Source organism: Prinia subflava, chromosome 9, assembly GCF_021018805.1.
Source record: "Prinia subflava isolate CZ2003 ecotype Zambia chromosome 9, Cam_Psub_1.2, whole genome shotgun sequence".
Classification (NCBI taxonomy): domain Eukaryota; kingdom Metazoa; phylum Chordata; class Aves; order Passeriformes; family Cisticolidae; genus Prinia; species Prinia subflava.
The window spans coordinates 6,303,076-6,373,719 of record NC_086255.1 but is presented as its reverse complement, the minus strand read 5'-3'; the positions used below and the strand labels follow the sequence as shown (position 1 = coordinate 6,373,719).

General features: G+C 48.1%; 1 protein-coding gene and 2 long non-coding RNA genes across 4 annotated transcripts; 1 reads left to right on the top strand and 2 right to left on the bottom strand.

Moving 5' to 3' along the window:
• Positions 1-39,039: 39,039 nt before the first annotated feature.
• LOC134554578 (uncharacterized) lies at positions 39,040-43,602 on the bottom strand. The gene is made up of 2 exons (XR_010081283.1): positions 43,124-43,602; positions 39,040-41,375 (listed from the first exon to the last, which is right to left on the bottom strand). It is a non-coding gene; the product is annotated as an uncharacterized LOC134554578 (long non-coding RNA).
• On the top strand, positions 42,709-50,375 carry EMX2 (empty spiracles homeobox 2). 2 transcript variants are annotated; one of them, XM_063405226.1, is made up of 4 exons: positions 42,709-42,968; positions 43,719-44,199; positions 46,243-46,427; positions 48,931-50,375. In XM_063405226.1, exons 2-4 carry the CDS (start codon positions 43,809-43,811, stop codon positions 49,096-49,098), a joined length of 744 nt encoding a protein of 247 aa, XP_063261296.1. In that variant the 5' UTR covers positions 42,709-42,968; positions 43,719-43,808; the 3' UTR covers positions 49,099-50,375. The 2 variants fall into 2 exon arrangements, with proteins under 2 accessions (XP_063261296.1, XP_063261295.1); XM_063405225.1 differs by lacking the exon at positions 42,709-42,968 and having other exon boundaries at positions 43,611-44,199.
• LOC134554579 (uncharacterized) lies at positions 49,610-61,789 on the bottom strand. The gene is made up of 2 exons (XR_010081284.1): positions 52,950-61,789; positions 49,610-52,832 (listed from the first exon to the last, which is right to left on the bottom strand). It is a non-coding gene; the product is annotated as an uncharacterized LOC134554579 (long non-coding RNA).
• Between the last annotated feature and the right edge of the window lie 8,855 nt (positions 61,790-70,644).

Sequence of the window (70,644 nt, the reverse complement as noted above, 5' to 3'; positions counted from 1 at the left end):
TCTTAAATGTTTAAACTTAGTAATTCCAGGCAATTTTTGAGAAATATTGATAGTTTTACTAGTTTTTAGTAGTAATGGACAGTCCATAATTACTAAAAATGTAATATTTTTACACCTGTGTTCTTTTATGATAGTGTTACTCCTGTGCAAAATTAAATGTCAGCAAGAGAAGAGTTATTCTAAAATGCAATTTAAAATAAATGTATTATTACACTGAGGAGGTAATATGGTGATTTAATATGGTGACTAGTCACACCTGAATAACTAAAGAGTTTGTTTTTACAGAGAAGCACTAAGTTTACTAAAGTGAGGGAAAAGTATTTTATTACAAATAGATTATCTTGGTGGTTTCACTCAGTTTGGTGCAAAACTTCATGTAGAAGCTGGGATTTGACAGAAACGTAGCTGAGGGAAAGGTTTTTTTTTAAAAAGTGAAAGAAAACCAAGTAAAAAGCTGTCAAAGTGAGGTCACTAAACACAAAGTGCTGTGGAAGAGAGCAGCCAAGGACCTTCCTCCATAAGTGCACTAAATCCATGTCCATGCTCTGCACTGAAACCCCACAGGAGTTCCTGCAGCAGCAGGGTCAGGGGCACCCCACCTTCTTTGGGGTGGCAGGGCAGCTCCTCAGGGCTGGAGCATCTCCACCATGGCCAGTAGTCACTGGACTGGTGGCTAAATCCACTCTCCACTCACTGTCATTTGCAGGGCTGGAGAATTTGTGATAGCTCATTTTAAAAATTCTGTTTCACCCAGGAGCACCAGGTGCTGAATGGATGCAGAGGAATGTTACATTTTTTCATCTAGAAATTTCTAGGAGGAACCTAATTTGCTGACACTGTAAATTCAAAAAAATCTGTTTCATGAGTATGTGGTTAATTGGAGTTAATTGCAATGCTGAATTCTTACTCTGACTGGGAAATGTTCTGTTTTACTTTTAAAACTTTACTGTTTTACTTTTGGGTCCTCTTAGGGCTGGAAGGCAAGTTTGTCCACAGATATGTTCACTGTGTCCTCTTTAGGAGGAGAGAGGAGTGAGAGGCTGCACAACTGTATCACAGATTAGAATGTGTTATTTATGCCATCCTCCTTTTTTTTCTTGTTTTTCCTACTTCAACAGCATGAAAACTCTGCAGGAGCTTTTGGGGACTCTCAGCCCAGTAACAGCAGAAAGATTCTGGGTGACTTTCAGGGTAAAAGAAAAGTGAGCATCTTCATGCTACAGAAAACTGTAGAGTTGTGAATTCTGTTTTCTCCTGAAATGGCCTCTGTAATTTTTTTGTAACTTCCTTATTTTCCATCAATGCAGTTTCCCTTTGCTGATTTCTTGCATCAGACTATTCACCAGATAGGAGGATGTAAAAGAGAATTAAAAAATAAAGAAAAAATAAGGATCTGTTCCCAAAGACAGTGAAAACAATGGGAGTCAAAGCAACTGGCACTGACAGAAGATTTTATTTCCCTCAGGAGAGTAAGAATGATGCTAGCCAAAATTTTGTAAAACAAAGATTCCACTAATAAGTCCAACACAGCAGAACATAAACTGGCATCACATTTAGGTTCTCCCTTCCTTGCTAACAGTGGCACACACCTCAGATTATGCTTGATAAGTAAGGTAAAAGTTGTCATTATTGTAATAGCTGCATACAGCACGGTCTTTAATCTTGCTATGGGATTTTAGGCTGACTACTGCACATATTGCTTCTGACTGCTAAAAGCTGAGGGTAACTCCTCAAAAAAGATAAAATCTCTCTCTTTTTTTTCAACTTTGGAAATTACAAACAGAAGAGCCTGTGATGTAGAGACACACACAGAGGGAAATGATCTGAGAGAGGCTTTAATAAGCTCAATAATCATCCTAATGTAGATTCATGTCTTCATTAATTTAGTGGATGATTTTCAGAAGAGTGAGCTTCTCTTCCTCTGGAGTAGGCAAAATGCAGCTAAACTCACCCCCTGCTGATTTGCTCCGGGTAAAATCATCTAGAAATCACTTAATCTGAAAGCAAAAATCCTCTTAGGTATTTTTCCAAATGCTTCCTTGAGCAGGCTAAGCATAGGCAGCCGTGTGTGGAGGGTCATGGTTTAGCTGGAGGTTTTCTGCAGCTCAGTGCCAGCCCTGCATCTCCTCCCTCAGCTGCACACAGGGCTCTGCCTGCCTGGCTTTGAGAGGGAGCACAGGCTGTGTGTGCTCCAAGGAGATACAGCTGGAGCTCACAGCAGCAAACCAAGCTGGAGGCTGCTGAAGGGCTGGAGCACAAGCCCTGTGAGGAACCCCTGAGGGAGCTGGGGGTGTTTATCCTGGAGAAAAGGAGACTCAGGGGTGACCTTGTCACTCTCTACAAGGTGGCTGTGCTCAGGTGGGGTTGGTCTCATTCTCCAGGCAGCACTGACAGAACCAGAGGACACAGCCTTAAGCTGGACCAAGGGAAATATAGGTTGGATATCAGGAAAAAGTTTTTTATGGAAAGAGTGATAAAGTACTGGAATGGCCAGCCTGGGGAGGTGGTGGAGTCACCACCCCTGGATGTGTTTAAATAAAGACTGGATGTGGCACTGGTGCCATGGTTTAGTTGAGGTGTTAGGGCTGGGTTGGACTCAATGATCCTGGAGGTCTCTTTCAAATCTGTGATTCTGTGAAATCTCCTGAGTGGGAGCCGTCACATGGGGTCACATTAAAGAAAAAGCAGCCCTGAAGAAGCAGCGTGTCTCAGGTGCCAAAGCCCTGCTCCAGAGGAGCTGACTGAGTGCAGGAATGCCCCTGTTTCCATCCCAGCTGCTCCTCTGTGCCCACCCAGCAGCACAAACCCCCAGTGCCAGCTGCTCCTGTGGCATGCAGCACAAACAGACAGGGAGGGAACAGGAGCTCCAGCCCAATCCATCACCCCAGCGTCCTGTGTGCAGTGCAGGATGTGCTGGAACTGTGCAAGGAGATCCAGAGCCATACAAAACTGTTTAAAAAAAACCCCCATATTCTAGTATGGCAGTAATACACGTTGTCTAAGGGAAATTGAATGCAGAATAACAGTTGGCTTGGATGTTTTTATCTTCTCTGGAGCCATTCAAATTTGGGGAAGTGGCTGCTTCTGCACTGCAACAGCTTTAGGGTGGCTGTTGGCTTTGTTGAGGCTGTGGTCAGGGAGGTTTTGTTTGCAGGTGCTGTGCCATAGGTCTGGATGGAATTCTCTGAATAGGGTGCTTCATTCTCCTTATTGCACTTGGAGCACAGAAAGCACACTAAACCACATGAATTCACTTAAATAAACAGGTCCTGGATCTCAGGGGTCATCTAAGTGCTACAAACTCTGTTGCTCAACAGCAGCCTAACTCTGACATACTTTCTTCTGGGAAGCTGGATTTCAGAAATTGATTTCAACTTCCCAAGCACCAAATACTGCTCTTGCAATTAAACACTCTTCTTTTTTATTTATTTTCTTTTTTTTTTCCTTCTCCCAAGGCTTTTTAAAATAACCCCTGATTAAAAGGTGTCACATTTCAGTATTGATTATCCATGCAGCCTGTACGTGATATTTTTGTTATTTTGTTTCATGGTTTCAGGGTGCTGGACATCTACGTTTGGAGGCTCAGTAAAAACCTACAATTTTCTGTTTGATTGCCTGGATCTTTTTTCTGATTTCTTATTCACTGAAAATGACCAAAAATAATTTAGCTGCAGTATTCACCTACAGTGAAATAAAGGTATTTTTCTGTGCAATGCATACTAACATGATGGTCTTTGCTACATGACAGTAAGGCAAAGATCTTTACTGGGATCTGATATGGGAATCTTAATGAAATTATTTATGCTTTGTTCTCATTTGATCAGGTTAAAAACTTTTTAGCCTTTAGTGTTCATTTGTGTCTGGAGCCCCTGCATCTGTTGGCAGCTAAGTTGGTGCCATGGATTAACTGGTGAATTAGTATCAGGCTTCAGTAGTGAAGAATGAGACTTTCCTTCTCCCCTCACAGTCTTTAAGTGGTGCTGCTGGTCCAAATCCATTAATGGTTTTGCTACCATCCTCCAGCAATGTGGGAAAAGAAAAGACAAAGACTATTCATGTCAACAAGAAATCGGGAGGGGGGAAAAACCAAACCAAACCAGGCTTTCATAATCAAAGAAATGTCTCTGTCTTTATACAGTGTAAAGCAGGATTAAAAAATGAAATGTATTTCGGATTCCCCGACAATAAATACATCTGTAGTCTAAAACAGCATCAATAACTCAGAGATAACTGACATGCCATTTTAACTGCATATTTCAGCTGAAAGGTTTTGAGAACTCACCAAAAAACCTCCCAGTCTGAGGCATACAGAGCTTGTGTTCACACTGCCACATGATGGATGCCTAATGGTTTCCTCCAGACAACCAACCTTAAAATATCTTCGACCTTATTGTGTTGTTGGTGTTTATAGTTTCCACTGTAGTCAAGCCTAAGAGCCGAGGGCCACAGCTGTGCTGGGAATGGCAGAAAGAGAGAAAAACCAGTGTCCCCCAGATCCTGCAGTCTAAGCAGGGCCCCATCTCCCACCTGCTCTTTCCTTGGGCTGATGGTTTGTGTTTTCTGCAGCCTGGATCTTCAGTGAGACCTCTCTGAGGTAAGAACAACTCATTGCTGACATGTCTGTGTGTCACTGGCTTTTAAAGGGTTGTTGAATGAATAAACAGCAATACACCAAGTAGAAATTTATATGTGCCTGTTTGGGTTTTTGAGGTTTTGGGATTTTGGGTTTTTTTTTTTCTCAGAGAGGGAATGGACTCCAATGGCTTTTGGAATATTTACACTCAGCTGAGGTTTTTTTGAATCCACCAAATACAAGCCATAATAACCAATAAATTATATCTTCTGTGCTGTTGTGTAATTCCATTGTAATTCTCTGGAATTCTATTGAAATTCTTCTTGGAGATGCCTCTGTCCTTTGCAGGATCTGGCCAAGGAATTGAATGTGGGCTAGTGAGGATCATTAATGCAGTGATGGAACATGTCCATTCACTCTATTGTGATTCCAGGCAGCCAGCTTCTTTTTCCATGTCTCCCTTAAAGGCTGTGGCATTTGAATGAACCAGCACCAGAGTCAAGCAGGGCACCAGAAACCAATTCACCTCCTGCTACCTGACTTGTGAAAAATATTTTCATAGAACCATAGGATCATCAAGGTTGGAAGGGACCTTCAAGTCATCCAGAGCCCAGCCATCCACCCAGCACTGCCACTGCATCTCCCAACCCACAAAGCCTCTCCTGGAGCTGCTGGTTACGAGCAGGAGGTTGAGCCTCACCTGGAAATGGACGTGTTCACTCTTCTCCCACCACTCTGCCCTCATCTGGCCACTCCAGGCTGTGGCTGCTTGACCCAAAAACTCTCCACTGCTCCCTGAGCAGCACTGATGGCCCCACTTGCCAGGGTTAGGGACACCAGCACCACTCTTCCCTCAGCACAGCTTCTCCCAGTCACACCTTAACCAAGTACTTGAAAGATCAAGGCAGAGAAAGCCCTTTGCTGGCTCTAACCCGAGGCCAGCCCTTGCTTTTGGTGCTGTGAGCTGTGTGGCACATGTGTCCCTCTGGAGGATCCCTTGCAGGAAGCCCCATCCCCGCTCCTGGCATGGCCAGCCCCACCCCTGAGCTCTCCCCTGCCTGGTTCCTGTGACAAACTCCAGCCTGAGTTGCTCTCTCCAGATTTTTGCTGCCTGATTCTGCCCCTGCCCATTCTGTCTTCTACTAAAACTGCCTGTGAGTCTCTCAAACCCACAGTGTCTGTTTCATTTCTTCACTCAGCCCTGTCATGATCAATTGTTTCAGCTACTTTGAGTTTTCTGTGGAACGTGTGCCAGTTTCATTTCCAAGAATGCAACATCACCCACATTTTTCAATTATTCAGATAGGTTTTAGGCTGTCATCGTCTCCATCTCCCTGAATTACTCCCGCTTGCCCTACCTCTGGTCCATCACTGAAGTGATGACATTGACTCTGCAGAGGTTACTTCCAATTCCAGCAGGAAGGAGAGGGCAGGGCCCATCCCTGCCATGTGCAGCAATGCTGAGCTCCTCAGTGCATCTGGTTTCAAAATAAAACCCCCTACAACAAATATGTTAAACCTTTGGAAGACTTACTTCCAGGTTTCAACAACATTCTCTTCAGAAACGAGCACTTAATGGAGTTCATTTAAGGTTGTTGAAGCCACAGCTTGCTGTCAGCACTATTTACCACTTCAGTGGCTCAGCTAGAGCCTCAGCTGCTGTGAGCCACTTCAGTGCTAATAACGGAGCCCTCCTGATTTACATCAGCTGAAACTCTGACCGAGCTTCTGCCAGGCTGACAGCCTTCCTCTGCTGCCTTCCAGGAGCTGTTCACACGCTCACTCACTGCAGACAGCAGGAAAAGCACTTTTTCTTCTGACACTCCTGTCTGTGCCCTGTTTTTAATGTGAGGCCGAACAGACGTGGCAGATGCTGCAGTGGGGTGTCCTGTACCCACTGGGCAGACACCAGGACTGGCTTCCACAGCCCTGGAATGCAGCTGGAGCAGCTCCTCAGTGGTGCCTTGTATTCCTCTCTCAAGGATTTCATTCAGGATCCCTTCTCTCAGTCCTCTGGGAACTGACAGGAGCAAATCTCCAGCTCTCACTGCAGTCCCTGCTCCTGCACTCCTTGGCTTTGCTCGTCTGGGCTGAGAGGAGGGACTTTCATTTTTTCAGTCGTTGCTTTTTAATTCTATTTTCCAGGAAGAGCAGCTTTACATCCATTGGGCTTCTTGCTTGCTGCTGCTGTAATTTCCGCTCCTGCTCCCAAACTAAAGGGCCACAGATCTTGTCAAAGCCATGGCACTGGCCCATTTTCAGTCATGCAGGTTAAAATTATCAACTTTTTTTTTTTACTTCAAGCCTTTTATCATCTTCCAGGGTTCTGCCCTGGCTAATGCTGTGTCTGAAGCCTGTAAAAAAACTGTATCATCAACTTAGAGCCAAAGCCATGTGAAATGGCAGCCATCTGCTTCATGGTAGGGCCCAGTGAGCTGAGAAGTGGATGATTTTAGGAATACAGTCACAATGCCTTCTGTCATTTATTTTAACAGTAACAATGGTTTTATTATCTTTTCTCCCAATTTGCCAAAGAAATTTGCTGAGAGCTATCATGGGAGGTTTTGACCCCCTGAGTTCTTAGACAAAATGTCAGTTTTTACCTCTTTCAGAGGCCCAGCTTTTTAACAGCTTGCAGGCAGGTCCAGACATCCTCTCCTGGCAGGTACCGAGGGGGTGTTAATCTCCTGTCAGCTCATCCCTGTTATTTAGTAGGTGGAGAGTGGTGGCATCACCCAGGAGGTCGTGCTGAGGGGCTGGGCTGGAGCAGAGGGCTCTGAGCTCAGGTCTCAGGGTTGCTCTTCCCTGAGATTCTCCTCGGGGTTGCTGTTCCCAGAGGTAATAAGGTTTTTCCTCTTCTCTTTGCCCTAAGTGTTTCACACCAGAGGTAGAGATGACAAGCTGAGTCCGCCAGTGCAGGTTTCCAAGGCTGTTTATTCTTCATTATCTCAGTTCTTTCTCAGCTCTGCCAGGCCTCCCTGGCAGGGTACCTTATCTTAGTTCTTTCTCTGCTCTGCAAGGCATCCCCAGCAGAGCAGGACACGCGGCAGACTGGGCGGATCAGAGGGTCCTGGACCTTTTGTACCATTCCCCTGATCCAACCACCATCCAAAATGTACTTTTTATTTACAGAATCACACCAATACTTACTACCTATGCTAACATGTCATTTCTACTCTAAACCAATCCTTGAGATCCAACTCAGCAGAAAATGGGGGACGAGCTGAGTTCTCTCAGCTTGTGATTCTTCATACAATGTGGGCATTCACTCCCATGGCCAGGGATCAGAGGCAGTGTCCTCCTGGGCTCTGTGTGAGGCTGGCTGAGCCCCTTGGGCAGATCCCAGACCCCCCTGTCCGGTCTCCAAACCCTCCAGGGTGGCCAGAGGGATGTCCTGGACTCCGACACTCAGGGACCCCACACCAGTGGGGGAACACTGAGCTGTCATCTGGGACAGAGCTAAAAACTGGCCAAGGGGGCCAACCCAGCTCTTGGGGTGGAGACACCAGCATGCAAAGGGATGGGGAGGTTTGTTAATCCACCACATGGCCACAAACCAAAAAGCTGAGAGGCAATTTTTTGAGGCTGCCAGTATCAAAACGTTTTAAAGAGAAAAGAGTGGAATCCACAAACTCGTGTGATTAGCTTAATAATAAGAGCTCTGTGTTTGTGGCTGTGCCCTGATTTCTCTTCTGAAGGGTGCATTATTACCATTTTAAAAGATACCTTTCTCAAAAAAAACCCTTCTCTAAAAACAAAAACCTAAGACTTTGCGTGCTTCCCTCAGATGGAGCTTTAAAGAGAAATTTTGTATATGACATGAAAAAACTGTGAGAGCTGACAACAATAAATCTTGCTTAGAAGAGCTGCTACCACTGCAACCTTTGTGATTTCTGAATTTCATTTTAATGTACAGATCTCACATTTTTGTGTCGGTTCTCAAGGGCATATCAGGATATTGTGCTCCAGCACTGTATGTTAATGGATTCCTGCCTCCCTCCAGGAAAAATGGAATATTTCTTCTCTGAGCTTTCATGCACTCTTCTGCCAAGTCAAAGCAGAAAGGGAAAAACTGTGTACAATGTTTTATTAGGCCAAATGTCAATTTGTTTTTCTAAAATCTTTACCAATCTCCCTGGCATTTAATATTAAAACAGAAAGGAAAAAAAAGGCAGAAAAACAATCAGGCTTTCATTTCAGTCAGCAGTGCCTGAGACATCCAACAGGCCATGGTACTTGGAGTTACATTTCTCTCTTATAGAGTAAAAGGGGGCAGTGAAAGATGCTTGAGAAGGTGGACAGCATCTGGGTAAAAAGGAAAAGTATAGAATCATACTGTATTTTTGAGCCTTTTAAGCCAGATTTCGTTAATTTCTGCTGAATCTGGCTAAAGACAGCACACCTCCCATTTGGTCAGATCTTGGTCTTTCCCTTGAAGATGAGTTTTTTCCACGTATAAAAAGATTTCAGTTTCTACCTCACTTGGAAACCTTCCCACATTTGCAGCTCACTAGACAGCACAGCATAACTGTAAGCTGAACCTTTTAACACATTACCATTGTTTGGTACTTGATATTTGAAACAAATCAGCACAGGCACCTTGGTCAGCCAGGCAAGCCCAGCTGAGTCAGGTATTTCATTTGACATAAGAGTTCAAGGGTTTGTAAACTTCATTTCCAGTGCAGGGGCCACTGCTTGATCACCCTGCCTGCATGACAAGGGTGCAGGGCTGCCCTGGGCATGTCCAGACTCCTCTGGGCTTCAGCTCCAAGAAAAACCCTGATTATGTGTCCAGATAACAGAGAGACACAAACAGGTTTGCTTTTTTGCTTCCTCAGGGCTGTGAGAGACTTGGATAAGCGATGCTCCTACGTATTTAACACAAGAACAGGTATTTAATCCAGATTTGGTTTAGACAGGGACAGCTGTGTGCCCACAGTTACCTGTCAGCAGGATTTGTGTCATATTAAGAGGTGCCCAGCAAGGCTCAGAAGTATCAGCTGAAGATTTAAGTGGCTTCTATGAGTTGTAACTCTTTTGTATTTTCAGTTGCATCACTTTTAAGCAGGAATAACAGCCCGGATTTATTTAAAAGGTCTTTACTGCAGAGGTTCAGGGTGTTAGCAGCCTCTGGGATCACTTTTGTCAACTGAATATTACAAAGGGATCCAGTTTGGGACCTTAGCCCTTGTCAGGGGTGTGTGGGTAGCAGAATTCATCCTGTTTCCCTGTGTGCATGACACAGGCTTTTTGCATTAATGCCGTGCTCAGATAGTGGATTCTCCCCAAAACACCAGTGGGCATGACATGTTCTGAAAATATCCTCAATTCTTTACCAGACCTGAGTGCTGTATCCCTGTTGGGGCTGTGAATTGCTGCTGCTGGAACAGTTCTTCCCTGTGCCCCTGGAAAATGGGGTGTTGTTGCTTTGCCTCTTGGTGTTGACATTTCCAGCTATCGAGAGGGCACTGAGGCATCTCAGTGACAGCACAACAGAGCAGGACAGCAAAAAGTGTGAAATGGTGAATCTATTCTCTTGTCCAAGAGTTATTCTTCCTGATGCATAGAAATGTTTTTTTCCATTGAGCTCCAGTTAAAAGTCTACAGGACTCTTGCACTGAAATCCCAAAGAAACCTGATGTCATGGATCATCTAATTAATTTTTTTCCAGGGCTGTAAAAGCAATAACTCATCAGAGGGAGGTTAGAGGTATTTGAAATAAGAGATTCACCCTGTTTCTCCATCTCTGCTGCCTTCCCCTTCCTCCTGCCCATCTAAATGTGAGAAAGGTGCCAGGCCCCTACAGCCCTGGTCTGAAATCAGCCCACAGGCTGCAGGGAGGGCAGGGGCAGACACCTCTGTGCAGCTGAGGCCCTTCCCTGAATAGCACAGACACAACCTCACTGGAGAAGGAAGCTTTTCAAAGAGCTAGAAGGAAGATACATCCATGACAACACAAGCAAGAATTCACAACTTTTCCTTTGAAACAGCACAAAAATGGGTACAAAGGATGGAGGTGCTCCTTTGCCTAATTCTCTACCTTTCTGAAAATATTTAACCCAAAAGTACAACTTCCAACAAAGAGCTTTTGCCCAACTCAGATCTTTTCCATCTGGTGTGGTCTGTGCAGGATCCATTCATACTTGAGCCCTCCTGGCCATTAGCCCAATGAAGTGATCTGGCTAGGATAAAAGAAAATGGTGAATGTACATTTCCCCCTTCTGGCATTCTCACTCTTTTCTGTATTTTTAGTAATAATCCTGTTTACAGAAGAGAGGTTCCTAAGGAGTTACTGTATGTTAGACAAAAAGAGTAGCCATAGGTAAAAAGTTGACTTGAAATATATTTTAACAGATATTTATATTCTAGTTAACTTAAGATTTTCCTGTAAAATATCTGCTTTTCTCTACTCAGGGGAGGAAGGGATCATTTAAGGAAAAAAAAAAATAATAATTTCAGCCTTTTATTTTTCTGCTAAAAATACCCCTGGATTTGGCCAAAAGAAAAATATATTTTCAACAGAACATCAGTGACCTCTCCAATACATGGATCTGTAATAAAAGGATGGCATATGGCCTAAACAGTGTGCAATCAAAGAGATCTTTAGGCATTTTTAAAGCCCTGGCTATCACAGGAGATAGTGTTGATTCAAATTCCCTTTCATCTTTTTTTTTCCCTATGCTTTCAGAACCCAGCTAAAGTATTATCAGAGATGATCCAGGGAAGCTGGAAAGGTGCATCTCATTGGGTTCTGGCAATGAACCCTTTATCACCCCAAGAAGAGCTTTCCTGGAGTGTCACATTCCCACAGGAGATGAAGAACCACAGGCAGGAGATGGGGTTAAGCCCCTGTCCTCTCCTCGAGACTTCAAGGCTTGCATGGAGAATTGTGGTTTTCATTCTGCTCTCTGCACCAACACTGGAGTCTGAGTTCAGCACGTGGACCTCTCCAGGGTCTGGGAACGTGAGGATGTTGTGTTTGGGTTGGGTCTCCTCCTCCTGAGAACGTGTCACTGCCTCTGGTGAGCTGTGATCAATGTGTATTTAATAAACCACAGGGAAGCGTGCAGCCATTCATACCTCTCACCAAAGGCTCTGAAAGTACTTCACAAATAAATAGCTGAGTTTAACAACAATTTCTCACTCCAGGTTCTTAGATAGTAGGAAAGCTGATGTCCAAGTGGCCTTTCTACAATCACACATCAAAACTGCACCAACTTGTGAACAGAACTAACACATCCCAATTTTAGCTCTGGTTTCACTCTCAGACAGGATTTGTTATTTCTTATTTATACAAAGTTGCCATTACTGCTGGCCAGAGATAGATCATTTACATCAATATACCACTTTTTTAACTTGAAACTTCTTCCCCTCTTTAACACGAATAAATGAAATGGATAAATTTGAGCAATCAGAAATGAAGGTATGCAAGGAAAAGTAGCAACAGGTTCAAACATCAGCTTCATGTCCCAAACCAGTGCTGGCTGCTCCTGACCTGGCACATCACCTTTGGGGGTGATGGCTGCTGCCATGCTGATCAGAAAGCTGGGAAGGATGCAAAGCAAGAGGCTGTGTCTGGGAAAACTGGAGACTAATCCAGTCCTGGTCAAAGCAGATGTAATTTGTGATGACAGGAGCAAAGCTGAGCACTTTCACAGCAAAAGTAATTTTGTTGTTTTTCTCTGGGTCCTGAATTCCTGCCCTGCCATGTAAGAATGATGTCCAAGGCCAAGTAGGTATTAATAATACTCATTAGTTAATGACAACAGTAGTGCTATTGGAAAATTTCAGGTCCCATACCTACGACTTGCTGCCAAGGTAGTCACTTCCCAAACTGACTTCTAAAATTAGAAACAAACAGGCCCCTTCTAAAGGCAATAAACAGCATTTTAACTGGACTAAACCCCATAAATCTGTCAGCAGCCAGTTACCCTGGCTCCCCTGTGTGACCAGCAGCTCTGAATGCCCTTCTGGGACCCTTCCAGAGGGCTGTGATGCCATCTGATGTCATCACAACAAAGGTGTGATCCAACGAGGCAGCGTGGCCTGGTGGCTCAGTGCATACACAAACGTGATGGGATGAGGAAACAAGCCTTTTCTGATTGAGCAATACCAGGAAAAAAATCATGATACAGTCTCCAGAACACTAGAAATAATTAGCAGTAGCTGTAGATCTGTGCTAGCTTACATTTTGCTTACTTTTTATTGCTATAATTTTCATTCTTGAAAGAAAAATAAAGTATTTCACTAAACAGAATGAGTATTTTAGTCTAAACTCCGTTGGCCTGAGGCTCTCATAGAGTGCAGGGGGAGACAGCCCTTTCCATCCTCCCAGCAGACACATCCCCTGCCACAGGGCTGTCACCTGGGTGTGACAGGGTGACCTGCACAGAGCTGTGCCATTCACACCCCTGCAAAGCTGATCCTCAGGTGCAGACGTGCTCAATGCCAGGCTCCAAAGGAAAATAATAATTTCAGCAGCGTGCCTGTGAAAACAACTGATTCTCTGGGCCCTTGAAATACCCAGTATTTATAAACAAAAGAGGGGTTTAGTTTTTCTTGTCCTGGAAAAACACACTGGAACATTTCACCACCGTTTTCTTTCACTTTAATTAGCAAGCAAAGAGGGAATGTCAAAGAGCAATTATACAAAATATATACTCTGCTGATTAGGGATTTCTTTTCTGCAGCATGGAGAAGGCAGCTTGGAGTTCACATTAAATCTCTCTTCCCTCTAATGAGATATGCCTTATCCAACCCAGAAAGATACAATTAACTCAGGAAAGAATGCAGCCACTTTCTCAGGGGGGAATATACAGAAGGGAGGGAAGGAAGGATTCATGTTAAAAGGTGAAGAATGAAAGGCTGATCCTGCAGATCCTGAGTGTGTATCTGACTCAAAAGAAACATCCTGAGCAGCTCCAGACCTTTAAATAAGCCCACAATTTAACAAGGCCCAGTCCTGGTCCTGAACACTTGTGGGTTCCAGCCTAAATCACCTCCCTTTCTGCCCTGAAGTGCTGGAACCATTTGCTTCCCATCGCCCAGGAGATGGTTATTTGGGGACCAGGAAATCCAAGAATTAGGAGAGAGAGCAGGGGCTTAAAGGGACCCTAAAGGCCACCCCCAGTGTGGACTGCACAGACTGTGAGGGTCCTGGCTGACCTAAACCAGTCTGGGAAAGCTGGGCAGGGACTCTTTATAGGGGCATGCAGTGACAGGGCAAGGGGGAATGGCTTGATGCTGAAGAAGGGTAGATTTAGGTTAGATATTAGGAAGAAATTCTTTACTGTGAGGATGGGGAGGCCCTGGCACAGGTTGCCCAGAGAAGCTGTGGCTGCCCCATCTCTGGAAGTGTTCCAGGCCAGGCTGGACAGGGCTTGGAGCAACCTGGGATAGTGGAAGGTGTCCCTGCACATGGCAGGGGGGGGTTGGAACCAAAGGATTTTTAATATCCCTCCAACCCAAATCATTCTGTGATTCTGTGATTCTGTGACTCTGTGATTCTGTGATTCTGTGATCCTGTGATCCTGTGATCCTGTGATTCTGTGATTCTGTGATTCTGTGATTCTGTGATCCTGTGATTCTGTGACCAGCCAACCCCAGCTGCACCTTGGCCACTCCACTTCCCACAGGGAATGGATGTTCCTGGGGGCTGCCCACCCTGCACCTCAGCCCAGGCTTACTGCTCATTCTTGGTGTTTTGCGGGGTGTTTTTTCCCCATATAATCCGTTATTATTTTCATTTGAAGAGCCACAGCATCCCACATGGGCAGAGAGTCCCGGTGCCAGAGCGGGGCTGGAGCGCATCCTTCTCCAAATCCCTCCTCAGCAGATAGAGGGGTCACAGGAAAAAAAAAAATTAAAAAAAATAAAAATCAGCAAGACCCCAGGAGCATAAATTGGAGGCAGGAGGGCAGATGCAGCCCGGGCAGGAAGCGCCGGCCCGAGGCGAAATGGAGCAGCTGCTGCCATTGTTCCGTCTGTGCGCTCCGCGGCCGGGCCGCGCCGGCAGCTGCCGGCAATTACCGCACATGAAAGGGCCAGGGATGGGGAGAGGGACGGGAAAACCCGGGACAGGGGACTGATCCCGAGCGGCCCCAGCCCGGGACAGGGGACTGATCCCGAGCGGCCCCAGCCCGGGACAGGGGACTGATCCCGAGCGGCCCCAGCCCCGGCTGCCCGGCCCAGGTGATGCTCGCAGGGATCCACGCCCGGGATGTGCCCTCCGCAGAGCCCCGGCACATCCTCGGTCCTTGCCATTGTTATAAATGCCAATCAGATATTCCAATTTTAAATAATAATTTGGTTTATTAATAACAAATCAAATCACAGAATTTCGATAACCCACCAACAGCGGAGAAACTTGACAGAGCTTTCCCGGGAAATGTCAAGGGTGAACTGTGAGATACAGGGTCTGGCAGCCTGCTAGCTCCCCCAAAGGTTCACAAATTAGCCCGGTTTGGGGCTTGGTTTTTATACACTTTATTCCGCCCTCGGCAATATTTCCCCATATTTCCCATTGTTTCCCCACCAACTATACAAATTCGGGAGTTTCCCCGACCAAGCAGAAAAGAGTTCTTTTCTTAGTTCAAATGTTAATGTCCAATTTCAATAGGTCCTTATAGTTGATGAGTGATCAGGATATCGAAGATGTGGCTTGATGGTCTGTGAAGGTGGCACCCAAGGTGTGAGTTGCTGGTGCCAGCTTATCTCCGGGGTCCTCTCCCTGGTGCTTGGGCAGCTGCGGGCTTTCCAGGAAAACTCCTTTATTCTTTTCTGAATGGGGCGTTGACTGTCTCAGGGTGGTCAGTTTCACCATCTGCTGCAAAGTCTCTTAAAACATAAACTTTTACCTGATATCACTTTATACAATTTTATAAATTTCTAATTTATCATAAGAACATGAATTAACCATTCTACATTTATAACACCGTGATCCCCCGAGGGATCCCCCGGGAGCGGGAGCAGCCGGGCTGAGCCCGCGGGCACATTCAGATTCCGTCCCCTCTCTTCGAGGGAGAACAAGAGAACGAGACACAAGTTTAACATTCCTTGTGAAATGATTTCAGCTCTCCCACGTAATCAGAGCTGTAAAATAAAAATGAAATAAATAAAACAAAACAAACCCTCACAGCTTTGTTTTTGCAAGGAGTGATGAGCATAAGGAAGGTTTTTTGGAAGGTGGAGCATGTGTTTGCCATCTTCGCTCCTGATATGGAAACCATATGCTTAAATACCCTACCAAACATAAGCAATATAACACCATTTTTTATTAAAGGTGGTTTTATAAAAGCTATCCACCTTCCATCCACTGCTGACTCCCAAAGAGGTCACATATTCTTCATTGCAACTATCAATACGTATTTGGGATAAATTAAGCTCCAAATAGACTGTTTCTGATTATTCCTGCCAAGGGAGCAAGAGGCCATCTTATTTTCCCTCACTGATAAATTAAAAGAACTGTAATGGGTGATTTCTGCAACCTGTAAAAGGGCAATACCATCTGTGACTCATTTAGTGTTGCTTTAAAGAAAATTTATTTTATTAATTTGGGCAGAGTATAAAGAAAATATACTTTTCTTAAAAAAACCTCCACTTCTAAGGAGAAAGAAGCAGCAGCAGATTTGCCCCATCCCTGGAAGTGTTCAAAGTCAGGCTGGATGGAGCTCTGATCAACTGGATCTAGTGAAAGATGTCCTTGTCCACATAATAGGGGTTGGAACTAAGTCTTAAGGGTTGCTTCCAACCCAGGCTATTCCATGATTCTAGAAGAAAACCCTGACTCGGAAAAAAATATTTTGCAAATGAAAATTGCCTAAAGTGTTATTAGAAGTGCAGAAGCTCCTGCCCTCCTCTTAACTTTGATTTTTTTGCCCTGGCAAATAGATCTCACCATGGGATGGCTTTAACTAAGTTCCATACCATTGATGAAGGAATAAATGAGAAGCAAAAGGTGAAAAAAGCAGAGCTGAGGTCGAGGCTGCTCCACTGCTCCTCTCTTTTGGAGTCAAAAGGAACCAACCAGCCATGCCCTGGTGAGATCCTTACAAAGACCCACACAGGATTATCTCCTTCAGGTTGTGCAGCCAGGAGCAGCACCATTTTGTCAAATGGGTTTTTAGTTTATGCAGCACCCAAAAATACCAACAAAGAAGAATAGGGAGAATGTAGAGGGAGAGAGAATGGCAATTTCCTGTTCTTCAAACCAGGGGTAATGGTAGCAACAACGATGTTACCACCTTTGTCTGGACTGACAAGCAGGAAGTGGAGAAAAGATCAAAAGCAAGTGGAAATCAAAAGGATTAAGATATTGAAATTCTTCTGTTTTGCCACAGGCTGTCACTCTAGCTCCACGTATCACTCAGCCAGACAGGAACACTTGGTGCAAAGCAAAGAGAAGTAGCTCTAGAAGTCTGGAATCTTGCTCCTCTTGAAATTTAACTGGCCTGTGGGTTGCCCACAACCTCAACTGCCCCAACTGTAATTCAGAGAGTAATATTGAATAGTAATTATAATAAATCATTATTAAATAATACATTAATTTTTTATAAGTGATGGCAAATTCTGTGGGGCCAGGCTCGTCAAGAGGGGTCTGCCTCAGCTCTGGAGTGCCAAATGACATCTTCTCTGCTACAAGGTTTGCACATGGACAAAGTTGTTTCTTCCTCTTTGACCAGGCTAAATTGCTTTGGGCTGCAGCTTTGGGCTGCTTAACCCCTCTGCAGAGACTGGGCATTTTACAGCTGTACTGCTCCCAGGATCAGGGCCCAGCACAGTTATGTACCTCTGAGCATCTGGATCTTCCTTACTATCTGTGACTTTTCCAATTGGCATTTTTTGTCACCACTAACATCAGCCCTGAGGCAGTCCCAGAGGAAGTTGTCCATCTTGCACACCCAGCAGGTACCACCTGCTCCTCTGCTAAACCCTTTGGGATTCAGCAGGGTTGGATCCCTGAGGGTGCTCAGGCTGCTCACTGCTCTTCCTATATTTTGGACAAAACCCCACTTTCCTGGTGGAAAGATTTAAAGGGTAGTGCTATTTTTGTGACTTGATGTGGAAAACATGGATGGACCTCCAAGTTGTAAATGAGAAAAGACAAAAATGTGTGAGTTTTTTCAGGGCATCTGAGAAAGGATTTCAGGTTATAGGAGCCAGGTGGGGGTTGGCCTTTCCTCCCAAGCAACCAAAGACAGAACAAAAGGACACTGTCTTCAGCTGTCCCAGGAGAAGTTTAGGCTGGACATTAGCAATAATTTCTTCTCAGAAAGGGTGTGGGCTGCACAGGGAGGTGGTGGAGTCCCCATCCCTGGAGGTGTTTAAGAAAAGCCTGGATGTGGCACTGAGTGCCATGGTCTGGGTGACAAGTTGGTGTTGGCTCATGGGTTGGACTTGATGATCTCAGAGGTCTTTTCCAATCTAAATGATCCTGTGGTTCTGTGGTTTCCAAAAGACAATAATGCCATCTTTGCTCTTCTGAGAAAAGGGCAAAAACCTTGATGATAATACTCATCATTCTTATGAATGAAGTATTCATCAGCAATGAATACTTCATTGTTGAAGATCCATTTGGTTAAAATACTGCTCATCAAATATGTTGGTTTTCCTCATTAATAGTATTTGAATTTGTGCCTAGTTTACTAACAGCTAGAGCCATCATAACTTATCCAGATATCATTGTTTCACTTAGTGGTCAAACTTTCACACATGTCTAGCCTAGCTGTGACTTCTGCAAAGAAAGATTTGATGATCCCATCATGCCCTTTCTTTCCTTTTGACACAGAGGAGCTGCAATGTCAGGTCTGGAGCTGCTCAAACCATTCATTTTCATTTGGATTCCATACACAAACTGTTCAGGTTTGTTTTGTTTCTCTAAGTGGGTTTTTCTCTGGGCTCTCCTGGTTCTGTCAAGTGGAAGTTGGGGGATGGGGAGGTGGGATTATTACTTGATGTATTTCTCTGAACCTGATATTTAAAAAAGGGGTTCCATTGGTGTAGGATGTAGTGATACATTTCATAGTCATCAGCTAATCAGGCTTTTCCAAAGAGGCTCTGGAGCTATGGGAAAAAAAAAAAAAATAAAGGATTTTAATTTGATTTTGTGGTAAATTACCTTGATTTGGGAAGGAAATGTTGTGAAGTATGTTCACGCTGGCAGTACAGGCTCCTGCCCTGTGAGATGACCACGCTGTGGATTTCTTTATTTCACACTGCACGTAGGGAAACCTCCTGCCCAATTTTTGCACAGTGCAGCTGCATCTTCTGTGAAAGGCTACTGATGTCAGAATTTGCAGGTGATGTAATGGCTTGGGGAATTAAGTCTTATTTTTCCCTTCCTCTTTACCTCCCTCTATTTGCTTTATTTTGTTTTGTGCGCTGTGAGCCTTTAGTCAAATATCCCACATACACACTCATTACTGGGGCAGCTTTAAGCACAATGCACGGGCATGTCTGGGCACTGCATTAATACATCTTCTTCGTGTCTCTCTGTAGATTATCCTCTGTTAGTGTAATTTATAACTCCAGCCCTTTGTGTACATGCTTCCATTCTGAAAATGTAATATCGCTGCTAATTAAACAGTGGTTTAAGAAGTCAGCTGATAGCTGCTCACAGCATCTAGGAATTAACCTCACCTGGGAGCAAGCTGCTGGTTGAGGCTCAAGCGAAGCTCAGATAAAGGCAGGGAAAAAAAAAGACATCAAAGAAGTAGTCACCACCAAAACCTCATCCTCCACAAATTCTAGGTGTGGAAATGTTTTCCAGCCGTAGGGATCCTCCCTCCACTGGATTTCCACATAACCATAATCATCAGAATTCCCTCTTTCACCTCCCTCTGGCCTGATTATCTCACCCTTCTCATTTGAACTCGCTTGTTATGAGCAATGCATTCACTCCTCTCCTCTTTATTACTTTGATCCCAAAAAAGCCTAATTTGGCTCAGATGGTGCTAATTTAGCCATGCAGAGCTTAGGGACAGCAGTGTCATGGTGGGCTGCTGTCACCTGTGAACTTGGTTTTGTTCCTAATCTAAAAGATCTCCTTGGGATTTGTTTCATGTGCCTTTCCTGGAGCTCCCTCAGAGACCATGGCTCCAAACTGGTGTATGCAGAGGACAGAGCTGTCTGGACACCTGACCAGTGCTAGAAATTCATGTAAACTTTGGGAATCTAATATTCAGAAGCCTCCAATTGTTTTGTTTTTAGATTAAATATGCTCCTTAGCAGAAGACGTGGTATAAACAAAGAAATCACAACCTAATTTTAGGCTCATTCTGAGTAGCCTCATGTCAAAATCCAGATACCAAAATCACTAATCACTCTGGATGTAAATTTTAGGATGTTGACACAGCATATATTGTGTGATAAAGAGTATAGTATGGATATACAGCTGAGATAAGGAGGTGATTTAATTCTGCAACAGATAAGCAGGGTCAATTCAAGGGCTACACAAGGAATTCATCCAGCTCTGTGGGATGGAATAGTATCACTCCTAAGTATTATTAATGCACCTCAATTCTTTTTTTTTTTTTTTTTTTTTTTGGTGTGTTCACCATTCTTAATAATATGTTTGGAAACTGATTAAACTTACAAATCAAGACCTGGGGTTAAAGGCAACCCTGTCTAACTATCTTATTATTTATAAAAAGATTATCATTAAATATCTTGCAGAGAAATTCTGAATCACTGCAGGATCTGAAAGAAAAAAAGTGCAGGAAAAAAATGGCTAATGTGTCTACTTTTTAATTAAATGTAAATATAATTTGCAAGGCTTATGGGTTTTAAACAGAGAAAATTTACTCTTCATAATTTCCTTTCTGGTTAACCTTATAGACAGAAGTGTAAGTAGGGTTATTCAGAGAATTTTGTAGCTATTAAGCCAGTTACCAGCTCCAGATCCATTGTTGCAGATCCCTTTAGACCCATCCAAGGTTTCACCTGAAGTGAAAGTTCCTGATTAACAGCGACAACATGGTGATTCTGAGCATCAAAACAAACTTTGTTAAACAACCTGGTTTACAGCTTGTTGGAGATGCCAGCAGATTTTTCATCTTTATTGCTGCAGACAGATAACAAGGCTCTGATCTGAGTGCACCTCATGGAATGGCTCGAACACACAAAAGTGAACTCTTGGTTATTTTAATGTGACAAGTAAATATAGCCCAGTTACAAGCACAAAGGCAGGATAAATAGGCCTGACAATACAGCAATGCCTAAATTACTGCCAGCTTAGTATTAAAAGTTCTGTCGTGGTTTCTGGTTCAAAGAGTCCCATAAAAATCAGAGTTAATTTAAAACTTAGCTGTCCATGGGCGTATTTCTTATTCACACAATACAGGATCTCTGGCATAGGTCTGTTTATATGCTTCAGCTATGGAGAAATTTTCATTTTCAGTTCCAGAAAGTACCCATAATCAGTCCAGCAAAGTAATTAAGCACATGCTTAACGATACACTTTATTTAGGCATGCGCCCATTACTTGTCATCATTTCACCTCTCACAGCTTTTTGAGCCAGTTACTTCATTATTTGCAGCTTTTTTTCTTTTAAAGTAACTCATTCCCAACAAGATTAGTCATACTAGATTACAGTAGATCAAATGCTGTAGAACACTACTGGGTTTTGTACCAGATCACGATCCAGCCAATATGAAAAGTCCACTGAGCATCACTGCCTAAAGACACTTAAAATTCCTGACCCTCCTATGGAAATCCAAGTAAATCTTCCCTAATTTCATCAGGAGAGTCACCTGCCAGTCCAGATGAGTGAAGGAAGGAATTTACCAGCAGAAAAGGGGTCACCAGCCCTAGAGAGAGACACTCTAGGAGACCAAATGCAAAAAATTGCCAGAGTGATTTACAGCTTTGCAGGCTGGTTGTGCAGTGAGTACCTCCAGCAGCCCAGGGACAGTGCCCTCTGCATGGGCAGGCTTCTCAGTTCCAGCAATGGCAGATATTGCTCCACCAGCACTGGCAGAAAGGAAAGATGCTTCCACCAAAAGGACAGAAAAAGCCAGCCATTCCCAAAACATATTCAGTCATGTAATTACTGGCAAAAGGGGCCTCTGGAGCCCTGCAGTCTGAGCTCCCCCTCAGAGCGGGGTGAGTTCAGACCAGCCTGCTCAGGGTTTGCTCATCTCAGCCTGGAGAACCCCCAAGAACTGGGATTTCGTGGCCTGTCTGGGCCCTGCTCCCCTGCCCAGTGAGTCCAGCACCTCTGTGCCAGGAGCAGCACTGCTCACCTCCAGCAGCAGCCAGGCACATCTCAGCCCAGCTTCAGCTTCCTGCTCTCCCACAGCTGCCTGCTGCTCCCATCGAATTCCCCAGCTTTTCCCAAAACCCTGCTGCTGTTGCTGCTTGCTTGTAACTCCTGGCTCACCCTTCAGAGCCCTGCAGAGAGTTCCTGAGTAGGAGCTGCTGGCCTTTCCCACACCAGAGACCTTTCCTGGCGCACAGGCATACGGATAACACATGCTGAGCCTGCACTGCCAGCAAGCTGCAGCCCAGAGCCCTGCTCCCAGCCTGATCCCCGCCCTGGGGAAGGGGCTGGAGGGTGTCTCAGATCCCCAGAGCCCACAACTGTGTGCCCTTCTCACCCACACTGGGGTGGGAAGGGGCTGGAGGGTGTCTCAGATCCCCAGAGCCATGACTGTGTGCCCTTCTCACCCACACTGGGGTGGGAAGGGGCAGGAGGTTTGGGGAAGTGCTGGCCCTGGCACAGAGCAGGGTGAAATGGATGTGCACACCCAGACCAAAGAGCAGGAAATCTTTGCTGCATGGCTTGTTTTACTTCTTAGCTTCTGTGCCCAGAAGCACACCAGGGCTGGCACCAGATCAGTCAGAGGAGGAAGGGAGGTCTGGCAGGGGTGGATGCTTCACCAAGTCTCTCATGATATCTCTTAGCCTAATGAGCTGGGGCTCCAGGCAGTGGCTTTTGGTGCCTTTCCCTGAAACCAGCAGCTCTTGGAGTGGGATATTTCCTCCTTAGCCTACACAAAATTGTCAGCCAGGTTCCCCAGGCTTGGTGCACCCTTGGCCTGCTGGAACTTAACTGATGGGGGGAAGGCAGGACCCCCCAGCCTGGCTGAGCCCTGCAGGGGCTGTGGTCTGGCCCTCTTCATAGCAAGAGGGACTCCACAGTGGTGCTCTTTCTCCAGACCTCCTTCTACCAGGGGAAGAAGGGAAAATCTCCATCCCAGGCTGCAGAAAGTGTTGGAAAAGTCCTTTCTCACCTTCTACCCTCTGAAGGAATCAAGCAGAGCACTGCTGTGAGGAGTCACCAGTAGTCTCTGTCCCGCTCACGGAGGCTCTGCTGCAAGAGGAAACACCTTTTCTCTCTGAGGAGCAGGGAGCCAGGACAGAAAGGCAAACTCCCAGCTGGAAAGACCAGCAGGGCTGTTAGGAGAAGGAGGAGGAGGGTGTGGGAGAGACAGAGGCTAGCCTGTGATCTGGGTGTGAAAGAATCCACAGTTGAGCAGGATCAATACAGCAGTGCCAAGGCTTGTGACGAGGGGAGCAGAGAATGGGATGGTGGAGAGTAAAAGAGAAGGAGCCCCCCTACAGCTCCTGAGAAGAGAGGGGTAGGTAAAAAGGAGCTCTGATACCACCAGGCCCACAGGAGACTCAATGGGTTGTCTCATTATTATGGTGAACAGAGAGAGCTCATGAGCTGGGAAAGATAGGAAGCTTTTATTTATTTTTTTTTAAAGAGCACAGCCTCTAGGAGGGTTTTTGCAGCTCAAACGCTTTTATTTTGTGCCAATTACTTATACAGGGTCTGCATTATTCCCGTAATCAGTCTAAATGAAAGTCAAACATGAAAGATTCCTAACAATGAGCTAATTGGAATGCCATTACCATTTAGATTTAATAAGGTATTTGTAATAATAAACTTGCCTCAGTCTATAGAGTTGTCTTACTCCTGCTCAGATCTGGCAAGACTGTAAGGGTTGACATTTGTCATTCGTTCTGCAAGACACTGGATATAACCTTCAAAATGTTTTAGTCTTGCAGTGCTTAGTAAATGTCAGGGACAGAAACAAAATCTATAGCCTGCTATTGTCCTGGCTGTGTCAGGCTCAGAGTTAACAGGAATTGTGCTAAAGCTCAACAGCAGATTATATCCCACATATCCTTCTTTATTTGCAGTCCAAACATCTCGTGGTTCAGAACGAATCTCTCAAAGTCCTCTTATGTAGCTCCATTCATTATTTGCATTGAGGTCTTGCTGAGGAGCCTCGGTCCAGTTCCAGCCCTGCCAGGTACTACACAGGCACCAAGGGCCCTGCATAGCTTAAGATCTAAGTAATTAAGTCAACACAGGCTCTATCTTGAAGCCAAGATGTCCCATCTACAGAGGTAAAAGCTAATTAGAGCTCCATGCACAGCTACTTTTGAGAGGTGGTCACAAAAAATAAAAGAAAAGGAAAAAAGAAAAACATTTTTGCTTTACGTTTCTGGGCGAGCTGTTTTCACAGAAAGCACATGGGAGCTCAAAGACTTGGTCTTACTGTGCAGCTGGGGAAGTTTTATTCAAATGTAGTTCATACCACAAAAGCAAGGCATAATCTTGGTAAGTATTTCTTCTATTATGAAGAAAAAGAGCTGGGTACTTTATGCAGTCTGAGGGAATTCCCTTAGGAATAGACTGAAAAGGCAGAGGTTCAGCAGGTGTGTGTGTGTGTATGTGGGAAGCATAAAGATAAAAAAAGACAACAAGCCAACAAAAGACTCAAGGCAGCAGGGATGATACAGAAAAGAACATGCCCAGGACATTCTTTAAAATCATGATACTGCTTCTCCCTCCCTCTTTCACCCCAGAAAGATGCTACAGATATTTCTCCACCCCCTAAAAAGATCCAACAAGCAAACAAAGGAGCAACAGAATGCTTGATTTCTGTTTTAACAGGAAATAAACCCCACCAAATTTCCTGCTGGTATCTCTGCCTGAAGAAGCATTACCTACCCAATAAACAGTGCTGCCATCAGCCACAAATGAATTATGTTCTGCTGACACTCTGTGGTCCCAGCAGCTAGTCCTGAATGATCTGACTCAACAGAAAACTTTGTACAATAGCTCAAATAAACATCAAATCATTGGAAACTGGCAAAGCTCGTGGAAATTTGGAATGTTCTTTTCTGAGGACAGTCTTTTAATACAGTCTGACACTGGGGATTCAGCTGAACATTTATAACGTCCAGGAAATTCTAGGCACAGTTGGTAAAATGACCAATGCTCTTGTAAACCTGCTTCTTTTTTTTCCTCAAAACTGTGTGTACTTCATGCCAAAAGGTTTTTTCAGAAACATAAGCCAACAGTCAGTGGCCTTAAGTTAACCATATGCCTGAGCACTGTGCTGGATTGCTGGAGAAGAGCAAGGAAGCACAAAAATCAATACCTTCCCTGTATGTTTTCACAGAAGACAGTTTGGCTAAGAGTTAAAATCAGAGCCTAAAATTAAGACTTTCTTGCACTTCATGGCCTGGTTAAATTACTTCGTCTTTTTCTGATTCACTTGGTATATTAGGAAAAAAGTGATGCTTGTTACTTAGATCAGAGCAATGTAGTGAAGCTTAATTTTTGAGAGGTGTTTTGGGATCCTTGTACAGGAAAAAAAAAGTGCTATAAATATACACATTCTTAGTACTATTTAATTTACTTCCTTTATAATTCCTTTGAGCCAGCACGTGTTGCCAAAAATGCAATATTCTCTAAGATGTCTTTTCTTCTTGTATCTGTCTGGAGTCCAGGACATATCCCAGCCTTATAAAGCATCCAGTATTGATGTGTCCACATGCAGTGTGTATATATATAGCAAATACCATCAGATGGGTTTTTTTTTCTCCACACAGGAACCCAGGCTTGCTCAGTGTACAAGAAGGACGTGCTTAGCAAATGAGGCAGCTGTTCAGGTTTTATTTCTGTGCTCATTGTTTGCTGTGCAGCCACATCTCTCATGGAGCTCGTGCCATCCAACCTTCGGGGTGAATCAGACAAGGCTCCATCACAACTCCCTCACTTGGAGCACCCAGCTCCACCCTGCTCCCTGTTTGACATGCACATGTCATCAGGCATTCAGGAACTGGAGAATAAGAAGGCTTTACCTTTGTCATTTCCAAACTCTGTTTTTTAGCGTTGGATTTGTTTTCTGTGCGTGTTTTTACTGAGAATCACGAGGGATGTAAAACTTTGCAGGGTCAAAATAATCCCCTGAAAGTTGCATTGCACTGTGCCACAGCATCAGTGTCCTGCAGATAGGAGGACATCTGTACCTGAGCATCAGCTGGCCCCTTTTCTTGCTTTTCTGAGAGAACAAAGACATTTCCAGGGCTGCTCCTGGTTTGTCCTTTTGCACTGTGTCATGGAGCATGTGCCAGTTATAATTCCATCAACTTGCCTAATGAAGTTTGCAGCAGATCTGCCTGTGCAAGAAGAGATTGACTTTTCAGTGTTTGATAATAATGATATTATGACCTGTGTATTCCCCTCTCTGAGGGAGTTAAGGGGAGATGTATAAAGCATCATAATTTTTTATATTTCCCAGGGTTTTGAAGTTAAGGGTTTTCACACATTTTACAAAAGGACTTTGTTCCTTGCTTATGTAATTGGAGATGGTATAGACATCTTTAAAGCTCTTCAAGTTGACCTGGCTCACAAGTGAGCAGCTGAATGTGTCCTGTAGTCCCTAAATAGAACAATGGAAATAGCTTTTACTGGTTAACCAAGAAATTTGAGAGTGGGCTGGAGGAATAGAGAAATTTGAGTTTAGGAGCAGCCTGGAGAAGAACAGAGAAATCACAGGATTGGATGCAGAGCTCTCTTTTACATCTTCAGACACGGACAAGGAGGTGTCAAGAAAACAGCAATTTATGTACAGACAGAACAAGAGGCCAAGGGCTTTATCTTTCAAAGGTTTATACACACTTATCTTTAGACTTATGATTAGCCTCATTAATTTTGGTAGTACCTTGGCTTCAGAAGGCTTCTGAGCATGCGGTATTAGACTATGACATTAACATGCATTGTACTGAACTGCCGCAGAGAGCAAATTCCAGGAGTGAACAAAATATGCTACAGAGGGTCATGGGTTCCACAATTACTGCAGGCAGTGCTGGGCAGACAAGATAGTGATGTCCCCTGCTTGGTAATATATGATATAATTAATGTTTAACCAAGTATAGATGGTACTTTTACATCTCAAAGTCCCCAAGTTTAGATAAAAGTTGAAAGAGGAGCTATAAGAGAGTTGGAGAGGGACTATTTACAAGGGCATGTAATGATAGGACAAGGGAGAACAGCTTCAAACTGAAAACAGGTACGTTTAGGTTAAATATTAGGAAGAAATTATTCACTGTCAGGAAATTGAGGCACTGGTGCAGATTGCCCAGAGAAGCTGCAGATGCCCCATTCCTGGAAGTGTTCCAGGACAGGTTGGACAGGGCTTGGAAAAATCTGGTCTAGTGTACAACGTCCCTTTCCATGGCAGGGGCTTGGAATGAGATGGACTTGAAAATCCCATCCACCCCAAACCATTCCATGATCCTGTGTAGACAAGAGGAGGGTGCTGGAGAAGAGAGGGGAGAATGGGGCAAGTCCCTCACCAGCCAGGGCAGGAAAACACCTAGAGAAGTGCATCCACGTGAGCTGAGTGAGCTGAGGATTGGAGCCCACGGGAGTCAGGCAGTGCTTGTCACAGCAGCCCGTGTCACCCGAGCACAGGCTTGTCACAGAGTGGAGCACCAGGGCAGGCAGAGAAGCACACAGTGGCTTTGCAAACACTGCCACTTCAGGCCCCTTCTCCAGACCGTGACTGTCACTTCATGTGTCCCCTGTCCTTGTCCCACTGCTGTTCTCCAAGGCCTCTGACACCCCGTTCCTGAGAGGAAGGCACATCTCCCCCCACACCCCGTGTGCTGCCCCATCACAGTGTGCACATGGCACCGAGCAGGGCTCACATCTGCAGCCTCTGGGTCCTTCACCACAGTCCCCACGGCCTTGGGATGCCCCCAACCATCTGTCCTTACCTTAAGAAGCACAATGGAGCCCACTATTCTGACTGGGGCCTCTAGGATCTCTTCTAATATAAATAGTAATGACTATAATTATTAATCATTACTGTGATTATATGATTATAATTAATAATCATAATAATGAATCATTATAATTACTCTACTAAATGACAAGCCCTGCTTCCTCCACTGAGCTTCTGAAGCAGAAAGAATGAGCTGTTGTGTATATTTAAGGAATCTCAAACACTTCTGGCGTTACAAGTCCAAGCGTCTCTGTTTGTTTTAAGGACTTCCACATTGTATTTAATTTGGAAACCTGCAGCTGCCTTGAATCGTGACGAGTGGAGTGCTGCTGCCACATGCAAGGTCCTTTGCTTTAAATCCAGCAGAATTATGAACAAACAGGGATTGGAAAGAAGAAGGAATGTGCATATGGGTATTACTTGAAGGATGGAGAGCCAGACCTGCCTAATATTTCATTTTTCCAGCTTAGATTTACAACTGAAAGTAACTCAATTAATTAAAGAGCATTTTCAGAAAGACAAAATCAAGCAGCAAGTGTAAAGGCTGCAGGGACTTGACAGACAGATGGTTTGACATGCCCTGCCACTTGGGTCTTGGGATTCACAGGCACGACTACTTTGGTGCTATAAGCTCAGGACAAGGGAGGGGAATAAACAAAAACTATTAACATGATTTCAAAACTGCTGCTTAAGTGCAGGGCTTTTATCCCTCTATGATGTGCATGGCACAAGCCCAGGTGGCTAAGACATGCTAACTGTGAAGCTCTGTGTTTTCTATGAAATACCTGAAATCTGGTCAGGAGCACGTGGCTGCTCCGTGCCTTGTGGAAGAGGGTGTGGAACAAGTGCCCTTGGGAAACTGGCTGGAGTCACTGTATGTATTGCATAGTTACCTCTGGTTACTGGGCTGCTGTGAGTCACTCCTTCCCAAGCACAAAGAAACTGATCTTGCAGAGTGTAAAATCCACCCAGGAGATGTCATTGTTTAGGTTTAGCATCTCATTCTGGCATGTTCAGAAAGGGCACAGGATGACCACAGTGAGAAAGTAGAGGAATTCTGTCATGTTTTTAAGATAAAATGTTTATTAAGGTTTAGCTGATATGATTTGATTCACTGCTGGTGACCATAAACCCTCATTATCCTTTGTTACAGTTGGGCACGTGTGTTTGAGGCTGTGTTTCTGAGAAATTGCAATTACCCTAATGAGAAGGGTGCAGTCAGCAAAAGAGCTGCTACCACCACTTCCTTGTGACTGAGTGCAATAACAATATGTGAAAACTTTTGTATTGCCTCTTCGTATTTTTGATACATTTTGGAAGGAAAGGAGTAGGAAAAGGGCCTATCTCTGTTAGTGTGTCAAGATTGTCCCAGCACAGAGCTCTCCAAACTAACACTAACAGAAGATGAGCACAAACATGCATCAGCTCCTCTGTAAGCACATTAAAACAAGAAAACAAAACTGACAGGTAAGAACATTAAAGAGGTCATTTGGGCTGCTCATAACCGTTGAAGTCTATTTTAGGTGTGCCCTATTTTGAGATGAATAGGTGGTTCTAGAATTTCTGCAATCCTCTTGCAGTGATAACTTGTCTAGAGGCAGGGGACACTCAAGGGGCAGAGTGAATCCTCAGCCATTACCCCATGTGAAGCAGGACCATTCCTGCTGCTGCTTGTGCTTCTTTTCAGAGATAAAAACTTATGGGTTTAAAAAAGGAACTGAAATATAAGTAACTAATATGGCTTAATTTTAACAACAGCTCTCAGGTCTGAACTTGAAGCAGAGTTTAGCCATTACTTACCATATTCCTATGTGCAGTGGCTGATAGGCACTGGATACTGTATGAAAGGAATAAAGAGATGAAGTCATAAATCCTGAAGGTTTTTGAGTGTCTAATTCCATCAGCTGCTGCCTAGAGTCAGGCTGGTGAGTTTCTGTTGAGAAAGTAGCATTCCTTCAGGGAGCAGTCCTGAGAAATCCCCAGTGAACAGCCCAAAGTGGGGTTGACACCCTCTGCCTCCAGGCTGGAGGGGTTTTCAAACCCCACACTCTGAGGTGGTGGAAGCACAGAAGAGATGAGGCCTGGGGCAGTCAGAGCTTCTTCAAACAAATATGTGTATGTAGAAATGATTTAATTACCAGGCTGTTTAGGAGAATTTCTAATCTCTCTTCAACCACTCGTACTGACATCTCTGATGTGTGATACTATTTAGATTGAAAAGAGAATTCATTTAAAGCCTAAATACTCCAATTACTTTTTTTAGATGCCTGGGAGCAGCTCAAAGTTCAAGCACATGATGCTCTTAAAACCCTACTAAATTAGAGGCCGTGGGGCGTGGGGGGAGTGAAAGAATGTTAAAGTACATTGTATTTTGAAGTATGTGGTTTTCAAGCTGACTAGAAGTGTAACCTAATATGGGTCAAGGTTTCCAAACTGAGGTGTGTGTTGTGCCAGATACATGCAAGCAAAAAAAAACCCACAAAAAACCCACAAAAAACCCCACAAACAGGGGCAGTCCAGCTCTGACCCTCACTGTGAGACAAAGTCTGGCAGTTCCCTGCAGGAACCAGGAGGTCCCAAATCTCAGCTCCCTTCAAAAATCAGGCTTGCCAAGCGCTGTGTGGGCTGCTAGTCACACGAGGTGACTTTGCCTGCAATTGCAGCCTGAATACACAGTGGAGGAAACAAGACTTTCAAACTGATCCTTACACATCACTGGAAGCTGCCAGTTAGGTTTTGTGATTCACAAATTTGCTCTCTTGTTATAAACACACATTTCTTTTCATGATAGTGTCACAAGGACTGAGCTTAAGAGCCTCCTTGTATTTTTTTTCCCTTTATTCTTGGCATATCAGCACAGTTGAAAGACACACACTCTTGCCTCCTTACACTTCTTGCCAAGCCACAACCACAAGCCATCCTTACAACCCCAAAGCGCTTTTGGCAGTTGTGACACAGAACGTATGGCTCATGTGGTAAAATGTGCTGGCAAGCTCCCTGCAGGCCCCATCCAGCCATCACTTATGTGCAGAATTTGATGCCAGATAGCAGCTGTTGTGTTGAGGCTGCTCAGTACCACACTAATCAGTCCTGTCTCATCCTTTCTTTCCCCTTCCCTGTCTCCACCTGCTGTTTTCTTTTCCTTTTCATATTTTACTTCCCTTTTTTGCATCTTAGATTAAGACTGGAAGTGCCCTGGGGTGGAGGCCATCATTTTGTTCTGTGTTTTTGTCTCTTGCCACTGAGTCTGCTTGCCTGGCACAACAATAATGCCAAATAATACAGGTTGTGCCCAGCCATCCCTGGCAGGTTACATGGTGAGTGACCTGAAAACTGACTGCTGTGGGTAAAAGACACAGCTCCAGGGGAGCTTTGAATGAACTTCTTGAAGGTAGCATGGCACTACTTTACCTCCCTGAAAGTGTTTGCACACCAGAGGCCTGATCAGTCATTTATCCTGTTCTGACTGCCTGCTATGTGTTTGTTTGGTAGCTGCTAATGCCTCTGGTCTGAATTGCAGGACATGTTTATGGCTCAGGAAAGTTGCCCAACAGAAAGCCTGAAGGGAATGGTTTGTTTGGAAATAATGACACTCTGCATCTTCTCCAAAAGACGTCTGACAGCCAGAACCATGCTCAGAGCTGAAGGCAGAGCTCGTCCTTGGGGTGGGTGCAGTCTCCAGAGGGATACAACCAAGGAGGAAGGAGTGGATGTGTCCCTGCAAGCACTTTATCTTTTCATTCATGTCAGTGAGCTTCCCTGGCTACTGGCAGGTTTTGATTACAGTGAAGGAGGAAGCTGCAGTTCCTCACGCCTTCTCTGAGACTCTCCAGCCTAAGGATAACAAATGAGGAATCAGTGTCTGGTGGAAATGCTGGAAAAGTCGAGGCATCAATCTAAATACATCTGTGTATCACCTGATGTGACTGACTTCCTCTGAGGTGTCAGTTTTCTTTCTTCATTTTCACTGCAGATACAGGTTATAAAGCACCATGGTCAGAAAAGGAATTTAGTGGCCAACGCCCTCCTCTGAGCTCACGGGGCCATATTTTGATGACTTGGAAACTATTTAATTGTTCTAAGTATGAAAGGAAATTTTCTGTAGGGAAGTATTAACAAAGCATTTTTCACAGTGATGCAGAAGCTCAGAGGGAAAGTGTTGCAATGTAATTCCTAAACTGCATACATGAAACACCTTCACTGTGGCTGCACATCCTGCTGCTACATCTTCTCCTGATTTGCTTTTTGACCTTCTTGGTGGTTCTGCCTCTGTACTGGATAATGTACAATGCTGTGTGGCAGTGCATGTGTTTCGGGCTGTAGGAAAAAAAATAAGATGAGAAATACTATTTGAGAGCTACATACAATCATTATATCGTCATGCAATGTGGTTTAATTTTGCACTCTGAGTACCAAGAGACATTTTACCACTGGCTTTATCCAGAGTAGAAAACAGTTCATTATCAGTACACTGGAATTAGGAGTGTCCTTTTGTCCTCAGCTTCACCATTTCTTACCTATTATTTACTGTAGGTAAATATTTATTTACAATTTTTTCTGGCATTTTTCCAGGCACAGACACTTGCTTTGCCCTCTTACTGAGACTACTGTGCCGAGGATTGTTATCTGTGCACTGAAGAAGAGCCTGGCACAACTGATCCTTAGTCCATGACAGGGTACACTAAATATTATTGCAAAGCAAAGAAATTATGCACACCCAGCCCTTCTCCAGAGAGGCTTTTAGATGCCAAAGTATCAGAGTTCCACTGAACTGTGCATGGCTGCAGTGACCAGTGCAGAGCTGGGATTCATGAGGGCTGGGGTTCTTCAGGCGTCCTGGATGTTCACATGCAGCTCTAACGCAGATCGGACACACAGCCGCCAGTAATTCCCTCCTTGCTCCCTATTTGGAGTGTCCAAAGCAAGCAAGAACCAGTTCTGGACAAGACAAACAGTTTGAGTTTTCAAAGGATTTCCTGCCCCTCGGGAAATCCTGCTCCGGGCTGGGTCAGCCACAAGTGGGCACTGTCCGGCCGCGGCTCCGGGCCCGGGGTGGGCACGGCCACCGCGGCCCGGGCAGCGCAGGGAGAAGGGATTTGCTCCCCACAGGAGCTAAACCAACACTCCGGGGGCCTTTCGAGGGTGGCCAGCTCCGCTCACGCTTTGCAAAGCAGATTTTTTTATGTGAAATGTCCCGCCCATGGTAGCGGCGATAATGAAATGGTATTGGAATATAAATGATGCTCATTTCTTTGTCAGTTTGAAAAGCAGCTGTTTCTGGATTTGCTTCTTTCGAGCACACACCCCGTGTGATACATTGGACGGCTCTGCCTTTACCCTGACCTCCTTCCAAGTGCTCATTCCTCTGCAATTCCAAGTGTGCCACCTGAAGCTTGGAGTCTGTCCATTTAGGCTTCACCATAGTTTAGACGTCTCCGTTTACCAAAACTGTAATATTTTAGCTAATACCAGCATTTCTAGCAATTAAAGCTGCCACACAGTTTATTCAAAGACATTATTGTGTTGTTGCTGCTGTCTCCCATTAGGAGTTTTGTTGCCTAAAACTTTCCGTGCTGTCCAGCAGAGTGGAATGGGCTGCTGACGGCTATGCCTTTTTATTTTTTTTTTTTTTTAGAATATTTTCACACTGAATTGCAAATGATCCCAAGCAGCTATTCTTTTCCTCTCGGCAAATATTTTCCTTCTCTGGTCTCCAAACAGTTAAGTGAAAGACAGCCAGTAAAATGGGGATCTCTTTAATAGGCAATTGCAAACCCGATAGAGGGCATCAACCTCTTTTTATTTCCCGTTTAAGAGCGGGAGGTGAAAAGTCAATATTCGTCTGCGAGATGCATCCAGCTGAACAGATGCTGAACCCTATGTGCTCATTTTAGTCCACTCCGCAAGTTTGTGGAGAGCAGGAATATTTACACATCGGAACAATTCCCTCACTTTTCCCAGTCACGAACCTGACTCCCAGCCGGGCGCCCTCAGCCGCGGTGCTGTCCCGCTGTTTGAAGCTCTTTACCTGTGCGGCCGGACCCGCCCCGCTGCGGGACACCCCGGGCTCCCTCCGCGCCTCCGGGACTCTGCAGGGCCCGGGCCCGGGAGATGGCGAGGCCGGAGGGAGCTCAAATCACGCAATTTTGCAAAAAAAAAGGCCTCTTCTGATGGCGGGGGCAAAGCCAAGTGGCCGCGGTTTCTGTGGTTTCTGTGCCGCGGACAGTGCTGGGGGTGCCGGGGAGCGGAGCGGGAGGCGCTGGGGGGATGCGGGGCTGTTCCGGGGGTCTCTCCACATGTGCGGTCACTCCCGCCTTGCGCACCCAACCCCGGCCCCTCCGCCGCGCCGGCTCCAGCTCGGCCGCACACGATGCCCCGCAGGGGCTGGAGCCACCCTGCCACCGGGTCCCTGCCGAGGGGTGCCCGGAGGGCCGGGAAATGCTTTTAGCTCGGGGACCTGGTGGGGACAGCTCGCCAAACTCCGCGGAGATGGCAGCTACGTTTAATCCCGATTTTTTTATTCATTACCACTAGTTCTTGCTCTTCGGTTTCTTCGCTCTGTGGCTTTGCCCGGCTGTGCCAGATCGTGTCCTGCTCCCTGCCGTGCCCCCGGCTCAGGGTTGTGGCAGAGATGCCCCCCCAGGTCCCCGCTGCTCCCCGGTCCGCACCCGCGGGGCGTGTGAAGCCCCGGGCCCGGTGCTGCCCCCGGGCCCGCTGAGGGCGAGGGGGACAATGGGGAACACTTTGGGCGCCGTCTGCTGATGAAACATAGCCGGGCGCTGGTACAATGGGCTATTTTCCATCAGGCGTGTAAAGAATGGTTAGCTGATGGCTTGAAAATTCAATTGAATACCTTCACAGACCTCAGTATAAATATTATTTTTTAAAAGAACAATACGTAATTAAAAACTAATATTTAACAACTTAAACGCCTATCCTCTAAGAAATAACAGCCTTTCTTCGCAAAACCTCCGAGATTGACTTCGCTTCCTCCTGTAAAATGAGGCCAGATTTAATTCTCCAAAGATCAGTGAGATCAAGTATTTCAGCGCTCAATTTACAGCTCCGGGGTATATGGGACCCTTTCCCAGCTATCTGGGTAGGCTAGGAAATAACTCGTCGAGGGAGGAGGGGAAAGGAAGGAGAATTAATTCCCCAACACCGCAGTAACACCTGTAGTATTTCCTTGGCTCAACGTCACGGCGACGATCGCCGGGAGCGGATTTCTCTGCCCGCGGTCAGATTGCGAGCAGGAAAACAGCGCAACTCTTGCAAACAATTAATCAAACAAACAAACAAACAAATAAATAAATACATCGTGTTTGCTCGTTTGTAAGGAAGCGCCCTAAGGTGGGAAGATGGCATCGAGGAGGAACTCGGTCCCGTCGGGACACGGGAAGCAGGCGAGGTGCCATCTGCCACCTCCGGACACATCCTCGCCTCTGGATGCGCGGGGTTGTTGGTTGCTGGAAGAAGAGAGCCACAAATACACCCGCTAGTTTCACTGAAACCTTAAAAAATTACATAAAACACATTACACTGACTGCGAGGGCCCCCGCTGCCCCCGGAGGGTCGCGCACTGCTTCCCTGCAGCGCCTCGACTCCTCTGCAATGCCAAACCGCGGCCCGGCTGCAGCCTTCCCCAAACCCTCCGCAAGCTCATCCTCTTCCTTCCCCGTTCCCTTCTCCTGAAATGCAGCGAAAGGGGAGAGCAAACCACCCCTGCCAACCTCCCGGGGAGCTGGGAAGCGGACACCAGGCGGCCTTTCTCCCTGCCGCCTGCGCCACCACCCTGCCCCTGCCCGCCACGGTGCCTCCGCTGCCCGCTCCGCCTGTGAGGGAGCCTGCGGGCAGCTGAGGAAAGCTGAGGAAAGCTGAAGAAAGCTGCGGGAAGCTGAGGAAAGCTGCGGGAGGCTGCGGGCAGCGCTGTCCTTGGCTTGGCTGCGCTGCACCGGGGTGCGGAGAAGCTGCAGAGCAGATTTTCAGCAGCGAGGCTCTGCATCGGCGCTGCCTGCAGAGCAGACCCCTCGCAGCCGCACGCACACCACAAGGAGGTCCAGGCTCCTGCTCTGCCTCCACCATGCGCTGCCTTTGGCTGTGGGGAGCACTCCCTCCTCCCGGGACACCCGCGGCTCTCGGACGGAGCTTGCGGGCAGCAGCGCGCCCGCCCCTCGCCGGTGCACGGTGAGGCACCGGTTGCATTTCCCGACCTGCGGTCAAAAAACCACTTACTTTACCGTAATATCTTTTTTTTTCCCCTTTCATTTTTATTTTATTTATTCCCCCTGTAACTGTTTGTGGAAAGTGAAAACCAATTGGAGGTAGGTGATTTGTGGAGAGAACCGCCGTGTGCGCGCTCTCTTTGCCCATATGGAGAAAATTATCGCTCAAGTTCAGACTTTCGTTGGATCGCAGCATCAAACAGCGCAGACCTGGCAGGAGTCGGGAGAGAGGGTCACTTTCGATTGCCGGCTGCTCCTCTTGCAGCCTCCACGGCCGGAAAGAGGAGAGACGAAGCGGGTCCGGGGCCGCCGCTGCTCCCCGGGCTCCCTCCGTGCCCGGCCAGCCCCGGCCCGGGGCGCTCGTCCTGCTCTCCCGGCAGCGGCTATTCCAGCCCGGCCCCGACACCGACCGCTGTGTCCGGGTGCTGGCGGAGAGATCCGGGGCTGGGAAGGGTTTGGCCGAGCAGCGCGGTCGGTGCTCGCCCGCGGAGCCCGGCAGTGACTCCCCGCAGCGGCCTCACCTTTGCCGGTGTTCTTGCGGCTAAAAAGAGCTGGACAAGCGATGAGCGACCTGCGTTACCCCGGGGAATGGCCAGCCAAGCGACGCGGGGAAAGGCAGCACCTCTGCCCAGGTATTCCCTCATCTGTGCACTGCACCGAGGTGATGCTTTCTAAAACTCCGGAAAAAGCCTTTTCCCTACTTTGTTTCCGTTTCAGGGGGGAAAGAAAGAAAAAAATAAATTAGTCTGTAAAAGCACTCTGAACTAATCTGTGGAAAAAGTTGTTGGATGGAAGCGAAGTAACGGGGAAGCAAGCCGATGGAATCACACACAGAGTTTAAGCAAAAGCCCCCATGTCTATGTTTGACATACATTGTGCATGTATAAAAAAAGCAACCCCGGGCTTCGGAGGCCTGGAACATCCAGAAAAACCGCTCATTTTGCTCTGTTTTATTACACTCTGTATGACTTCCACAGCGTGCACATCCCTGTGAGCTTGAATATTTGGGAACACATTAGCAAATGAAGGAATTCAGTGAGCTTATGCGATTCAAAGCTGGATACTTATATTCGTATTCCAGGATGCTGCTATTAGCAATTACATACTTGATGTCCTCGAAAAAAACCCCACGTTTTCAAATGAAATATGTATTAATTAGTGTCCTCAATGACACTTTCACGTGCTAATATTTAGTCGCTTAATTTGAGAAGCTTGGAGAGTTATTTGGGAGTTGATAGGTCTCTTTCACTGCGAACTCTTTGTGCCTCATGCAGGTCACCAGGAGAAAGATAACTCGGGTGGATGGACTGGTTTGTGGGGGGATGCAGAGAGAATCACTCTGAAAAACCCTCTGCTCTTTTGCAAACTCAAACTTCCCCAAAGGATGGATAAGAGTGGACACAAGCACACACGCTAATTAAACAAACAAACAAACAAACAAAAATAACACAAAAAGCCCCCCCGACCCGACTATGGAGCAAAGGAATGAGAGGCAGCTGACCCCCAGTGGAGCTAACTTCGTTCCAGGCTCTCCCCAGGCCAGGTCAGGAGGCACTGGAATTTAGAGACTACCTTCTCTCCGTTGCCCAGAAAAACTCTTCGTGAAATACAAAGCAAATTTAGGCTGGTCCGCGGGATCAGGCTCTCGAGGAGCAAGTTAGAATGGAATAATTCACAAAATTGAATGTCTGAACGAGAAACTAAAAGTATCTCAGAAGTACCGAAAAGTGTCTAACAGAACTCGTGGTAAATTATCTAGTGATTTTCTGTTTTCCCTTAGAAACAAAGCTTTTGCTTTTGAAAACGTGATTTAGTTTGCTTCTCCTCGCTTCCTCCCCATCCCCGTACGGACAGCGGAGAGGTCCAGAGGAAAGTTTAGGGAAGTTTGTAACTACAGCCCCCTCCTCGGGCGGGATTTCTCCCGCCGCCGAGAGTCTCTGCCTCCCCCCGGCCGCCCCTGGCCGGTGCCGGGGCTGCGGGACCCGCGGGACCCCGGGCCGAACCGAGCCCCGCGCCCGCGGAAGAGAAGAGTGACACTGATGGGGAGCACTACTCCGAGATGGGATGGGAAGCGGGAAAACCGGGAATGCAAGGCAGCTCCGCACCGCGGGGGCAGCGAGCGCTGCTCGCCCGCGGGGTCCCCCCGTGTCCCCCCTGCCCCGCTCAGGGCAGGGAGCGTCCCGCCCAGGTGCAGAGCGGGGGTTTATGTCGTGGGCACGGAGTTCCTGCTTTGGTGTGCATCGTATTCCACTAAGACAAACAAGCACCAGGTGGAAAAGCAGAAAAACATCTCCCGCACGTTCTTCCCACTCAACCTCCGCATCAGCGGAGGCTTGGACACCTTTTGGTTCCCATGCGACACGAGCGGTTTCCCACGGGATGTCCTGAGCGTGGACACCTGCAGTCCCTGGCTGGCCTGCAACTCTGCCTCTGCTTTCAGTTCTTTTCTTTTCTTTCTTTCTTCCTGTTTTTTTTTTTTTTTTAAATGAGTCTGACGAACTTTCATCAAGAAAGAGCCCCCGTGCCTGACACGGGCGCTCAGAAACCCACAAGTTCAGGGCTTGCCCAGGTAGCCGGGCAAAGCATCTGCCGTGAATTCAGCACTCAGCAGCTGAAACTGGCTGTAACTCACCGGCGTGCGGTACCGCACCGCCGACAGCAGCGTTTCCGAGCCCACGGGAGTCCCCACAGGACGTGTTCCTTCGGGACAGACCCCGCGGGCCAACCGGACAGGCGGCAAGGAAAGACAGACGCCTTTTCCGAGCCCTGTCGCCTGTATCGCATCACGCACGAGAAGTCGCAGTACACGGTGTGGCACAAGCCAAGATTTTGGCAGAAGCGCGAAAGAAAGTTCAGGGGCTGGATGCGGAGTTTGCCTCCAGCTGTTGCGGTGGCTGCCCCGGAGGAGCAGATTTCAGACGTGCTGGTGGCTGGGGGATGGTTCAAATCCAGCGCTCTGCCAACTCACCGGGGAGAGCTTGGAGCGCGTGTGCGTGGACGTGTGTGAATGCACACGCGTGGAGTTTTCTCCGTGCACGCTGCGCCCCTCAAAAAAACCAAACCAAAACAAACAAACAAAACAAACAAAACAAACAAACAACAACAAAAAAACCCAACTAAAACCTGAACCACAAAAAAAAACCCCCAATGAAACTAAACCAAACCAGAATCAAAACAAAACAAAACAAAGCAAAAAAGGAAAAGAAAAATATCTTTAGGCCTTGATTACTTTTATTAATAGACACATTAAGCGACCGTAATGCTCCTGGCGGCTTGTGACGGGCTCGGGGAGCTCGGGAGCGGCCGGGCCCGCCCGGGATCCGCTGCCGGCGGCGGGGCCGGGGGCGGCGGGAGGGGCGCGGAGGCCGGCAGGGGGCGCTGCCGCCCCGCGGATGCGCGCCCGCGGCCCCGAGCAGCGGCGGGACCGGGCCGGGAGCGCGGGGAGCGGCGGCGGGAGGGCAGGGTCCAGCCAGAGTGCGGGCAGGGTCTGGCCGGAGTGCGGGCAGGGTCTGGCCGGAGTGCGGGCAGACTGCAGCAGGAGTGCGGGCACGGTCCCAGCCCCAGTGCCAGCATGCTCCCGGCCCGGCCGCACTCACTGTCCGCACCGCGCTGCTCACCGCGCCCGCACGCAGCTGCGGGTATTTTTTCCCTCTTCCCCCGCACATATTGGTGTTTAAAAGGTCTGGCACAGATGGGTGCGGGCTTCGCGTGTAAAACCGGGGGTGAAGATGTCCCGTGTCAGTGACATTGTGTTGGAACCGCGAGCCTGACACCCCCGGGACGAAAACAAGTACGCGGGAGAGCGGCGGGGCCGGGCCGTGCAGCTCAGGCGGCGCTGGTGCGGGAGCGAGAGGGGAAGCGGCCCTGAACTAGCGTCGAAAAGAGAAAAACTAAAGCGACCCTGCCCGATCGCTGTTCCCGGCTCGGTGAGAGCAATCCGGGCAGCAAGGCCTTTTCCTGCTCCTAGTCCCGGTCCTCTGCCGCTGAGATGGGATCCCGGCGGCTCCAGCCCTGACCCGGCTGTGCCGGACCGAAATAGAGGGACGAGATTTCCAGGGCTGGTCTCCCCCATGGGGAGGTCCATGGGAAGCATCCCTTGTGTCCGTCCCACCCGGGAGCCCAGGGTGAGTGGGGAGCAAGGCCCTGTCCACGCGGGGCTGCCCGGGGCCGGCTGCGAACGGGCTCCACCTGCTCTGCGGGGGCCGCGGTGCCCACCCCGGGCTCTGCCGCAGCCTCGCAGCCCGGCCCCGGTCCTGGGAGCCCGGCCCGGCCCGGCCCGGCCCGGCCCGGCCCGTCACTCCTGCCCAGCACTGCGCTTTGGCGAACGACTCGCAGTTAGACATACTGAGTAGGGTTTAGGGCGTCCAGAAAAGAATTAAATTAGGCATTTTACCCTCTCCTTTAACTCACTCAGCCCCACGCCAGACACAACCTGTCTAGGTCACCTCTCCTCCCTGCTGTGCGCACGAATCTCTGGGACAACAGGGGGAAAAGGAGAGACAGATCCCACTTGGAAAAGAAAGTTGAGAGGAGGCTGAAACTTCCCTCACCGCCAACCCCATACCCGCGGAAATTCAGCCTGGTTTAGCCCGTGAATCACTGTCTTACCCCGGGGTCCCCGCATCTGAGACCTTCCTCTCAATTTCTTCTTGGCTCGTCTTTTAAAAGATGGGTATTAGTTTGGAAATCCGGAGCCAGTGCCTTTGAGGCCAGCCACGTAATTCGACTGCGAACGCAGCGCACCCCTCCCTCCGAGAGAGGCAGCCTCTCGGAGCGCCGGGAGCAGATCGGGGAGGGCTGGAAGGGAGCCCCTGCCAGATTTCCTCCGTGTAGAGGCCAAGAGGACGGCGAGAGCAGCCTGTCACGACCTTGGGCAGGGAAAGTTCAAGAGAGGGGCTTCGGGAGGTGTTCCCGGGGCAGGCCGGGCTGCAGCTCAGCGGCCGCGGCCGGGCCAGCAGAGGCCGGGGCTGCGCGGGAGGCGCCCACGAGAAGCGGCCACGGCGACCAGAGCGAGAATGAGACAAAAATTTAGGGAGAAGAGGAAAATTCTGAGAAATCCCATCCCGAGTCCTGTCGGTTTTTGTTCTCACTGTACCCGGCCTGTTTTATCTCTGACAAAACCCAGGGAAAGCTCGTGTTCTCCAGGCTCTGCCTGCGGTTCCTCTGCCTGGATGTATCCCCGCACACTCACACAGCATGCACGCAGACATGTGTACGAATGTGCAGAGCACAGAGAGCGAGCAGGGCTCAGACCTGGGCGAGATCATTCGCTTTTCCCGAAAAAAAATCGGACTTGGCCGTGGAGAGCTCCCCGCTGCAAGCGTAGCCTGCTCCGTTCAGCTCCAAAACAACGGGACCTCCCTTCCGAGAGGGATTTTGGGCTAGAGGATATTTCGCCGGCGGTAAAGGAGGTCGAGGGAAATTTATCGATCGTTTTGGATGTTCTGCGTGTGTGAGGTTTCTTTTCAAACGGATATAATTCCTCCCTCCCCAAGTGCTAAATTACTCGATGCAGTTTTCAAAGGAGCCCCGTGATTATGTCAGGATGTCTGGAAAGAAAAAAAAAAAAGAAAAAAAAAAAAAAAAAGAAAGAAAGAAAAAAAAAAGGAGTTGAAGTTTTTCCAATTCAGATTCATTCTTCAGTCCCGGAGAAGTGTAAATACGCAGATGCAGAACACTGTTCTTCCTAGGAGAAGGAGAAGTTTCTCTCTTCTTCAATTTTTTTTTTCTAGTGCTCTGGAACCAAGACCCCAGTCGAAATCAGCACATCAAACACCCGTCCTTATTTAGGGCACTTTCTCATCCTTGCCAGTGTCTATAACCCCAGGTCTTTTCGAGAAGAGGGGTAATGACCGCCTCTTGAGGGGGAAATAAAGTTGCACGGAAAAGGGGTGAGGGGACTCAAAAACTTAAGATACTAGCGAGAGACACGAGTGGGGCTGAAGGGAAATCCTTCTCTCCTTTGCTCGGCTCTCTCAGCTCACCGGGGCCGGAGCTCTGCGCTCTGGTGTCTTCGGGCAGGGAAGGTTTTCCCAAAAGTGTGAGACTTGGGAGAAGGCACCTCGCAGCAGAATCTGCCCCAAGAGCTGAGTTCCGCCGTGCAGAGCTCTCTCCGCTCTGCGCTCGCACGCACGTGTGGATGTCCAGACGTGCAGCCGCCCCACGCCTGGAGATCAGATTTACATTTCCTACAGAAAGTGAACTTCTCCCTGCACTAAGTGCGCACAGCGCGGGGTACACAAAGGGAAACGCGGCCTCAAACAAAGGCGCAGGAACAGCCGCATCTTTGCGTGCCCAACACTGTTTTGTCACTTACATTTAGCCCGTCGATTTGGTATTGTGTTAAAAATATCGGCAAGCTGGGAACAGATGCTTTTAGAAGAGAGTAGAAAAGGAGAATAGAATTCACCTCGCCCTTTACTGGAAACAACCATTTAGACGGCGATTTGTTTTTTAGCATAATTTAATGCAGTCAAGTAACGGATTTTTAGTGTATAAAGTGGAAAGAAAATAGAAAACAAGGTCCGGGAGCGAAGGAAAGAAACGCTAGACTGGTTTTAAGACTTCCCCCATCCCTTGGTTCAACAGAAACATTAATTTACATTAGCAATTCCGCATCTTTAAGATAAATTACACAGCGGCGTAATAGATTTAAAGTACGCCAGATTTTTTTATCATTAATTGTAAATGTGCAAAATACCTGCTGGTACTTCACTTTAGAAGAATGTAATTGGCAAAAATGGGAGGCTGATGAATAGATAATAGATCCTTAACTACCAATAAACAGTAAGCACCAGCCAAGAGTATTAGGATGTGATCATAATTATTCTGCGGCTCCAGCCAATGGGAGGAGGAGAACTCAGCCCTAAAATCATCTCCGGACCCAAAGGTAAACGCGAAAATACGGACAAGGCTGGAACCGGAGACGCGATCCCCTGTCCCGTCTGCGAGCGCCCGGCGCGTCCCAGCCGTGCACGATGCGGCTGCCCCGCGCTTTGTGCTCCGCGCCGCGCGGTGCGGGCAGCGCCCAGGAGCCGAGGGGAGAGAAATAAGTTCGGAGGAGGACGACGACCCGTTCTCTCACCGGGACGAAATCTTTCCCGAGCGGGGCATCTCTCCCTGACGCCCCGGGGCCGATCAAGGTAACCTCGCCGGGCTGAGAGTACCCGAGAGGTGGCAGGGACAGGGGTGTCGTGCTGGCGGAGCAGCCCAACTCCCCCCTGCCCCTTCCCGAGGAGATGCAGGGCCCCCCATCTCCTGCCCCGCCGAGCCCCCCCGCCCGGCCCCGTCCGCCTACCTTGGTCGCCGAGCGGCGGCAGGGGAGGGAGGGCAGCGCGGCTGCGGAGGGGCGCGCAGCGGGGCGGGGGCGGCGGCGCGGCTCGGCGCGCTCCCCCCGCGCTGGCGGGCGCGCTCCCGCCGCACTCCGATCCGCGGCTCCATCCCTCCCGATGGCGCTGCCCGGCGCTCGCCTCCCCTCTGACGCACTTTAAAGAGTCTCCCCCTTCAACCTCAAGGCGAGTAATAGCGACCAATCATCAAGCCATTTACCAGGCTTCAGAGGAAGCTGTTTATGTGATCCCAGCACTAATTAGGCTCATGAACTAACAAATCGTTTGCACAACTTGTGAAGGGGCCGATCACATCCATGGATTGTCTTTGGACTTAGGGGGGGAGGGGGGGGCGCGACCGCCTTTTCCTTGCAGGAGGGAAACTTCTCCCAGCAACTTTTTTTTTTCTTTTTTTTTCTTTTTTTTTTTTTTTTTTTTTTTTTGTGTGTGTGTGAGTGTGTGCGTGGTGCGTGTGTGTGTCTCCCTTTTGGGTACCGCTGGCTGCCGCTGCCTCCTTTTCCTCCAGCCCCTGTCTATTTATGTGTGTATCTATCCCTCCTCAAGTCACTCCCTGCTGCAAACTTCCCCGGATCGTCTCCCGCGCACCAGAGAGAGACGGGCAGAGATTGGGTCGGGGACTCTCGTCGCGGCAGCATGTTTCAGCCCACACCCAAGCGGTGTTTCACCATCGAGTCGCTGGTGGCCAAAGACAGCCCCTTGCCCGCGTCTCGCTCCGAGGATCCTATCCGGCCGGCGGCGCTCAGCTATGCCAATTCCAGCCCGATGAACCCTTTTCTCAACGGCTTCCACTCCACTGGCAGGGGGGTCTACTCCAACCCGGACTTGGTCTTTGCGGAGGCCGTCTCGCACCCGCCGAACCCGGCCGTGCCGGTCCATCCTGTGCCCCCTCCTCACGCCCTGGCCGCCCACCCGCTGCCTGCTTCGCACTCCACGCACCCGCTCTTCGCCTCGCAGCAAAGGGACCCCTCCACCTTCTACCCGTGGCTAATACACCGCTACCGGTATCTGGGCCACAGGTTCCAAGGTACGTGCAACTTCTCCTCTCCTTCCGATCCAGCCCCGCATCCTCCCGCGGCGCGGATGTCGGGGCCGGCGGGTGGGAGGCGGCCCCTGCCCGGAGCGGAAGGCTCGGCTCGGCTGGGCCCGGGGTCTTTTGTCCCTGTCTCCCCCTCGGCCAAACTTGGAAGAGCTGTCAGAGCCGAGGGGCTCGGGCTTGGTTTTGTTTTGCTGTTTTTCCCGGTTTGTTTTGCTTTCCCGGGAAGAGGGGGGCAAGCGGGAAGGCAAGGCCGGCTGGGACTTCGTGAGCTTTCTGGCCCCATTGAAAACAGACGAAAAGGTGGAGATTTTTTTGTTCCGGTGTGTTAAGAGCTGGAGAGGAGCCCCCGAAGGAAGCGGCCGCGCAGAGCGGGGACTGGAGGGGTGCTGAGGTTGAGGTTCCCCCGGGAAGGCGGCCGAGCTGCGGGGCCGCTGAAAGCCCCCGCCGCTGCCCTTGTTAGAGGGAAAGACACGGAGCGAACCCCAGAGAAAGGAGGAGGGGAGTGTGTGTGGGGAATTAATCCCAGCGCTGGGCAGCGCGGGGAGATGGGGCTGCGGAGGATGGCCGGGGAAGGGGCACGGAGGGCGATCCCGACCGTACCGTCAGCGAGGGGCTCCGAATGCCGAGCGATTAATAACCGGCTGAAGGGAAATCACCGAATCCAATGGCGGACAATCAATAAAATCCCCCTTGTTTAACCCTTTGTAACCGGCAGCGTCTTCCCCGAAGGGTGAGCCTATTTCTCCCGTAATGGGTCCAGCTTCTGCCGCTCTCATTACAGGCAAACCAACAAGCCAGCAAAAAAAAATCAGCCTCTACTCGCAGGGATCCATTTACCTTTTTTTCCCCTTGTATTTTTTTTTTTAATTAATTCGGAACGAAAACAAACCACCTGCATGTTGCATTTTCCCCGGCCTGCCACAGCCGGGCCGCTGCAGCCGGGTTGGAAAACGAGCCGCTCTCTCCGCAACCAGGCGGTCTGAGACACAAAATGGATTATTACCCTTTCAGAATGAAATTACAGGTTTCGCTCACCAAATTATTTGTCGCAGGCACCAGGCGATTGCTAACGAGGGGTAGATGAAAGGCGGAAATGTCCTGGTGTTGAGCCACAGCCTGATTTCAAACACACCCTCCTCCTCCAACGATTTCTAAAGCACTTACAGAGAGATCCCCTCGGTGCCGCTTCCACCCGGGAAGGGCCAGCCCGGAGAAGCGGCACAGGGGCACCCCGGAGGGAAATGCCCACCGAAAAGCCCCGGCTCAGCACCCCCCGCTGCAGTGCAGGCCGGCAGGAATGGGATGGGATAGGATGCGATGGAATGGGATAGGATGGGATGGCCGCTCCGTGGCCTCCTCGGAGTTTGGTTCTTTATTTCCAGGCCGGTTCCCAGCGCCGCCGAGGCAGCGGGGAGGGCCGGTGGGCCGGGAAGGCGGCGGTGCGAGCCCCGCTGCGGGCAGCACACCGGGAGAGAGAAGGGCAGCGCCGGGAGAAAGGCTCCGGCCAAAGTTTCGGAGAGAAAAGCCGAAACAGGCCGGGGGAGCAGGCGGGAGGCTCCCGGAGCCCGGTGGGCGGCCAGGGAGACTCCCGGGGCTCGGCTAGGGCTCTCCGAGAGCCGCTGCTCAGCTGGCAGCGAAGGAAAGATGGAAATAACAAACAAACAGGGAAAGACATGAGGCTCCGGTGGTCGAGGGGAAGGGGGGCAGCCGTGAGGTGTAGCCGCAGACACTGCAGCCGTGCTCCGGCCAATTCTTTTTTTTCCTTCTCCTTTCTTTTCTGTAGTGCTCCCCAGGTTGTGTTTTAGCATTTTAGTTTCTACCAGTCCTCTCCTCCCCCTGCTTATTTATCTTTCCCTCTACGTATTGATCAAAGAAAAATTCAATACAAAAAGGAGCTGGAAAATTAAAAAGATACTATAGCTGAATTTATCCTGAGGGTAATAGTGGGAAACAAAAATTCTTGCCCTAAAAAGTGCTGTTGAGTACGTTTGGGGAAGATGTTTTACTAATCTGTTTTACCCTGTTTCCCAGGGAATGAAACCAGCCCGGAGAGCTTCCTATTGCACAATGCACTGGCCAGGAAACCCAAACGGATCCGTACAGCTTTCTCCCCATCCCAATTACTGAGACTGGAACATGCCTTTGAGAAGAATCATTACGTAGTAGGAGCGGAGAGAAAACAGCTGGCACACAGCCTCAGCCTCACGGAAACTCAGGTAGGGGGAAGCAGGGAACGGGCAGTGGGGAAAGCGAAAGCATCGGCATCTCCTTTGGAAAACCCACCCGGCCGGGCCGAGGGCCGGGCAGTGTTAAGGGCACACTCTAGGGGTGTTTAGGCCTCCACTCGCAAACCGGCGGAGTGGAGAGAGGGATCTCCCCTCGCCGGAGCGTGGTAAAATCCTTCTCGCATTGGGGATGTCGCGGCCCGTGCCGGGGGTGGCGGTGCCTCGGGGACCCGCAGCGCTCGGGGCGCGGTTTGGGGTCCCCGGGTAGCCCCGGCTGGAGCAGAGCTGCGATCTGCGGGTCCGGGCGTTCTGCTGCGGGACTGGCGTGATCCTCGAGAAGGAGTTCGATGTTAGGGGAAAAGCCACCAAAACAAACTCAGGGGCAAGGGGGAGAACCTCCCCTTTAGACCCTACTGAAAAAACACAGTTTCTTGGATGAATTTTCGCTCGTTTCTAGCCGGCAGAGGGGATGTGACGAGCCGGTTCAGGAGGGCAGAAAGACGACAAATAAAAACAGAGAAATTATTCTCAAGGAATCCCCTCCTCACCCTTTCCATCCCCCCCTCCCCTCCCCCCCTGACTGGCTGCGGGCCAGAGCCGCACCGGAGCCTGTTTCGGTCTCTCTGGCGGGACGCTCGGCGATGTTTCTGCCCCGGTGGTGCCGGCCCGAGGGTCTCGGCAGGTACCGGGGCCGGGCACGCATGGGAAGGGGCCAGGAGCAGCAGCGGAGCTGGCACAGGCTCCTCCCGACGGCCGGGGCCCGGGGCCGGCGGGGCCGCTGCGAGCGCGTTTATTTTTTCCACGCGGTTTTCTCCCCGCCGGAAGAAAGGCTGGAGTTTGGAAGATTGGTGGTGGTGGCTGTTGTTGTTGTTGTTGTTTTGTCGGGCTTTTGTTTTGTGCCTTTCCAGGAGACTCGTGGAGAGAGGGTTCCAGATGGGGATTGTCTCTGCTACAGTATGTGGCACTGTACTAAAAAAAAAAAAAAAAAAAAAAAAAAAAAAAAGAAAAGGAAAAAAAAAAAAAAGCCAAAATACCCAGCCGCAGCCTAGTTCAAAGTTCCCAGTAAACACAGCGTTCTCTGGGCGGATTAAGTTGTAACACTTTTTTTTTTTTTTCTTAACTCCTTTTCGTGGGGAAAGCAATAAAGAGGTTGGAGCTTTTGTTTTAAAATGTCTCCCTAACAAAACAATAAAAAGGGATCGCCACTTTCATGAGGTTCTCCGAACAAGGGACCGGTCACAGGCTTATTTCTACTGGAAAGCTGTATTTAAGGTGGTCTTTGTGCTGCTTGATTCCGAAGCTGGTTGGGGTCTTTTGTCCGGATGTCAAACCCCCAGTCCCCTACAAATGAGCTCCCTTTTGGGAGATCAGCGTGCAGAAATGAACCGTCCTCCCCTTCAATTAGCAAACTAAAAGCAAATTAAACTCACCCCTTGTTCCCCGCTCAGCTTTTTAATGGGGGACTTTTGGAGAATATGAAAATGCACCAGAGATGTGTGTCCGGCCAGTCAGGTCTCTGTTCTGAAGAGGCAGCGAAGCGGGTTAAACCAGCTTATTAAAATGCTCCAGTTCCCTTTCCCCCCCTTGCTGAGGCCTTTATCAGGCACTTTCAGACAGAACCAGAGTTTAAACTGCATTAAAAAAAAAAAAAAAAAAGTTTACCTTTGGACGCTACCAGGAGTGTGGCCAGCCCTGGAGATAGCTCCCAGATCAATACTATCTGTAATTAAAGCACTGCAGTCAGCTGCCGGATGGTTCGGTCAGATGTACGCGGCGCTGAACAAATTCAGAGGGACATTTACCGTGCCACTGATCGCTTTCACCGCGCCGCGATCGCTCCTGGACGGCGCGTCCCGGGGACACGCTGCGGAGCGCGACGGAGCGATTTGCTTTCTATTCGGGGCATTTTTGTACATTTTATTCACTTTTCCACGAGGAAAAAAAAAAATCCCGTTCGCCCACGCCCCAGCCCCGTTGGACGGGCGAGGCCCTGTCTTTGCTTTGCTCTGCGGGCAGGTGGGAGCCCGCGGCCCGTGGGTCTCCCGGCCAGGAGCGGGGAACCGGAGCTTCTCCGGGCGGGGGGACTGGAGGTGACAGCCCGCGGCCCGTGGCTCTCCCGGCCAGGAGCGGGGAACCGGAGCCTCTCCGAGCAGCAGGGCCTGGAGGTGACAGCCCACGGGCGAGCTCCCCGCGTGGGCTGCCCGACACCGCTCGGGGCTGCGCGCCCGCGGAAGCTCCAGGTGCGCGCACGGCGCATCCCCCGCGCTGCTGCTCCTGCACCTCTGGGATGCCCGGGGCATCCTGACCGCCCTTTCCGCGGAGGGCTGGGGGACAGCGAGCTGTGCTCACCCCCCGCCAGGCCAGCCAGGTGACAGCGGGAGCAGTGGGGACACTGCGGGCAGAGCAGCGGTGGCACACAGAGAGGCGGGAGTGGAGCATCTCCCTGGCGGCCGGGCAGGAGTGGGACTAAACCGCGGTGCCTTTCCCCCCGCAGGTAAAAGTATGGTTTCAGAACAGACGGACGAAGTTCAAGCGGCAAAAGTTGGAAGAGGAAGGTTCAGACTCACAACAGAAGAAAAAAGGGACTCATCACATTAACCGGTGGAGAATCGCCACCAAACAAGCCAGTCCAGAGGAAATCGACGTCACGTCGGACGATTAAAAACTGGCACTTTGGGACTTTTCAAAGCCAGCACGCCACCAGCCGAAAGTGTTAAAGGCTCACCCCGCCACCCCCGCGGCGTGGCGGTGCGGGGAAGGACACGGAGATCTTCACAAAACGCGATTCCCGCCTGGGAGGGAGCTGGGAGCGAGCGAGGGCAGCCAGCGAGGGCACCGAACTGTGGCACTGCCGGCACCGCTCTGCCAAAGGGGATCTGTCAATCAAAGCCAAAACACCGGGACGAGGTGATTGACAGGTATTCCGTTTATCGCAGTCCACTTTTAAAAGCATAAAGTAAAAAAAAAAAAATTAAAAATATATAGAAAAAAAATCTTTAAAAGAAAAAAAAATAGAAGCAAAAAAAGCCCCCAACCGAACCAGAAAAATTAAGACCTTACGGGACATTTTGCACTTCACGGTTTTTTCCGTCTTTGAAAGAGAAATTTCCATAAGCAGCCAAAACCCACACCTGTTTCAGAAACTTGAATTGCATGTGTAAAGCCGTCTGGGGAAAAAAAGAAAAAAAGAAAAAAAAAAAGAAAAAAAAAGAGGAAAAAAATTACTCCGGTTCCTAAAGACAGAAATGAATTGTGATTTTTTTCCCTTTAAGACAGGTTCTGTGTGCTTTTTAATTTTATTTTACGAGAAATGTGCAGTCTGTAAACATTTTATGATAACTTCTGGCGTCAAAGTGTTTGTGAAAGCTAAATGAAGTAGCAGTAACAAAGCATAGTGTTCCTTCCGGATGGACAAACACGGTGGGGAGGGGAGGGACGGGAGGGAAAGGAAGGGGGGCGGGGGAGGTTGGGGTTGGTCATAAGTTTTGCTGAAAGAAAAAAAATCAAATGGAATTATCTGCCCCCCCCCCCAACTGTATCCCCATTTCAAAACCGGATGATGATTACTTTTTTATTTTAAGATTAACAAAACACAAACCCAGCGAGCAGTTTTGGCTGTGGGGACACCTTCTAGGCTGGGAGGATCCAGAGAAAAGGGACTTAAAATCGAGGATTGATTTTTTTTTTCCTAATGGCCATTTTCATTGGATCAATTTTCAAGCACTGACCTTATAATATTCCGAGATCATAGAGCTACTAAAAAAAAAAAAAAAAAAAAAAAAAAAAAGTGACAAATGTTTCCTTCATGTCTCCTATACCAGAATGTAAATATTTTTGTGTTTTGTGTTTAATTTGTTAGAATTCTAACACACTATATACTTCCAAGAAGTATGTCATTGTCAATATTTTGTCAATAAAGATTTATCAATATGCCCTAAATTTTTTAAGCAACATCTTTTCCCCTTCACCCCCAAATTTTTCGGAAACCGATGGTTTCCCCCCACATCTTGTTTTTAGCTGCTGAACCCCCGCGGCCGCGCCGCGCATTCCTGCGGCCACAGGGGCGTTTTTCTTAATATATTTGCTGCCTGCCAAATAGACCTCTAAAAACAAGCCGCAGAGGCGCACTGGCTGTATAGAAATACCTAAAACCCCCCGAAACAGAACCAACCAACCAAACAAAAACCTCGAGGAGAAACCCAGCCCCTTCCCTGCTTAGAAACTGGAGTCCGGACTGGTTCGTGCTGGTGAAACTGGTCGGCAGCAGCCGCGCTCCGCTGAGAGAGCCTTTCCTCGGCAAAAAAATAGGTGTTTTATTTAGCTAGAGAGGATTTGGGGATATTTGGGGGCTTTTCCCCCGTCTTGTCTATCCCGTGTCTGGGTCGGTGAGAGGAGGGACAGGTCCTGCGAGCAGAGGCTGCGCCCCAGCTGCTGCTGTCCCTGCCGCTCTCAGGGAGCGATCCTGGGCGCAGAGTGAAACTCTGGCGTTGAAGACGTGGGGGAAAGAAAAAAAAAAAAAAAAAAAAGGGAAAAGAAAAAAATGTTGCTCTGGGTCCTTGAGGAAACTAACTGGTTTTCTGGGGGTACACAGTTGTTTTTTCATGCTTCATTTGCTCCTTAGCCTGATAGACTGCATTAATCAGTTTTATTTCCATTGATAGAGAAACCTCGTCTGCTCTGTTCGAGCTACAAAGAATCCTGCAAGCTTTTGTGAAAGTGCAAATCAGTTTAGGCAATTATCATACCAGGAATATGAAGGGGAAAGAGGAGGCATTGCCCAGTGGTCTCCTTTAATCTCTTAATCCGTGGATCCAGGGGGGCTAGTTGGACATAATTTAGGACAATCTGACTACCCTTTACACTGTGATAAGGCGAAGTTACAATGCATCGCAAAAATACGAGCTTTGTTAAACATACTGCCTTGAAAAGTTAAGATTAGACATTCTGTGCACGTGTTGGCTCTATCGGGTACTATGTAAATTTAATTTTTTTAAAAAAAAAAACGATTTTTTTTTTTTAGCATCTCTTCTTATACAGCCCCAGTGACTTTCCATTCACTTGTGCTACAAATATGAGAGAGGCCCAGCCAGGGTTAGGACGCATGTCGCAATGCAGTCCCTTCCATTTAAACCTAGGCTAATTATTTAGTAGAGCTATTCCCAAGGTAAACTTCTCGTCGCGTTTCTTCCCTCCTCGAACAGCTGATGATGCAGATCTGGAAACCGAGCAGGACGCACTTTTCCCCTGAACTCGCCCAAGCTGCCTTGCTCCCCACTTCAAACCCGGGCAAATGGGCAAACATTAAACGGATTGCGGCCGAACAGCAGACTCGGGCCTTTCTAGAAATTGTTTCCCATCTTGATAAAAGGCTTATTTCTGCAGGAACCATATACTTTTTTTTTTTTTACTTTTCTCTCTCTCTCTCTCTTTTTTTTTTTTTTTTTTTTAACCGTGAGGGAAGAGAGGGAGAGGGGGAAAAAAATTAAGCGTCCTATGTAGCGTAACAGCAATAAAATCTTCAGAGAATGCCATTAGCTTTGAAAAAAAACCCTAAAAGCTTTATTACAAACCCAGCTTTGAAAATAGGGGGGATTAGGAGTCTGAAAGGGTCCCACAATGGTTAGAAGAAAAGGTTTCATGCTAATGAGGTTAATGCCCTTTGTATCTCAGGACTCCACAACTTCATTACTCCCTATCTCCGGCTGCACCAAGCGGCTCAGAACACTGCAATCCACTCCAGCTCTCCCCTGCCTTGCCTAGAGAAGGATTTGATAGCAGCTCTGTTCAAACTAGATAATTATATCTTTTCAAGTCGGAATTAAGATAAAGAAAGTGAAGCAAAGGCGGCTAGCCTTGATCCACTGCAAACAAATTTGGCGCACTTTCTAGTCTCTCTCCCCCTGCCTCAATAGGCAGGACAGTCAGCTTATTAGACCCTCATTTGCTTTATTAATTCATCTATTTAAAGTGGCAGGATTAGAGAGAGGGAGAGAGAGGCAGAGTCTAATGTGGGACAGTGGATGCCAGGCAACGTGGAAATATAAATATTGGCGAGATGCTATCCGAGCGGGTGTTCAAAAATACATTTTATATTAAATAACTGAGAGGGGTGGGGGAGGGAGCGTGGATTTGGGGTGGCGAATTGCAGACACGGGCGGATTTTTACGGCTTCTTTGAAGCAAAGCTGGGGGACGGAGGACGCGGGACCCTGGGTGCCCGGTGGGGGATTTGGCCCGCTGGCCCCACGGGCTGCTCAGGGGGCTGCAGGACAAGCGGGGACCCCCCGCACCCCGCAGCGTCCCGGGAGCGGGGCTGGACACCGGGGCTGCCCATCGGGGCTGCCCGTCGGGGCTGCACATGGGTGCTGCCCATCGGGGCTGCACATCGGGGCTGCACCTCGGGGCTGTATATCGGGGCTGCACATGGGTGCTGCTCATCGGGGCTTCACATCGGGGCTGCACACCGGGTCTGTATATCGGGGCTGTATATCGGGGCTGCACATCGGGGCTGCACACCGGGTCTGTATATCGGGGCAGCCCGTCGGGGCTGCCGGCTCTGTGCGGTTCCTCCTCCCCGGCTTTGCTCCGTCTGTCAGCCAAGGTCAGCGCATCCCGCCCCCCCGCCCCTCGCCTCCCCCGGCCCCTCTCGGCCCCGGGTCCCCGCCGCTGGATCCCCACCCTCGGCAGCGCTGCTTGGCTCCGAGTCCAGGATCTGACCCCCCCGCCTTGGATTTTTAACCCTTTCCCAGGTGGTTCGGTGGGGTTTGCGCTCCCCACGCGGCGCAAGCCCGCACCCACGCAGCTCTCTCTTTGCCACTGCACCGCGGTGAGGCCGGAGGCCTTTGGAGCCCTCGCTTTGTTGTGTTTAAACGCTGTTTATTTGCCTTCCTCCTCTGACGGATCGCGCTGTTACCTGTGAGGGCTCGGCGGAAATTAGCGGTCCCCCCTAATTAGCACCCAGCCCCCGCACAGCCCGTAGGAAACAGGCAGAGCAGCTCGGGCCGGATTCCCCGCTGGAGCGGGATTCTCCCAACCCCTGCTCCCGTGTCCATCAGCGGCTCCTAAGTGCTGGGAGCTAATACAGCCATTGATTTACTCCTCCAAAGGGTCCCGCTGCGAGGGGGAAGCGGGAGTTTAGAGAACCTCCTGACCCCGAGCCGTAACCTCTCTGCTCGCAGCCTCTCCCCGGTGCGACACTCGCAGCCGGGCAAGCCCAGCCCGTGGCCCACGCTTGAAACAGAAAGGGCCATTAATCACCTTCCCGCGCTCGCCGTTAATTGACCTTCTGCAATTAGCGCCTGTTGCAGGGAAGGCGGCCCGTCGGGTGTGAGGGACCCCCCGGTGCCCCCTCGGAGCCCTCCTCCCGGCCAGGCGCGGCTGGGAGGATGCTGCGGGCACCGCGCAGGGCTCAGCCCGCCTGGCAGGTGGCTGCCCCGGCCGGAGCAGGGAAGGCGGGATCTGCCTCCTCTCATCCTTCTTCTCCTTGTCCCCTCCGTGGGGCCGCTCGGCCCCGCTGCCTCGGGAGCCCCATCTCCCCGCACGGCCCGGCCGGAGCCCCGGCTGCTGCGGGGGCTCCGGGAGAGCATTTATAGACCCCCTCTCCATCGCCCACGGCTGGACCTGACGTCAGGAAGAACTTGATCTCGCCCGCTTTGCTCCTGCTTCTGAAACTGATCCTTGAAATGAGAGAACAGACTCTACACAATTCCCATGGCCTTGACATAAGGTACAGCGATAAATATACACCACTAATGAGCAATTACCATATAATCACCTTCCAATTAGCTCGCATAATGATGAATTAAACATTCTAGCCTGCTGGATTAGGTTTCTTACTTTGTATATTATTTACGAAGGCTAGCTTCTGCTGAGCACCAAATATCAAATTAGATAGGGAATTTTCTGTTGGGGGTAATTAGGCATTCAGAGCATGCCCGGAGTTTTTGTCACCAGCCAACTAAAGTGTATTGGAAGGTAGTGTCCATCCTTTTCTGTCTTTCCTTTTTGATGTCTTAAAACAACAACAAAAAACCACCACGATTTTCTGCCAGTGCTCCGCACGTCTCCTCCCCCGTGTTAATTCCGCTTCCTTCACCAAGGCTGGACAGACGGAAAAACTGGCGGATTTTTTTCCTTGGGACAATTAAATAATCAGGAGTAGGCAGAGGCAGGATCTGGGGGAAGCAAAGGATCTCGCAGTCCTCTCGCTCATGCTCCATCCCTGGGAGATGGGAAGAAACCCGGCCTGTTATCCCGGACAGGTAGAAAAGCCCCGGTGCTCCGCTCGGGGTGGTGAGGACTGGCCGGGCACAGGAGGGGACACCCCCGCACCCCCAGCCCGGACAGACCCCAGGACACCCTCCCGAGAGTGGCTGTTTCCTTCGCATTCTGCGGAGAGGGCTCCAAAAAATCGAGTCCGGAGTGTGTTTGGTGGGTCTGGGCTGAGGGGAGGGGCGGGAAAGGCTTTGGGTGCCGATTCCCCCTGGAAGGGGATGAGGAGAAGCACCAGCCCCGCAGGGGGAGAGCAGGGTGCGGAGTCGGGCACTCGGGCAGCCCCAGCCCGCACCCGGAGCGGGGCAGGGACGCGGCTCCGGGCGGGGAGGGGGCCCGCAGCCGCCGTGTGGAAAGTGGGAACCCGTCTCGGAGCTGCTTGGCTTTTGTTGGTTTAAGCTGGACCCTTAATGTTTTCTTAATTAAGCGTTTGAGTGTGAGTAAACCTCCGCCAGGCGTTTACAGCCTGCCCATAAAGCGGGAGCGGGATCTCCCTGCCTCCTGCACTGCCTGAAAACCTTCCCTGGGGGCTGGAAGGGGGCAGAAAGCCGCTCCACGGGGAACAATGTTCTTACCCAGACTCCTGCTTGGAATTACCTTTTAAAAAGTCCTTTACCTATAACGGAAAGGACAAACTGGTAGTATCCCCTTTCTCCGCTCTCTCCCGCCTGACACACGGAGCTCTGGAAAGTTTCAGGGATTTCCAGTCAGGAAAAGAACAGTTCAGAAGAACAGAAATGCTCGGCTCCAGCCGCTTATTTTTCCCCTCTATATAATAATGTTTTTTATTTTAAAAGGAATTTACATAAAAAGAAAAAAACCCAAACCAAAACAAAAAACAAAAACGGAATTAAGAATTCGAAGCAATTTCCCACGGTGAAAGTGTTGTCTGAATGAGTGTTGGTGACCTGGACACAAATAAACTTAGATAAGGTGTGGAAACTCATCTGTCAAGTCCCGAACGTCTGGAAGCAGCAGCGGATCCAAGCCTGACTCGAGAGAAGCTGCTGGATTCCGCTGTTTTTTGTGGAGTTACCCTCACAGCTTTATCAGTATTTGAACAACCTTTTTGTGGTTTTGCTGTGTTCACAGAACACGCGGAGTCCTGACTTTCTCCACAAGGCCGGAGAATACAAGCACGGCTGTTATTTTATCTTTAGATCAGCAAGTGGGTATCAGAGGCAGGGAAGAAAGTGCATTCTTGTGGGTTGCGAGACCGAGATATTCCCAGATAAACTTCTGTGATCTCATTTATAATCCACGCGATCACGGCTATTTTATTTGGCATGCATGTGTCGAGAGGAGGCGTTTGCTGTGATGGGATGTTTAGGATCCAAATATGATTTAAAACCCCTTTTTCAGAGAGTTATCTCCTGTGTCACCCTCCTCGTCCCGGTTAGCACCTTGGCTTTTTGTAGCGGTCTGTAAGCTCACACCTCACCTGCTGCTCCGTGGGCTGCCAAATATCTGCTCAGAATCAAGGACAAGGGAGGAAAGGGGAAGATGTGATTTGGAAGAGTAAAGGCTGCTCAAATAAACCCCGAAAAGGTATTTTTATAACAATAACGTTGTTTTATTGAAATTCCCTGGGAATGCAAAATAATAGAAAGCCAGCACTGACTAAAATCTGCAAAGAAACAGAGAGGAAAAGAAAAAGAGAAAAAAATAAATAACGATGAAAAAATGTGCGTGAGAAATGGTGGAAAGAGAGAGGAAGGAAGGGAGGGAGGGAGGGAGGGAGGAAGGAAGGAAGGAAGCAAGGAAGGAAGGAAGGAAGGAAGGAAGGAAGGAAGGAAGGAAGGAAGGAAGGAAGGAAGGAAGGAAGGAAGGAAGGAAGGAAGGAAGGAAGGAAGGAAGGAAGGAAGGAGAAGCCAAGGTCCCAGTGTGGGTATGAATGAAATGGTTGCAGGGACATTGTCAGGAGTCTGGGGAAGGGTCGTGAGTTCAGCGTCGGACTGACTTGGAAATTCACGCTAATTTGTCTTTAGGAGGGTGAAGGGCTGTGGGAAATCCGCTTTCTTCCCATTATTGAGAAGACTAGTGGCGAAACCCTGAGAGGTTGCCCCGTTCGGCAAAGCGGAGGGTCCTGGCGGGCGGGGAGCAGTGCCACCAGTGCCACCAGTGCCACCAGTGTCACCAGTGCCACCAGTGTCCTCTGCCTAGGGCATGGCCGGGCAGAGCGGGCAGAACGGTCCCTCTGCCGGGACCTTTTCCCTCACCCCACCGGGCGCTTCCCCTGCCCAAGCGCCAGATCCCGGCCTTGCAAAGGCAGGAGGGGAGGGCGCGGGCTGCCCGGGGTGGGCAGCCGTGTCCTGTGTGACAGGGACCACCTTCCCGCTGCCACCCCGCTCATCGCCATGGAAACCTCGAGCAGCACATGGAGGTTCCCGGAGCCTCAGCCCCGGGTGCCCGGGCAGGGACCCCCCCCAGCCGCGCTGCCGCTGCCGGGAGTGGGGCGCAGCCCCCCAATCGAGCCTCCCCCGCCCCGTCCGTCGGTGGGCAGGAGCTCGTCTGGGGGGTGCCTGCCTGGAAGAGCCGCTCTGGTTCCTTTTCCACCCTGACACGAGGGTCCGAGGTGGGCGAGGGGTGGCCTGAGCTGGGCGGCAGCAGACGGGGCTGACAGCGGCCAACACCCCTCTCTCGTCCCCGCCTTGTTGGGGCCACGGCGGGAAAGGATAGAGATGCGGGCCGGCAAATACGGGCGCAGAGCTCGTCCCTGCCCTCCTGTACCATCTCTTAAGCTTCGCCCGTTCCAGCCAGGGACTCCCGTGTCCCTCCAGAGTCCCTGTCCCCGCTCCCGGCCCCGCAGATGCGCCCAGCGCAGCGGGACCTGCAGCCCCGGCCAGGTGCCCCCTCCCGTGGAAAGGGGCTGCTCCTTCTTTTTCGGGTATGAGGGTAAAAACTCGGCCAATCTGCCCGCTCCTCCCCGTAACTTAAATAAAAAAGGAGTAAAAGGCAACGTTTACACCAGTTTAATTAAGGAGGGCTCTTGTACCTTGGGGGGGATCGCATCATTTCACATGAAATATTCATACAGGAGGTTTCCCGAGCTGCTCCGTTTAATCATTCCTGCTGCCAGCGAAGTGCTCTGTCTTTATACATGTCTGTAATTTGATTTTAGCGTCCCCGCTTTTCCATTTGCACGTGTCCGGAAGGTAAGTTCCAGCGAGAAAGCCAGGGCTGAGAAACACTGCCCAGCCCGGGCGGGACCCGCACCCGCGGAGCGCTCCGCAGCTTCCCGCGGGCGCGCATCTCCCGGGCGCGCATCTCCCGCGGGCGCGCATCTCCCGGGCGCGCATCTCCCTCTCTCACCGCTCCAGCCGTGCCCGCCGCTCCTCCCTCTCCTCCGCTGGGCTGTTTCGCACTCTGCTGGGTGAAATCCTGCAATTATATATCCTTATGTAAAGGGGGAAAAAAGAAAAAAAGAAAAAAAGGCAGAAAACCAAACACACAGAAGGAAAAGAATGTGGCGTCGGCTAATTTGAACCAGTTCGAGTGGAAGGGCTGTCGGCTCTGTGAGTAAACGATGCTGTGTTGATTCAGATGTTGCTGTCTGAGGCTCGGGCTCGCAGGTTCGGGGCCGGTGCGGGCCGGGCCGGGGCCCCGCGGCTCTGGCTGGGCAGGGGGGATGGCAGGAGGGCCCGACACCTCCGTGCCCCCCAGCAAGCTGCCCCTGCAGGCTCCTGCTCACCCTGCCTGCATGGGGAAGAAGGTCAAAGGAAGGGGAAAGGACGTTTACCCCTGAAATGATGAGCCTCTGTCCCCCCTGGACGCACGCAGGCAGAATTAGCCATCGATCACTGTTCTCTGGGTGTCACCGGGCTGCGGGGAGGGAAGCGCATGGTAAATGATGCCATTAGACCACAGAGCGACAAGAAGAGGAAAGGTAAGTGGCAGCAATTCTCAGAGCCAGTCCAGTGACCTGTTAATCTGTTGCCACCAGCACTCAGTCAGGGGAGAAAAAAAATAAACCAAAAAAATCTACAGGACGGAGAAAAAGCCTGACTTACCTCAGCCCTGGTCAGCTTGTTAATGTCCCACTTGTAAAGAAAGAAGGGTTTCTGAGCAAACCCTGTCTGTGTTCAATCAGACTGTTACCCCATTTGCTGGGTGTAATATCTCCTCCGTGGTTTAATCTGTTCTGCCTTCTTTTTCGAATTTATCTTTTTCTTCCTTTCCTTCATTTGGATCCCATGAGGTTTGGCATCAGACTGCTGGAGTTATGAACCAGAGGGTGTCTGCAGAGCAGGAGCACCGTTCAGCACCTCTGCCTTTGCATTTCCCATCCAGAAGGCAGCTGTGTGATGGGAAAGTTCGGGATGTGCATGCAAACCTTCACCCCTCCAGAAACTTTGCTCAATAAACCTCGCTCTGTCCTTCACAACAGAGCACAGAAAGAGCTGCTTGTGCAGGTGGGAATGTTTGTGTGGAAGGCTTTATACAACCTCTGCACCCCGAACCAAATATCCACAGTGGCTGGAGATGTGAAATAGAAACCTAAACACGCTGAAACCAAGTGTTTAAAACCAATTTCTTCACAACATTCCTTTGTCTCTGAAATAAAAAAGATAGGCCCTTGGGTAGCTTAAAAGAAAACAGATTTTTAACAGGTGACTTGGAATCAGCTGTGTTTTGAAGAGCTCAGGGTAAAAACAGTGAACCCCACTCCCCCAAATTAAAACTGTTTTACAGGAAGTTGAAATCATAGGAGATGCACAAAACTACCACCACAGTGTATATTTTCAGCATTAAGGAGGGGATATAAAGTGCGTTTGAGCTTGCTTTATTTCATTTCAGCCTTCTGTCTTTCCCTGATATTTTTATTTGTTTATTTTTAAAATGGAAAGGATTATCAGGAGACCTCCCTAAAAAATGATCTTTTGATCTTACTGCAAATACAGGGCTGAAACCAGCAGTCCTTACTTAACACTAAACCATTTCTGAAATGACTGCTGGGTTGCACAGGAGGAGATCCAGGGCATTTTCCACTATTCATGAATATTTCAAGCAGGTAAGTTTAAGACTTTTTGTTTTTGATGAGCTATTCTCTCTCACACACATGAACCCAGACAAGAGCTACTTAGAGCACACTTGGCTTCAAGTCCAAATCAATGAATAAATTACACAGATGGGTTTCATTGCTTCTATATTTGCTACATGTAACAAATCAGCAAAGATGTTCAGCTCATTAGTGGGGACAATACTGTGTTGGAGGGGTCAGCCATGAGAACGAAAGAAGCTTTCATTTTTTCCTGCACTGTGACTGATGTCTGGCTGAACAAGTGTGATTTATACCAGACTTCTCCCCTAATATAACATGTTTCTGCAATTCTTGTGAGAGAGCCCAAAACATTCATACATGACAGAATCAGAAATAACTCCCTCAGAAAGGCTAAATTACATGGTTTGGAAAGTTCCAGCCGTGTACATCTCATGACACTTTTACTGCTGAAGAATTTTCTTTTTTTTTTTTTTTACAAGTGATAACTGCAATCCAGTAGCAGCTAAACCATTCCAGTGGGTATATGTAGCATATTTGGGCTATACATTAAAAATCAGTAACTCTATGTGCTCTAAAGTAGAGGCTTTACATTTTATTTCACAGATGAAGAGCAGTAAATTGTAAAAGAGCTGCACACATATTAATAGCCCCTGTTTCACACTGTCACTTCTTAGTTTTCTAGGGAGATACAAAATTATGTGTGTTTTCCTGCCTATCCACTGTCACCCAGACTTATTAATTCAAGATGAGACTGATATTCTGAATGGAGCCATCAGGTCAAACACTGGAAACTTTCTGGCCCAGGAATGAGGCACCACTGGAAGAGAGTGAGTGAGCATTGCTTGGAAAAGAACGCAGAAATTTGTGCAAAACTTTCAGCTGCCATCCTGTGAGCGGTGAAAAAGTCACCTGTTTTGATTTTCCAATGAACAGGACTTGCAGGTTGTGACAAATGAGGCTGCTTTGTGTCCTGACTGGTGGCAGAAGCCTTGTTTTCAGTGCTGGGATGCTGTGCAGGTGACCTTAGAGTGAGAGCCCTTTCAGCTGAGGGCACTCATGCCATGGTGAGTTTGAGGTGCTCAGGGGACAAGTGTGGCCTTTGCATTCTATATTCCCACGGCTACTCGAGCCCAGGTCTCTCTGTCTTTGCTCTGCTGGCTGATAAAAGCTCTGTGATGCAAACAAGGCCCAGAAAATCTTCTGTATTCCACAAGGACCGTTCCCAATTATGCATTATCCATCTGCTGGAGCATTTCCATTGAAGGAGAACCTCTTCCAGAGATGCTGACCCACTGCAGGTTGGTGCAGTGAGAGGTTTCCCATGTGAAGGCTCCTCCACTCCTGTGTGCATGGCTGTTCCTAAAGCCTGCCCCTGTCTCAGGCACACACGCTCACTCACGTGCATTGCTTTTGCAGAACAGCCAGATATTAAACTGATTTCCTCAGTGCATGCAAAGTTCCCTTCAGAACCTGAAATTTTGGATCTTTTCCTTGCCTAAATTCCATTTAGCATCCTAGTGAGACAGAGATAACAAGCTGGCAGGCTGGAGCTAAAGTGACCTTTCTTCCAATGAGTAACCACTGCATGTGAAGGGAAACAACTGCATGCAAGGGTTTTCCATGGGAACCTGAGTCACAGCCCACTCCAGAAAACATGACAGTGCTTCCCCAGGTTCACACCACGTGTGCAGTGGATTTTGATGTGTCTTGTGACACAGACCTGAGTGGCAGCTGAAGTCACCAGGCCCTGGAGCCCTGCTGTGGGTGATGCTCTCAGGGCCTGCTGCTGAGCTGGCCAACCCCCCCCTGCAGGCAGCCTCAGCCTGCTTGAGAAATTCAATTTACATCAGATGGAAATTTGGCTGGCCCCTGGGTATAAAATTTGGGAATTTCAGCTTCAGAGTCAGCATATATTTTAGCAAAAAGAGCCCCTTTAGCCTGTGAGAAGACAGGACCAGGCAGACCATGCTGCTAACGCCTGTCCTCCTGGACCTCTAGCAGAGAGCGCTGCTCCCTCACTCTGCTGAGATAACTTGGGGAGACAAATACCTGCTCCAGATATTCAGATATTCACAGGTGAATACCTGCTCCAGATATTCACAGGTGAATACCTGCTCACAGGTGTTTTCAAGCTACTTTGGCAAAGCAGAAAGACAAACCCTTTTTCTCTGTATGTGCACAGCACCTAATACAGCAGAGTCCTGGTGCCTTACTGGAGTTGTCAGGGACTTCTCCAGCACAAATAGCAAGTACTTAATGCATCTGCTACAGAGCTCACGAACCTTTCATGTTATTTATGCACTAATCTGAACAGCGTGGGCCAGATTTTGATCTCGGTTATTCTGGAGTAAATGAGATATGGGTTTGGCCTTACATCCATAAGATCTATAGTCAATCAGTGTTTCTAATGTGCTCATCATGGAAATATCTTGGCATTGTGTGGCTGGCCCACTTCAGTGTGACTAGAATAGCAAAGCATTATATTAAGCAAACAGAACAGTTTGATTTATAGATTTGTGGTAAGAATAGTTCAGTTTTCCAGGGTGTTCAATTTAATTAACATTCTCCAGGGAAAAAACTGCTATTGTTTCCCTAACCACATGCCTTCCAATACAAAATAAACTCTTGCTGGTGTGTATGTGCTGCTTAATTATCCTAAATGGTTCCTTTTGAAAGTTGTCTATTGACCTGCTTCTACACTTCACAAGTGGAGCATATCCTATTCACTCAAGAGCGTGTCTCTACCTGCATTTAGCAAGAAAGAGATACCAGATGAATTTTAGCACTGCTAAAATGACAAAACAACCTGCTGCATGCAGCATTCCCCAGCAGTGTGTGTGAATAGGGCTGCGAGGGTCATTTATATAGCTGAGTAAATTGCAATAATGCCTGTAGGTCCTAAGTCCAGCCACTGTTTCATGGTTGGGGATAAATCTATGCAAGGAGCTCTGTTTGGATGCTGCTGGAGCACAAAGCAGGAGAGCAGGGGACAGTTTGTCTGTTTGACCCACTAGGGATCAAATCCTGCTGATATTCACCTTGAGCTACTCCATGGGTTTGATCTGCTGGTTTTCAGAGGGGTGAGCTACAAGAAAAGCACATCCTGGGCTCAGGTCATCCCTGGCTGCCAGGGCTGTGTAAATCAAAAACCTTTTGCACCAACACAATGCCTGACCTGCTGTCCTCATCTTTCAGACTGTCTCACAGGTTTTCAAGAGTGCCCAGATTCAGAAGAAGATGGTGGAGCAATCCTGGCTCCATTTTTTCCCCAACATTTAAGTGGAAACAGAGCTGGGCCCAGCGAGTGCTGCAGTGTGGGATGACAGGAGGGCGAGATTCTGTGCAGTTGAGTCAGTAGTGAGAGCTGGCTGCAGCCGGCTCTGACTGAACACAATAAACAATTCCACTTGCAACATGCTGTACTATTTAAGGGCTCAGAGATGCCAGTGGGAGTTTTGCCTGAATAGCAGGCAAACAACAGGTCCTTGCTCTCTCTCGTGTCTCAGGGAGTATCACAGCCCCACGAGTGCTGCAGGGGCAGGTAAAGGAGTGGTGAAGATAAGAGGGAGTCGGGAGGGGCAGGAGGAGCAGGGGGCTGTGCCACTGCCTCCCCACTCCTGAGAGAGCCTCCCTCCAGCTGGTGAGCTCCATCCATGCTGGGGCTGTTTGGAAGATGCTGGAAGGATGGCCAGGGAAGCTGCACAACCAGGCCCTGGAAACTGTGGATCAACTCTGCAGAGTAAATGACATGAATGCAAGGATTCTGAATGCAAGGATTCCCTCTACATTTAACATCTATTCATCTCTTCCCCTGTGTCTCCATTAATTCTGCTTTCCAATGACTCCTTCTGCCTTAAAAAGGAACCTAAATTTCAGGGAAAGGTTAGAAATATTTTTTTCTGCTGTGCAATGTGCAAGCAATTTATTGAATAGTCTCAGAAGTCCAACTATGTTGCTTTCCTCCTGCACTACTACTGATTCAAACATAAAGCAGCAGGTTAAAATATATTCATAAGATACTGAAAAAAAATGAAACTTGTCAAAACAAGCAGCAGATTTCTCCCTAATATTATGGTATACAATTTTTATAAAAGTGGAGGCAGCTTTTCTTAGAAGTGTATTTTAAACTCATCTAAATTATATTAGGAGTCAAGGCCCAATTTGGTTACAAGCTGTGAGACATCAAGGGTTCTTTTAATGAAGAATTCACGCTGGAAAAATGTATGTCACCAGACATCTGACTGGATGCCTCGGTGCTTACTAACCCTTTGCTCCCCGTGTACTGATGTAGACTGAAATGTAAATGCAGAAAAGGGGGTTCAGATGAAGTCCTTGGCTCCAAATGGCCATTTGGGTCTCTCCATGAGCACACAGCACTGCAAAACAAAGCAGCATCAGCAAAGATGCCTGAGGTTTGATTTGAATTTTGCTCTACTCGAGTGATACTATTTATACCCTGGGCTAATCAGAACCAGGGCTGTTTCATCATTCTAAATGTCAGGAAAAATATATCATGTGCATCAAGGGAGAAATCTTGGCCCCACTGAAGTCAATGGCAAAACTCCCATTGATTTCATTGGGGCCAGGATTTCACCCTGAATAAAAACTCATGTTTCATACAGAGTTTAAATGGCTATGGGTTTATCTGTGAGTGGTTTTAAAAATTGTTTTGGAGAAAAATACATTACTGAAATGCAATTAGGCATTTATTTAGCCTTTACAGAGCAATCAATATTTTCACGAGCAGTGTTAAAGGAACTCAAGAAGAGGAACTCAAGGCTGAAGTTGTGTGATATGCAATTGGGCAATTGTTAGAACACATAACTGTGATTCAATGTCTCCAAACACAGTTTCACTAATGAGCTCCTGGGTTTGCGTCTGGATGATCCAAATGTGAATATTTTTTCCTGCTGGGTGACGTAATAGCTCACCAGGACACCAGTGCAACGGATGTAACATATTTGACTTGAGGAGCCTGTTGGACACGAGAAGGAGCTTGCAGTTGTCTCTGTGACTCGCTCTCACACTAATGAAACACAGCCCTGTGGCCTCTGGAGTCCTGCTGGGCTGGAGCAGCTGTCTTTGGTACTGTCCCCAGCACAGGAGGTGGACAGAGGGTCACTGTGGGCTTTGGACGTCATTGGAAAGGTTTGGTGGAGTCCTCAGCTCCAGCCTTGTGTTAAACCAAAAGATTCTTGTCTTTCGTTGTTGGCGTGGTAAACGAGCAAAGTGTTAGGATTTGTAAGGTTCTGTGTTTGCTGAGACAATTCACAGGAAGGAAAATGGCCTTGTTTTCACTGTCTAATTAGTTCACAGAGCATATTTCTTCAGCTGTGTACTTAATACTTTGAAAAGTATTATGGGATCAAGAAAACAGCTTTGCATTTCAGTCAGAAAAGGAGCCAGTGGAAAAAAACCCCATACATGAACAACATTCAGTGATTGGACACCACCACATCCCCACTTAAAAGCACTTTCAAAAGATATGTTGTACTCAATGAATCTCACTTCTTCCAACCAAAGCCATAAATCTGATGTACAAAATGTTCCCTTATTTTGACTGGATCTATTGGAACTGATTAATTTTTCACTATTTTCTCTGAAAACCACACTGTGGCATCGCTTCAGCACTAGCTGCCCATCTTGCACAGACACCATTGGTTCCTGAAATACTTGGGTTTCCTGTGAGTTTAGAATGGGTCCCTTCCAAGTATTCACTTTGTCTGATCTTGTTTAAATTATTTGAATGAACAAAATTATAGCCTTTGATGCTACGCTGAGAAAACATTTAATCTATTTTGTTTTCAGCTTTCCTTTGACTGGTACAAGAAACAAAGCCTGGGAAAACAGGCAAACCATGACTTATGGGTGAGTGGCTAGTCACATTTGGAGCTAATTTCTTTTCCAAACATTTATACTTCCTAAGAAACAGTTTCTCCAAAAGAAGGACTCCTGGAATTGGCTACAGTAGTGGTCAGAGAAGAGGAAAACACGACATTTGATGTAGTCACCTTGATTAAGATCCTGTCCAATTAAATTTAACAAGACAGGGTTAGGGAATCATCCTAAAATACACTGAGGAGAGGAAAATATTAAGGAACAAAGAAGCCTCAAAGGACAAGAGAAAAGAATTTCAAACCATCTTGACGAATCAGTATAACCACAGCTTGATGGAGAGACAAAAATGGGATGACTCTGGCTCAGAGGATTGATGCTGAGATTAAAAAAGCAAACAGAAAAATAAATCCTTTCACTCCTAGACCACTGACTTGAATTCATAAACCAGTTAGTCATCATCATCTGATAGTTACTGAACCTGTCCTCTCTGGAACAAACTGGTGGTCTCAACAGGAGCTCTAGGAGGCATATGACAATATTCAAGCCAAACAACAATTTCCTGCTTGGCGTTACTGTTGGCCATCTCCATAGGAAGGCCAAAGGAACAAGCAGTTAATAGTGGGGGCAAAATCCCAACAATAGTTTATTACTATTATTATTATTATTATTATTATTATTACTATTATTACTACTAGTACTATTATTACTGTTATTAATTCACAAGAAGAAATTATCCAGTTGTCTGAGTATGGCAGTAATTATGCAGTTGAATGGGATTACTGCAAAGCAGGGCTGAGATGGGGGATGCAAGCTGTGGTGGGATTAGGAAAGCATCTGTGGCTGCGCTGACTTGGCGAGGGACAGAGCCAGGGCTGTCACTGCCTGAGCCCCAAAAGCAGCAGCCCTGACTGCATGGGCTGGGTCCCACCCTGCCTGGAGAGGCACTGTGTGGGGAGGACCAGCAGCACAGGCTCACCCAAGGGTTGTGTCCTTTCTTCTGGCAGTTCAAATCCCTTCTGAGTGAAGATTCCTCCGGAGGATCGCTCACCACCCAGGAAACTGCTGCCAGGAACAGCAGGAGTTGCACTGAGGCTGAGCAAACACCCAGCAGTGTGCAGTGCCACAGCACCCTGTCCTGGCTGAAAACACAGAGCATCCCCATAGAGCTGCTTTCCCCAGCCTGCCTTTGCCTTCCTGTCTGCTCTGGATGAGCAGAATGAATCAGTCACAAAGTCCATCACTGTGCTCGTGATCACTTCATCAGTGTTTGGAAAGAGGATCATCACCCAGGCTGTTCTACGGGCTAGAACATAACACTTCATCATTGCTACGTTGGCCCTAAGGTGGTAATTTAAGTGAGTTTTGTATTCTGTGCTGATTTATGGTGGTTAAACTAATGTAATAAAACTTCCCAGCCTCTTTTCATGTGCATTATTGATAAAAGCACTCACTAAAAGAAACGTGTAAATCCATCTTTGTGAGCTCTAATACTTGTTGGTGGCATCTGTTTTTCATTTAACAGGATGACTGAAAATGAATGTAACTACAAAAAACTCATACAGCCAAATGCGTACATATCATTGTGTAAAAACTGCAATTTCACCACTCACTGATAATCAGCCCTGATTTATTTGAACAGACTTTGAGGTTCTGACTTCACTTCTCACCCAGGGCCTCAGTTCAGCAGCAGTTTTCCTTTGGCAGGGTCTTCCACATCTGACCCAGACGCATCCATTTGCAACAATATCCACTGGAAAGGGTTTTGTACATGGTAATAGCAGAGTGAACCAGAAGAATTGAAGTTTCCATTCAGTCACAATCTTCTGTGCCTTGGCATACCCTTAGGGCATCCTCTAAGTGAGTATGAACATCTTTTGTGCTATCTTGTGACAAAATGGCCTGTTTATGGAATGACACCATTTCTGGATATGGCAAAGTTACCTTTTATCACATATCATGTGTAAGGATCACATAAGAGATTAAAAGATGGAGATAGGTGGAAAGAAGGGAGCGTGCAGTGGATTGTTCAGCACCACAAAAATACAATGTGCAGGAAAAGAGGAGAGTCTCTGGAGACTCTCTGGGTTATCAACATTGATAAGAACAACTGGGATGTGGTGCTGAAGCTGGACTGGTGTTTGTGGTCAGGAAGGGCTTTCAGGGGATGCTGCACTGGACAGAGCTTTGTATGTAAATTTTCCCTGGCACACAGATAGGCCAGAACAAGTATAAATTAAATAACCTTTCTCTGTACATGGTGATGGAACCCTCATAGGTTGATGAAGAGCAAATCCAGCTGGTTATCTCCCCAGATACAGAGTCTCCCAGAAAAAGAACCCATGCAGCTCTGATGTACCAGGTAGGGATCTGCTTCCAAACATGGGCAAAGCAAATATGATGTAAATGATGTGAGGCATCAGCACCCTGCCAGCATAAACCCACCTAAATGCCCAACAGCACGGGCTGAGTGTTTTATTGGGACAGTGCCTAGGTGTAATTTGCACAAAACTGTGCTGACAGTTCATAGTCATGACAATGCGACAACCATGGCACAGTTGCAACCAGGACAAACTTGCTGCCAAATTTATCATCTCTGGGTGTACAGTGACAAGTGTTCACCCATCTCAAACAGAGCTAGGAATCCTGGGCCAGTGACTGAGACATCCATTTAGGATGTGCCCCTCAGTCATTCTCCAGCTATTCCAGCAGCTTTTCCTAATGATGCTTCTTTCCAGTTCTGCCTAATTTGCAAATTCACAGCTGTAATAGGGTTAGATCCCTGAGAGTTTTGGACCTGCAGGCTTCAATGAGCCTTGGGGGAGTTATCCAGGCTCGGAAGACATCCATCAGGTCTGTATTCCAAAGAAATCCTCCACCATCTGCCTCGTTCCACTTGCCCTGAAGCCAGTGGGAGTCCTACCTGATAATTCAATAGACATCAGCCCAGCACTCACCTAAAAACACACCTGTTCCTTACAGCAGAAAGTGATAAGCTGCAAAAGGTTTGGTTTTTAATTGGACACTTAATACCAGCTTTGGCAGGTGATTAAACTGTGATTTACTTCCAAGGGAGATAAGAAGTAAATTTCTAAGGAATTCTGGTTTAACAGCACAGTAATTATACAGAGACTTTTTTGGAAGAACCAGGCAAGTTAGGGGGAAATCAGACGTAAGTCAGTGAGTTATTTTTCTTCCTACACTCAGAAGACACAAGAGATTAGAAAATGACAAAAAAATTGAGCAGTGTTTAAGTAGTTTGAAAATAAGGGATTGTGAGTGGACACAAAAGCTGCCCAAGAAATGTTTAATAAGGAGCCAACAAGGAATGCATTTCCACTCCAACTGAAACAGAAGTGGCCAGTGCTATCAGAGCATCAATGTATACAAATCAAACAATACAGCTTAACTAGCTCCCATGGGTAAAATAAAGAGGCATGAAGTAGGGATTTGTCAGTCATTGAGACCTTTATTAATAACAACTGCTTTAAAGAGCGTGGGTTCTGGTCCTTGCAAACAGGAAGCAGCAGCACTCAAACAAGAAAGCCAACATTTCACTGCATGTAAAGGAAGATCATAATTCAGGGGGAGAAAAAGAATTGTTTTTTGAAAACAAATTAAGCTACATGACTGCAGCGAAGAGCCTAGTACTAATAAAGCACTTTCATATTTTAGATTATAGAAATACAATATTCTTAAGTATTGTATTAGAATTGTCTGCCTGGTATTGGGACAAAAATGGAATGGATGAAGAGAACAACTGTTCAGAATGGTCAAACAATGAGGTTCATCTCCCACACTCACCTGACTTCACAGCAAAGTTTTTAATTTTGCCAAGGACGTATTAAAGAAATTTTCACCTTTAGGCTTCTGTTTGACAGGGCAAGAATATTTCAGGCCTCGTGTGGCTCTGCTAACCACAGTCCTCTATGCAGAAGGCTTTTTAAGCACTTGGGTTTGCACACCTCTGTGAATGGGAGCAGGATTGTTTACCCTAAGCACCCTGACATGGACTGTACTGCTGAGGGTGTGCCCAAAAGTGCCTGAATGTGGCTGCTGCTTTTGGCTAGACTGTCTCTACTGAACCTTTCCTCTGTGACATGAAGGAACTGCTTTGGGGGACAGTCCTGCCCCTTCAGCACCACCTAACCCTGGGAGTGGCAGACAGGGGTCTTGCATCCTCTCAGTGCACCAGAGCTCAGAGGCAGAAAAAAAGTCCCACCAATCTCTGACACCCCTGCACCCCTCCAAACAATTCCTTTGTCCCCTGTGGTCTGACTGGTTTAATGTAATTGGATCATGACTACTGTGGGGTTTTTTTTTTTTTTTTTTTGCAATTGTTCCCCATTGCAAACACAGGTGTTTGCTGGGGCTATAAAGTACACCCAGCCCCAGACACAACTCAAAGAGGGGTTTGTACCTGTCTCCTGGTAATTCTAAGTTAACAAATTTTTCACTTGAAAAAGAAATATTTCCCCTTTGTCCTTTCCTCGGGAATACTGAAGAGAAAAGGACTGCATCCTGTTTTGTGTAACTAGGTCAAAAGCTGTAGTAATTATATAATAATGGCTTGGAAAGGCAGTATTTCAGGACAAGGTGTTTCAAGCCAACAGCTTCAGTCATAAGAATGACAATGGTATTTATTGCAGGAAATCCCTTGCAAGAAAAATATCTGCCTATTACAGACAGCAATAAAGTAAAAATTTTGCCTTGAGCATATTTCTTCCTAAGGCAGAACAGTAAATATCTGAGCTGCAGAAACATTAAAATACCTGTACCTAGTAAGAATTTACAATTCTACAAAAAAAGTTGTCAACAATGTGTGTAGGTGCTTTAGAGAGATGTAGGCATTTACCAAAGATTTATGGATTCTGGTGTTCTGTGACATCATAAAATGTGGGGAATCTGAGTGCACCACTGCTTGGCTGCTCAGCAAAAGACTCTTCTTAGACCATTAGGCTGTGCCATACATCATTCCTAAGGTTATTTCCTTGATAGGCCTTGGGAAAGGTGTTGTATATCACAAATAGTCTATGACCTCAGAAGTCAGGCTGGGAGCACCTTTTACTCCATTAGCAGTTGAAGTTAATACCATTTATTT

Bases quoted from the DNA above. Each gene is read 5' to 3' on its own strand.
- EMX2 (XM_063405226.1), top strand. From the start codon at position 43,809: ATGTTTCAGCCCACACCCAAGCGGTGTTTCACCATCGAGTCGCTGGTG. The intron at 44,200-46,242 runs GTACGTGCAACT...CCTGTTTCCCAG, and splicing joins TCTGGGCCACAGGTTCCAAG to GGAATGAAACCAGCCCGGAG. The intron at 46,428-48,930 runs GTAGGGGGAAGC...TTCCCCCCGCAG, and splicing joins TCAGCCTCACGGAAACTCAG to GTAAAAGTATGGTTTCAGAA.